Below are 72,089 nucleotides of genomic sequence, written 5' to 3' on the forward strand. Positions count from 1 at the left end.
TAATCTTGAGATACCATAGACACGTATACAATGTTTCGACCTATCATGTCGACACATCTATATATATTTCGGAACAACCATAGACACTCTATATGTGAATGTTGGAATTAGCGATACAGGGTTGAGGTTGATTCCAAAATATATATAGTTTGAGTTGTGATCAATACTGAGATACGTATACACTGGGTCGTAGATTGATTCAAGATAATATTTATCGATTTATTTCTGTACATCTAACTGTGGACAACTAGTTGTAGGTTACTAACGAGGACAGCTGACTTAATAAACTTAAAACATCAAAATATATTAAAAGTGTTGTAAATATATTTTGAACATACTTTGATATATATGTATATATTGTTATAGGTTCGTGAATCAACCAGTGGCCAAGTATTACTTCCCGACGAAGTAAAAATCTGTGAAAGTGAGTTATAGTCCCACTTTTAAAATCTAATATTTTTGGGATGAGAATGCAAGCAGGTTTTATAAATGATTTACAAAATAGACACAAGTACGTGAAACTACATTCTATGGTTGAATTATCGAAATCGAATATGCCCCGTTTTATTAAGTCTGGTAATCTAAGAATTAGGGAACAGACACCCTAATTGACGCGAATCCTAAAGATAGATCTATTGGGCCTAACAAACCCCATCCAAAGTACTGGATGCTTTAGTACTTCGAAATTTATATCATATCCGAAGGGTGTCCCGGAATGATGGGGATATTCTTATATATGCATCTTGTTAATGTCGGTTACCAGGTGTTCACCATATGAATGATTTTTATCTCTATGTATGGGATGTGTATTGAAATATGAAATCTTGTAGTCTATTATTATGATTTGATATATATAGGTTAAACCTATAACTCACCAACATTTTTGTTGACGTTTTAAGCATGTTTATTCTCAGGTGATTATTAAGAGCTTCCGCTATCGCATACTTAAATAAGGACGAGATTTGGAGTCCATGCTTGTATGATATTGTGTAAAAACTGCATTCAAGAAACTTATTTTGTTGTAACATATTTGTATTGTAAACCATTATGTAATGGTCGTGTGTAAACAGGATATTTTAGATTATCATTATTTGATAATCTACGTAAAGCTTTTTAAACCTTTATTGATGAAATAAAGGTTATGGTTTGTTTTAAAATGAATGCAGTCTTTGAAAAACGTCTCATATAGAGGTCAAAACCTCGCAACGAAATCAATTAATATGGAACGTTTTTAATCAATAAGAACGGGACATTTCAGTTGGTATCTGAGCGTTGGTCTTAGAGAACCAGAATTTTGCATTAGTGTATCTTATCGAGTTTGTTAGGATGCATTAGTGAGTCTGGACTTCGACCGTGTTTTCTTTAAAAATGATTGCTTAACATTTTTGTTGGAAACTATATGTTATTAACATGTATATATTATGTGATATATTAATCTCTTAACATGTTTGATATTGTGTGATAGATGTCTACCTCTAGCACAAATCCCATTAACTCACCTAATAATAACGAAGAGTCGAATATATATTGGACTGATTCACAAGTTCTCGAAGAAGAACCGGAAGAAGAATCAGAACCGGAAGAAGAATCAGAACCGGAAGAGGAGGAACCGGAGGAGGAAATAGAACCGGTGGGGGAAATAATAAAACGGTTAAGTAAAAGAAAATCCTCAACCAACCGACCAAGGTTAATTATGGTCAATGGTGTTTCCGCCAAGGAAGCAAAATATTGGGAGGATTACCAATTCTCCGATGAATCGGATTCTTACGAGAATTCCGATGATGTTATAGAAATTACCCCAACTGAATTTAAAAAGGCAAAAGAAAATAATAAGGGAAAGGGCATAAAAATAGAGAAATATAATTCCAACCCCGATGAACTTTATATGTATCGTCAACCCCCGAAGTCCTTAAGTTGTAACAATGACCCGGGAACCTCTAAACCACCAGGTTTTTCTAAACCAATGTGGAAAACGACGGCTCGTATTAGGGGAACATCATATATCCCTAGAAACTTGGCAAAACGAACCAAAACCAAAGAAGAAGAAACGAGCGAGTCGGAATAAGATAGTTGTATTCGTGTGGTGTAATATATGTAATATAGTGTGCTTATGCTTTATGATATATGTAAAAATTACTTGTATTAATAAGTATTTTTTTTTATGAATCTAACTCTTGTCTATTTTACAGTATAAAAACACAAAATGGATAGACAACCCAATATTTTAAGAGACCTACCCGGAGACATGATTGATGAAATCTTGTCTAGAGTCGGTCAGAATTCTTCGGCACAACTATTTACGGCAAAATCAGTTTGTAAGACATTCGAAGAACGTTCCAAGAATGCCTTGGTTTATAAGAGACTTTCGTTTGAAAGATGGGGGATATCACATTGGGAAACCCATAAGTTACGATGTGTTTACTTTGACGCATATATTGCGGGGAACTCAAGTGCTATTTTACGCAACGGGTTAAGAAATTATTTTGACTCAATGTATCCGAACATAGGACTTCATGATTTAGAAAAAGCGGCTAACATGTAACATAAAGAAGCATGTTATGCTTACGGGTTAGTAATGTTCGCTTCTCACCAAAGTGAGAACAAGAACATCGGGCTACAACTATTAAACAAAACATTTCCACAAGTAACGGACTCAGTAGTTGGGGTGAGAAACAAGGTTTTTAGATTGTTACGGGACTGTTGGACATTACGTAACCCTCGTCCCTTTGACAACGTTACAACACGATGTCTTATCAACGGCCATAACGGTTATGTTCCACAAGACCAAGGATGGGAAGTAGTCCTAGTAAAACCAGAATGCATGACTTGTTTCTGGACGTATGAATTACGTGTCTTTATTGCCTTTGCTGAACGACTTATGTACTAGCTAGAATTATCTTCACAACTATCTTGTATCAAAGTTATTGTGTGCTATATTTCATGCTTTATGTAAAATAAGCGGTATTGTAAGTTTGTAAAATATTGTATAAAAGTTTGAACGCGAAATATTATTATAATCAGTTTTTCATATAGAATTGTAGTAGTTGAATTGTATATTAGCTACTAAGTATGAACTTAGCGGGTAGGTACTACCCGAATTTAAACTTATAAAACGCTAATATGAAGAAAAAGCTTTTATAAATGAGTTCATATTATGCTACGAAATACTATTAACTACTCTTAATATTCTGTATGATTAACTTGTTCCATTTGACTATTTTGAAGGAAAACCCCACCGACTACTCGACACACCGTGAATATGAATGAAGAGGAATTCCGTACTTTTCTAGCTTCAAACATAGCCGCAGTACAGGCTGCGCTACATACCAACAATAACCTTGGATCTAGCAGTACAGGAAATCGTGTAGGATGCACCTACAAAGAATTCACTGCCTGCAAACCTTTAGAATTTGATGGAACCGAAGGACTGATCGGATTGAAACGGTGGACCGAGAAGGTCGAATCGGTGTTTGCCATAAGTAAGTGTACTGAAGAGGACAAAGTGAAGTACGCTACGCATACCTTCACAGGTTATGCGTTAACATGGTGGAATACCTATCTAGAACAAGTGGGACAAGATAATGCTTACGCACTACCGTGGTCAGCATTCAAGCACTTGATGAACGAGAAGTACCGTCCCAGAACCGAGGTCAATAAGCTCAAGACAGAACTTAGAGGGTTACGAACCCAAGGATTTGATATTACCACGTACGAAAGACGATTCACAGAATTGTGCCTATTGTGTCCGGGAGCATTCGAAGATGAGGAAGAGAAGATCGACGCGTTTGTGAAAGGATTACCGGAAAGAATCCAAGAAGATATAAGTTCACACGAGCCCGCCTCCATACAACAGGCATGTAGAATGGCTCACAAACTAGTGAACCAGATTGAAGAAAGAATTAAAGAACAGACTGCTGAAGAGGCTAATGTGAAGCAAGTCAAAAGAAAGTGGGAAGAAAACGGTGATAAGAATCACCAATACAACAACAACAGCAATTACAACAATAATCGCAACAATTATCCCAACAATCGTAACATCAATCGCAACTACAACAAACGGCCCAACAACAACAACAACAACAACAGCAATTACAACAATCATCCCAATAACAATAATAACCGCAACAACAACAACAATCAGAAGCAGCTATGCCAAAGGTGTGAAAAGTATCACTCGGGGTTCTGCACCAAATTTTGCAACAAGTGTAAAAGAAATGGTCATAGCGCGGCGAAGTGTGAGGTCTACGGACCAGGGGTTAATAGAACGAAAGGAACAAATGGTGTCGGAACGAGTAATGGCGGAGCAAGTAGTGTCGGAGCAAGTTATGCCAATGTAGTTTGTTATAAATGTGGAAAACCGAGCCACATTATTAGAAATTGCCTGAACCAGGAGAACACGAATGGACAAGGCCACGAAAGAGTTTTCAATATTAATGCGGCAGAGGCACATGAAGACCCGGAGCTTGTTACGGGTACGTTTCTTATTGACAATAAATCTGCTTACGTTTTATTTGATTCGGGTGCGGATAGAAGCTATATGAGTAGAGATTTTTGTGCTAAATTAAGTTGTCCATTGACGCCTTTGGATAGTAAATTTTTACTCGAATTAGCAAATGGTAAATTAATTTCAGCTGATAATATATGTCGGAATCGAGAAATTTAACTGGTTAGCAAAACATTTAAGATTGATTTGATACCAGTAGAGTTAGGGAGTTTTGATGTGATAATCGATATGGACTGGTTGAAAGAAGTGAAAGCAGAGATCGTTTGTTACAAAAATGCAATTCGCATTATACGAGAAAAAGGAAAACCCTTAATGGTGTACGGAGAAAAGGGCAACACGAAGCTACATCTTATTAGTAATTTGAAGGCACAAAAACTAATAAGAAAAGGTTGCTATGCTGTTCTAGCACACGTCGAGAAAGTACAAACTGAAGAAAAGAGCATCAATGATGTTCCCATTGCAAAAGAATTTCCCGATGTATTTCTGAAAGAATTACCGGGATTACCCCCACATCGATCCGTTGAATTTCAAATAGATCTGGTACCAGGAGCTGCACCAATAGCTCGTGCTCCTTACAGACTCGCACCCAGCGAGATGAAAGAACTACAAAGCCAATTACAAGAACTTTTAGAGCGTGGTTTCATTCGACCAAGCACATCACCGTGGGGAGCTCCTGTTTTGTTTGTCAAGAAGAAAGATGGTACATTCAGGTTGTGTATCGACTACCGAGAGTTGAACAAACTTACCATCAAGAACTGCTACCCACTACAGAGAATCGACGACTTATTTGATCAACTACAAGGCTCGTCTGTTTATTCAAAGATTGACTTACGTTCCGGGTATCATCAAATGCGGGTGAAAGAAGATGATATTCCAAAGACTGCTTTCAGAACACGTTACGGTCATTACGAGTTTATGGTCATGCCGTTTGGTTTAACTAATGCACCAGCTGTGTTCATGGACCTTATGAACCGAGTGTGTGGACCATACCTTGACAAGTTTGTCATTGTTTTCATTGATGACATACTTATTTACTCAAAGAATGACCAAGAACACGGTGAACATTTGAGAAAGGTGTTAGAAGTATTGAGGAAGGAAGAATTGTAAGCTAAGTTTTCAAAGTGTGCATTTTGGTTGGAAGAAGTTCAATTCCTCGGTCACATAGTGAACAAAGAAGGTATTAAGGTGGATCCGGCAAAGATAGAAACTGTTGAAAAGTGGGAAACCCCGAAAACTCCGAAACACATACGCCAGTTTTTAGGACTAGCTGGTTACTACAGAAGGTTCATCCAAGACTTTTCCAGAATAGCAAAACCCTTGACTGCATTAACGCATAAAGGGAAGAAATTTAAATGGAAGGATGACCAAGAGAAAGTGTTTCAGTTATTGAAGAAAAAGCTAACTACGGCACATATATTGTCATTGCCTGAAGGGAATGATGATTTTGTGATTTATTGTGACGCATCAAAGCAAGGTCTCGGTTGTGTATTAATGCAACGAACGAAGGTGATTGCTTATGCGTCTAGACAATTGAAGATTCACGAACAAAATTATACGACGCATGATTTGGAATTAGGCGCGGTTGTTTTTGCATTAAAGACTTGGAGGCACTACTTATATGGGGTCAAAAGTATTATATATACCGACCACAAAAGTCTTCAACACATATTTAATCAGAAACAACTGAATATGAGGAAGCGTAGGTGGATTGAATTGTTGAATGATTACGACTTTGAGATTCGTTATCACCTGAGGAAGGCAAATGTGGTAGCCGACGCCTTGAGCAGGAAGGACAGAGAACCCATTCGAGTAAAATCTATGAATATAATGATTCACAATAACCTTACTACTCAAATAAAGGAGGCGCAACAAGGAGTTTTAAAAGAGGGAAATTTAAAGGATGAAATACCCAAAGGATCGGAGAAGCATCTTAATATTCGGGAAGACGGAACCCGGTATAGGGCTGAAAGGATTTGGGTACCAAAATTTGGAGATATGAGAGAAATGGTACTTAGAGAAGCTCATAAAACCAGATACTCAATAAATCCTGGAACGGGGAAGATGTATAAGGATCTCAAGAAACATTTTTGGTGGCCGGGTATGAAAGCCGATGTTGCTAAATACGTAGGAGAATGTTTGACGTGTTCTAAGGTCAAAGCTGAGCATCAGAAACCATCAGGTCTACGTCAACAACCCGAAATCCCGGAATGGAAATGGGAAAACATTACCATGGATTTCATCACTAAATTGCCAAGGACTGCAAGTGGTTTTGATACTATTTGGGTAATAGTTGATCGTCTCACCAAATCAGCACACTTCCTGCCAATAAGAGAAGATGACAAGATGGAGAAGTTAGCACGACTGTATTTGAAGGAAGTCGTCTCCATACATGGAATACCAATCTCTATTATCTCTGATAGGGATGGCAGATTTATTTCAAGATTCTGGCAGACATTACAGCAAGCATTAGGAACTCGTCTAGACATGAGTACTGCCTATCATCCACAAACTGATGGGCAGAGCGAAAGGACGATACAAACGCTTGAAGACATGCTACGAGCATGTGTTATTGATTTCAGAAACAGTTGGGATCGACATCTACCGTTAGCAAAATTTTCCTACAACAACAGCTACCATTCAAGCATTGAGATGGCGCCGTTTGAAGCACTTTATGGTAGAAAGTGCAGGTCTCCGATTTGTTGGAGTGAAGTGGGGGATAGACAGATTACGGGTCCGGAGATTATACAAGAAACTACCGAGAAGATCATCCAAATTCAACAACGGTTGAAAACCGCCCAAAGTCGACAAAAGAGCTACGCTGACATTAAAAGAAAAGATATAGAATTTGAAATTGGAGAGATGGTCATGCTTAAGGTTTCACCTTGGAAAGGCGTTGTTCGATTTGGTAAACGGGGGAAACTAAATCCAAGGTACATTGGACCATTCAAGATTATAGATCGTGTCGGACCAGTAGCTTACCAACTGGAGCTACCTCAACAACTTGCGGCTGTATATAACACTTTCCACGTCTCAAATTTGAATAAATGTTTTGCTAAAGAAGATCTCACTATTCCGTTGGACGAAATCCAAATCAATGAAAAACTTCAATTCATTGAAGAACCCGTCGAAATAATGGATCGTGAGGTTAAGAGACTTAAACAAAACAAGATACCGATTGTTAAGGTTCGATGGAATGCTCGTAGAGGACCCGAGTTCACCTGGGAGCATGAAGATCAGATGAAGAAGAAATACCCGCATTTATTTCCAGAAGATACGTCAACACCTCCAACTGCTTAAAATTTCGGGACGAAATTTATTTAACGGGTAGGTACTGTAGTGACCCGAACTTTTCCATGTTTATATATATATTAAATGAAATTGTTATTTACATGATTAAGTGTTTCCAACATGTTAAGCAATCAAACTTGTTAAGACTTGATTAACTGAAATATGTTTCATATAGACTATTGACCACCCAAGTTGACCGGTGATTCACGAACGTTAAAACTTGTAAAACCTATATGATGACATATATATGGATATATATATAGTTAACATGATACTATGATAAGTAAACATATCATTAAGTATATTAACAATGAACTACATATGTAAAAACAAGACTACTAACTTTATGATTTTTAAACGAGACATATATGTAACGATTATCGTTGTAAAGACATTTAATGTATATATATCATATTAAGAGATATTCATACATGATAATATCATGATAATATAATAATTTAAAATCTCATTTGATATTATAAACATTGGGTTAACAACATTTAACAAGATCGTTAACCTAAAGGTTTCAAAACAACACTTACATGTAACGACTAACGATGACTTAACGACTCAGTTAAAATGTATATACATGTAGTGTTTTAATATGTATTTATACACTTTTTAAAGACTTCAATAAAATTATCAAAATACTTCTACTTAACAAAAATACTTACAATTACATCCTCGTTCAGTTTCATCAACAATTCTACTCGAATGCACTCGTATTCGTACTCGTACAATACACAGCTTTTAGATGTATGTACTATTGGTATATACACTCCAATGATCAGCTCTTAGCAGCCCATGTGAGTCACCTAACACATGTGGGAACCATCATTTGGCAACTAGCATGAAATATCTCATAAAATTACAAAAATATGAGTAATCATTCATGACTTATTTACATGAAAACAAAATTACATATCCTTTATATCTAATCCATACACCAACGACCAAAAACACCTACAAACACCTTCATTCTTCAATTTTCTTCATCTAATTGATCTCTCTCAAGTTCTATCTTCAAGTTCTAAGTGTTCTTCATAAATTCTACAAGTTCTAGTTACATAAAATCAAGAATACTTTCAAGTTTGCTAGCTCACTTCCAATCTTGTAAGGTGATCATCCAACCTCAAGAAATCTTTGTTTCTTACAGTAGGTTATCATTCTAATATAAGGTAATAATCATATTCAAACTTTGGTTCAATTTCTATAACTATAACAATCTTATTTCAAGTGATGATCTTACTTGAACTTGTTTTCGTGTCATGATTCTGCTTCAAGAACTTCGAGCCATCCAAGGATCCGTTGAAGCTAGATCCATCTTTATCTTTTCCAGTAGGTTTATCCAAGGAACTTAAGGTGGTAATGATGTTCATAACATCATTCGATTCATATATATAAAGCTATCTTATTCGAAGGTTTAAACTTGTAATCACTAGAACATAGTTTAGTTAATTCTAAACTTGTTCGCAAACAAAAGTTAATCTTTCTAACTTGACTTTTAAAATCAACTAAACACATGTTCTATATCTATATGATATGCTAACTTAATGATTTAAAACCTGGAAACACGAAAAACACTGTAAAACCGGATTTACGCCGTCGTAGTAACACCGCGGGCTGTTTTGGGTTAGTTAATTAAAAACTATGATAAACTTTGATTTAAAAGTTGTTATTCTGAGAAAATGATTTTTATTATGAACATGAAACTATATCCAAAAATTATGGTTAAACTCAAAGTGGAAGTATGTTTTCTAAAATGGTCATCTAGACGTCGTTCTTTCGACTGAAATGACTACCTTTACAAAAACGACTTGTAACTTATTTTTCTGAATATAAACCTATACTTTTTCTGTTTAGATTCATAAAATAGAGTTCAATATGAAACCATAGCAATTTGATTCACTCAAAACGGATTTAAAATGAAGAAGTTATGGGTAAAACAAGATTGGATAATTTTTCTCATTTTAGCTACGTGAAAATTGGTAACAAATCTATTCCAACCATAATTAATCAACTTGTATTGTATATTATGTAATCTTGAGATACCATAGACACGTATACAATGTTTCGACCTATCATGTCGACACATCTATATATATTTCGGAACAACCATAGACACTCTATATGTGAATGTTGGAGTTAGCTATACAGGGTTGAGGTTGATTCCAAAATATATGTAGTTTGAGTTGTGATCAATACTGAGATACGTATACACTGGGTCGTGGATTGATTCAAGATAATATTTATCGATTTATTTCTGTACATCTAACTGTGGACAACTAGTTGTAGGTTACTAACAAGGACAGCTGACTTAATAAACTTAAAACATCAAAATATATTAAAAGTGTTGTAAATATATTTTGAACATACTTTGATATATATGTATATATTGTTATAGGTTCATGAATCAACCAGTGGCCAAGTCTTACTTCCCGACGAAGTAAAAATTCTGTGAAAGTGAGTTATAGTCCCACTTTTAAAATCTAATATTTTTGGGATGAGAATACATGCAGGTTTTATAAATGATTTACAAAATAGACACAAGTACGTGAAACTACATTCTATGATTGAATTATCGAAATCGAATATGCCCCGTTTTATTAAGTATGGTAATCTAAGAATTAGGGAACAGACACCCTAATTGACGCGAATCCTAATGATAGATCTATTTGGCATAACAAACCCCATCTAAAGTACCGGATGCTTTAGTACTTCGAAATTTATATCATATCCGAAGGGTGTTCCGGAATGATGGGGATATTCTTATATATGCATCTTGTTAATGTCGGTTACCAAGTGTTCACCATATGAATGATTTTTATCTCTATGTATGGGATGTGTATTGAAATATGAAATCTTGTGGTCTATTATTATGATTTGATATATATAGGTTAAACCTATAACTCACCAACATTTTTGTTGACGTTTTAAGCATGTTTATTCTCAGGTGATTATTAAGAGCTTCCGCTGTCGCATACTTAAATAAGGACGAGATTTGGAGTCCATACTTGTATGATATTGTGTAAAAACTGCATTTAAGAAACTTATTTTGTTGTAACATATTTGTATTGTAAACCATTATGTAATGGTCGTGTGTAAACAGGATATTTTAGATTATCATTATTTGATAATCTACGTAAAGCTTTTTAAACCTTTATTGATGAAATAAAGGTTATGGTTTGTTTTAAAATGAATGCAGTCTTTGAAAAACGTCTCATATAGAGGTCAAAACCTCACAACGAAATCAATTAATATGGAACGTTTTTAATCAATAAGAACGGGACATTTCAAGACCTTTCCTAGAATGACGCATTTTGGGACCACAACCGCAGTAGATCTCATGAGAACTCTGCAGTTAAGCGTGCTCGGACGAGTGCACTACCAGGATGGGTGACCTCCTGGGAAAGTGTTCGTCGTGTGTGGTCGCCAAGAAAATGTAGTGACCCGAACTTTTCCATGTTTATATATATTAATTGAGATTGATATTTACATGATTAAATGTTTCCAACATGTTAAGCAATCAAACTTGTTAAGACTTGATTAATTGAAATATGTTTCATATAGACAATTGACCACCCAAGTTGACCGGTGATTCACGAACGTTAAAACTTGTAAAAACTATACAATGACATATATATGGTTATATATATAGTTAACATGTTTTTATTATAAGTATGTATCTCATTAGGTATTTTAACAATGAGTTATATACATAAAAATGAGACTATTAATTTAAGAAACTCGAAAATGATATATATAACGATTATCGTTATAACAACGTCTTACTAGGTACATATGAATCATATTAAGATATTGATACACTTGGTTAATTATGTTAAATGATAAGTAAATATATTATTAAGTGTATTAACAATGAAATACATATGTAAAAATAAGACTACTAACTTAATGATTTCGAAACGAGACATATATGTAACGATTATCGTTGTAACGACATTTAACTGTATACACATCATACTAAGATATATTATATATCATAATATCATGATAATATAATAATTTAACATCTCATTTGTTATAATAAACAATGGGTTAACAACATTCAACAAGATCGTTAACCTAAAGGTTTCAAAACAACATTTACATGTAACGACTAACGATGACTTAACGACTCAGTTAAAATGTATATACATGTAGTGTTTTAATATGTATTCATATACTTTTGAAAGACTTCAAGACACTTATCAAAATACTTCTACTTAACAAAAATGCTTACAATTACATCCTCGTTCAGTTTCATCAACAATTCTACTCGTATGCACCCGTATTCGTACTCGTACAATACACAGCTTTTAGATGTATGTACTATTGGTATATACACTCCAATGATCAGCTCTTAGCAGCACATGTGAGTCACCTAACACATGTGGGAACCATCATTTGGCAACTAGCATGAAATATCTCATAAAATTACAAAAATATGAGTAATCATTCATGACTTATTTACATGAAAACAAAATTACATATCCTTTATATCTAATCCATACACCAACGACCAAAAACACCTACAAACACTTTCATTCTTCAATTTTCTACATCTAATTGATCTCTCTCAAGTTCTATCTTCAAGTTCTAAGTGTTCTTCATATATTTTACAAGTTCTAGTTACATAAAATCAAGAATACTTTCAAGTTTACTAGCTCACTTCCAATCTTGTAAGGCGATCATCCAACCTCAAGAAATCTTTGTTTCTTACAGTAGGTTATCATTCTAATACAAGGTAATAATCATATTCAAACTTTGGTTCAATTTCTATAACTATAACAATCTTATTTCAAGTGATGATCTTACTTGAACTTGTTTTCGTGTCATGATTCTGCTTCAAGAACTTCGAGCCATCCAAGGATCCGTTGAAGCTAGATCAATTTTTCTCTTTTCCAGTAGGTTTATCTAAGGAACTTAAGGTAGTAATGATGTTCATAACATCATTCGATTCATACATATAAAGCTATCTTATTCGAAGGTTTAAACTTGTAATCACTAGAACATAGTTTAGTTAATTCTAAACTTGTTCGCAAACAAAGGTTAATCCTTCTAACTTGACTTTTAAAATCAACTAAACACATGTTCTATATCTATATGATATGCTAACTTAATGATTTAAAACCTGGAAACACGAAAAACACCGTAAAACCGGATTTACGCCGTCGTAGTAACATCGCGGGCTGTTTTGGGTTAGTTAATTAAAAACTATGATAAACTTTGATTTAAAAGTTGTTATTCTGAGAAAATGATTTTTATTATGAACATGAAACTATATCCAAAAATTATGGTTAAACTCAAAGTGGAAGTATGTTTTCTAAAATGGTCATCTAGACGTCGTTCTTTCGACTGAAATGACTACCTTTACAAAAACGACTTGTAACTTATTTTTTCGACAATAAACCTATACTTTTTCTGTTTAGATTCATAAAATAGAGTTCAATATAAAACCATAGAAATTTGATTCACTCAAAACGAATTTAAAATGAAGAAGTTATGGGTAAAACAAGATTGGATAATTTTTCTCATTTTAGCTACGTGAAAATTGGTAACAAATCTATTCCAACCATAACTTAATCAACTTGTATTGTATATTATCTAATCTTGAGATACCATAGACACGTATACAATGTTTCGACCTATCATGTCGACACATCTATATATATTTCGGAACAACCATAGACACTCTATATGTGAATGTTGGAGTTAGCTATACAGGGTTGAGGTTGATTCCAAAATATATATAGTTTGAGTTGTGATCAATACTGAGATACGTATACACTGGGTCGTGGATTGATTCAAGATAATATTTATCGATTTGTTTCTGTACATCTAACTTTGGACAACTAGTTGTAGGTTACTAACGAGGACAGCTGACTTAATAAACTTAAAACATCAAAATATATTACAAGTGTTGTAAATATATTTTGAACATACTTTGATATATATGTATATATTGTTATAGGTTCGTGAATCAACCAGTGGCCAAGTCTTACTTCCCGACGAAGTAAAAAAAATCTGTGAAAGTGAGTTATAGTCCCACTTTTAAAATCTAATATTTTTGGGATGAGAATACATGCAGGTTTTATAAATGATTTACAAAATAGACACAAGTACGTGAAACTACATTCTATGGTTGAATTATCGAAATCGAATATGCCCCTTTTTATTAAGTCTGGTAATCTAAGAATTAGGGAACAGACACCCTAATTGACGCGAATCCTAAAGATAGATTTATTGGTCCTAACAAACCCCATCCAAAGTACCGGATGCTTTAGTACTTCGAAATTTATATCATATCCGAAGGGTGTCCCGGAATGATGGGGATATTCTTATATATATGCATCTTGTTAATGTCGGTTACCAGGTGTTCACCATAGGAATGATTTTTATCTCTATGTATGGGATGTGTATTGAAATATGAAATCTTGTGGTCTATTATTATAATTTGATATATATAGGTTAAACCTATAACTCACCAACATTTTTGTTGACGTTTTAAGTATGTTTATTCTCAGGTGATTATTAAGAGCTTCCGCTGTCGCATACTTAAATAAGGACGAGATTTGGAGTCCATACTTGTATGATATTGTGTAAAAACTGCATTCAAGAAACTTATTTTGTTGTAACATATTTGTATTGTAAACCATTATGTAATGGTCGTGTGTAAACAGGATATTTTAGATTATCATTATTTGATAATCTACGTAAAGCTTTTTAAAACCTTTATCTATGAAATAAAGGTTATGGTTTGTTTTAAAAATGAATGCAGTCTTTGAAAAACTTCTCATATAGAGGTCAAAACCTCGCAACGAAATCAATTAATATGGAACGTTTTTAATCAATAAGAACGGGACATTTCAGAAAAATCCGTGAGCAACTTACGGGGGACACAAGGGTACGTCCCTATCTCTGCAAAGCGGACAATATCATGCTACGGGGAACGTTTTACCTGGGATGTTACAGATGGTATCAGAGCGGTGGTCTTAGCGAACCAGTCTTGCATTAGTGTGTCTAACTGATAGTTGTTTAGATACATTAGTGGGTCTGGACTTCGACCGTGTCTGCATGTCAAAAGTTTTGCTTATCATTTAAGTGTCGAAAATTATTTACTTATCATGCTTAAAGTCTAGACACGTCTTACTGCCTCTATTGCATAGACAGTGTATAGATAAATTCATATCTTAGCGTATCTGCTATTATTACCTTTGCCTGACAGCTTCCGTAGATTTCTCCGTAACTTATGGGATTTTAGTATTATTTATGCATATGTAAATTATATATTGCAAGGTACTAATCTACATCCTATAATCTATTTCTTATCAAAAATCCTTCATCTGATCATACGAGATGAATCCCTCAACCAGTCCGAATTCATCGGATTCCGACAGCTATTCCGATATGGAGTTTCCATCGAGCTCTTAAAGTAGTGTGACCGGAATGGGTCAACCAATCGGTCATCCCCAATTCATCTGATGGGTTCGTAGTCGACTTAATCAATGGAGACGCGAAGAAGGCAATCCCTTTCACCAACCGAATTCACCTCTCGGAGAAAAATCTGAAGCACTTACCGGCGAACCTGTTTGAAATATCATTTTCTCTCTCATTTCCAGGGTATCTCGTCATGATTATATACTATCTCGAATTCTAAACCTTATTCATCCGCTCGTTCCGACCGACAATCATTCCTGAATAATATAAGAAATCAACGAACTTCACGCTCGAATATTCAATTTGGAGAATATGGTGCAAAATTTACCAGCTTCATTAACATCACCGGCACCAACAGTACCATCAGTAACAGCACTAGTACCATCAACAATCCATACCTCAACATTCATTATGTACCTCGAGTATAATCATCGTTCTACGTATTGTTCTACATCAATTATCTTCGTTCTTCATGGCGATTATGTAATCTCTAATGTTTTAAAGATTATGTATTCTAGTTATAACGGTAAATCAAATGAGATTAATATTATATTAACTCATTGAATCTATGATTACATCTGAGGAAAATATATATGTAAGTATATTTTCATAAATATTGTAATTGAAAATTCTTTCGTACAAACTGTTAATGATGAAAATATTTTAACGGGTAGGTAATACCCGAGGAATATTTATATTTCACATTAATAAGTTACACTGTACATTCTTCGAATCTGATTCAACAGTCATTTACTATCATACTTACATCCACAGATATACGTATCCGTTCACCGCAGAATAACCATTTTCATCCAATTTTGTATTTATATTTTGATTTACCAGAATCCAACAAGTGACATAATGAAGAAAACATTGGACAAAATAAAATTTGTTAGAAACAAATAAATTAACTATGAAAAAAATTCTATTAAGAATTCACGCTAACTGTTCCTAGCTAACTGTTCCTAGCTAACTGATTACATTTTATTTATCGCAATTTATATTCTCGCAATTTTATTTATCGTCATTTAATTTCTTTTATTTATTTTACGCACTTTAAATATCGAGACACGTATACAAGGTTTTGACATATCATATCGATGCATCTATATATATTATTTGGAATAACCATAGACACTCTATATGCAGTAATGTTGGAGTTAGCTATACAGGGTTGAGGTTGATTCTACAATAATATATATAGTTTGAGTTGTGATCGAGTCTGAGACATGTACACGGTTCACGATACGTATTAATTAATTCGAATATTATATATTAAGCTATATATGAAATATTGGACTGTCAACTGTGGACTATCAACTGTGGACTGCCGACATTGGACAATTAAAATGAATTAAAATATTGATTATAACATATGAAACTAAACAATTCTTCAAGTTTGCCACTTGATTTCATCTTAAACCTCATTTGTATCTTGACGATTACAATCTGTGATTCAAACCTTTCATGATTCTTGAAAACATCTTAATCGAGAGGATGAACCAACCGCAATTCATCTATGGAAGAAAAGATTGATGCATAAAGTTATGTACTTGAAAACACTCGGAACCTGAGTAAACAATTAACACGTATCTGTTCTAGCTCCTTTGGCATTGTTATTATCGAAAATAACATTTCAATTCATTTTCAATTTAGCCAATTTTGTCACAGCTCCAGCAAATCAACTTCAATTTTTCATTCGGATAAGCCTCATCATAACAATTATTCCTTCATCATCATTATCGGAGAACCGTTTATGTCCCACTACATTAGTAGTAAACTTACTAACAATTTTGTTGATCCTTAATTTTCCGAAAAATCATTATCTTTATCGAAACCTTATCATGTACTCATCCGCATCTTGTAACAAGAATTGCCATACCAATCACCGGGAATCAACAAATCTGTATGGTGAGTCTCGCAACGTTTCCACATAAACAGTTATATGTATCCATATAATATTTATCTCTTAGAACTATGATCTTCCATTCTGAAATTCTGAAAAGCACCCAGTCTGCGAATTAATACTCTGAATTTTGAAAAATTGAATGAAGCAACAAAAACTGTAAACGACCTCAACAGCCAAAAGTTGATGATAAAGAATTGTATGTTGGCAAAGCTCAGAAAAAGTTTGAAACTGAAAAAAAGATTGAGCAAACTACGAAGGAATCTCTGAACGAATCACAAGGACTAAACTTGTACATTAAGAATCCTGATGATTTTGTTTCTGATGAAATCTTTAGCGAATACCTTGCTTCTGACTCCAAACTCTTACGGACAAATTTTCTTCACCATCCTTCGATATTATAACTTCCAAGATATCATCGTATCTTTCATTATAAATATCCTCCATATTTCTGAAGATATTTTTATAACTATTCTTATCTGAAATCATTAATCTCTTCGTGCTATCAGTGTTATATCATATAGAAACTGTTAGTTTCTATATTCTGTAAACTTTCGAGCTTAAAATATGAATGTTATTGAAGTAATGTTGGGAACTGATGCATGAGTTAGTATAATATAATGACACTTGATCAACGTGATTATATATTACAGTAAGTCATGCTGAGTTTCTAAATGGAACATGATGACTCACAGATTATAACGTCATCATGTGTCATGTTACATAACTCTTTCATTCAGATAAACTTATGAACATATCAAGAAAATATATTCTTGATAGTTCTATTCTCAGTGATTCTGGTAATTTGACAAATCAAATCGTACTATTACGTTCTTTCTCGTTTAGAACATTAAGTTCATTCAAAACTCCATACTTACGAATTCTTGACCATTACTCGCTTTATTAGAGATCGAGAGGATAATAAAAAGGCAAAGAGATCCAAAATATAAGAGAAAATATAAAGCTCAATAACAACACGAAGGTTACAAACTATGGATATTAATACGAATAGCAATATAAAGAAATGGTATAATTAAGAATAGTATCATCCCAAGGTAATAGTATAAGTAAACAGATTTTTCTGGTGGAAGATTGAAAAGAAGAATGACAGAAATGATAATTAGAAAAATATCAAGGATTAGAAATGGATTAAGCATTTTCACAACCTTTTAAATTTGGGAATTGAGTATAGGAGTGGTAAAAGTAATGGAATGAAAGAAGTTAATTTATAGTGAAATATCTGATAAAGAAATCAAGGCAGATTTTCGTATTTAATTATAGAGATCTTAATTTCCTTATTCGCCGAAGAATCAAATCAGTTAGATTTCGAAGATTTTCTTTAAATCCCTTAAATTCCGGAATTCAACCATGACTAGTGAAAAGTTATGATGAAACTTATCTATCTCATTTCACTATTTAGTGATAGTTTCAGTCGTACGCTTCGAGTAATCAAATCGTTTTATCTATATTACCCAATAATGATAAAACTCTATTTATCAACTAATATTCGTCATGAAGACATTCTTATCGTTAGATATGACGACCCCACTTAAATTTTGGGACGAAATTTCTTTAACGGGTAGGTACTGTGACGACCCGGGAATTTTCGACTAAATTTTAACTTATTCTTATTATGATCTTGATACGATAAGCAATGTAGGTAATGTTGAGTCTCAATAATTTTGAACTGTGTTCATGTATTCAATTACCCTTCAACTATTCCCGACGATTCACGAACAAATATTGTAAATGAAAAAAAAAAAAAAAAAAAATATATATATATATATATATATATATATATATATATATATATATATATTTTATAATATAATTATCAGGGTTAAATATGTAACAATTTACATTTAAGATAAAAAGTTGTTATTAAAAATAATCTATAGATGAATTCATAAGTAATTCCTACACATAAATAGTATTATATGTATAAGGTAATATATATTAAAATGTATGAAAAATTGATATATAAATTATTATAGTATTATTATTACTAATATTATTATTATCATTAATAAAATTTGTACTATTATAATTAATATTATTATTATTATTAATAATATTATTGTTATAAATTATATAGTTATTATTATCATTATTATTAATAATAATAGTATTATTATTACCATTATATTATCATAAATCTTTTTATTAATATTTATAATATTTGGAGCATTATTATTGTTATATGTATATATCAATTAATAAGAATAGCTATTATATTTAAGCACAGTTATATAAAACTAGTTATTTATGGATAATATAAATACAGATAAATACAAAATTTATATATATACAATAAAGACTAATTAGGATATATAAACACAGATTAATACCAATAATAATCTCACTGTCATGTTTATTTATTTCTGTTCTCCTCGTGAAAAACTGGTCAACTGATTCATCACAACAAGACAACAACTAATCCATGATTTGTACTATATCCATTCTATATCAAATTCACTTTAACTTGGAAATAAATTCTGTTAAATCCCTGTTTGCTTTTAAACTTTCTTCTTGCTAATATCTTTTTCTGTTTTTGATTTTATCTGAGGTAGTGGGAGTCGATAACCAGGATTATATAATAAATAAATACATTGCAGATATTATGAAATCAATATATGTCGACTACCATTGTCAATTACATCTTCAATTTAGAAATTTAAAACAGAAAAATTAAAAAGAAAACCCGTTTATTCTCCGTTCTTCATTTTATTTTTTTTGCCAAAACACGATTACGAATCGAATTTCAAAATTCATTAATGTAGAGTTGTTAGTAATGTTCTTCTAAAACTATCTGCAAAGTTACAGATTCCAATTCGTGCTATCGAGTTCCAAATATCAAGTCAAAGTTTTAAATTTAAAAAGTCAAAACATGTGTTCATAGAGAAATTCGACTTCCAGTTGTTGTTTTAGGTTCAATTGAGGATACGGTTAGTTTCTAAAAATGTTTTGCAAGCTATTTCATGTTGTGATCTTGACCTCAAACCTCTTTAAAATGCGAATGTGATTTGGAGTTCAAAAGGGTGTTCAACGAATCTGTTCTATATCCTTTCTGTAAATTTTTTTGTTTTAATTAGAACTCCACCCTTCAAATCGTTTCTAGTTATTTAAAGATCCTAAAACAATCAATTAATTTAGCCATTAAGATAGATTGGGCTGCTTATGAATACGGTTATAAAGAAGAAGAAGAAGAAGAAGAAGAAGAAGTAAAAACTGGAAAATGGGTTATATTTAATTCGATGGGCATAGTTTCAGAAAAATCAAAATGGCCGAATGATGGATTGTGTTGTTGAGTGAACGGGTAGTCATGGGTTCGAGTCCAGGGCCTGTTACATTTTTTTTTTAAACCCATTTCACTTGAGGTAGTTAATTGAATTTCATTATTTCTTTTATTATTATTATTATTATTATTATTATTATTATTATTATTATTATTATTATTATTATTATTATTATTATTATTATTATTATTATTATTATTGTTATTGTTATTGTTATTATTGTTATTGTTATTAATATTAATATTAAAATTGTTATTGTTATTAATGTTACTAATATATGTATGTAATTATCAATTATTATTAATATTAGGTATTAGTAACATTATGTTTATTATTATTATCATTTTGCTATTATGAAAAATCATTAAGTATTATTCATGATTATTAGTATTATTAATACCAATATAAGTAATATTATGATTAGGCCAAATATTATACTTGTATTATGAAAATAATACAAACTATTATTATTAGGATTAATATTAGTATTAGTATCATTGTAGATTTATTATTATCATTATTATTATTATTATTATTATTATTATTATTATTATTATTATTATTATTATTATTATTATTATTATTATTATTATTATTATTATTATTATTAACATAATTATTATTATTAACACTACCATTAATAATAAGATTGTTATAATTACTATTATTAAGTATTATGTATTAATGTCAAAAATTATTATCTTCATTACCATTAACTACCATAAACAGTAAAATTAATATTGTTATAAGTACTATTATTAATATCATTGTTATTATCACTAATAAGGTTATTATTAACATATGTATATTATTAATGTTATTATCATTATTTATTTTTACTAAAATTAACTTAGTATAATAGAACTACTGTTTTGATAAACAAATTAATTACATACATAAAAATATATATATTTAACACATATAACATAACAAAATCTAATATTTTTATATATATATATACAAAATAAACATATAAAACATATATATATATATTATTAACATAAAAATGATATAACTAATACATTTATATATATAGGTGTTCAATTACAACTACAAATATTAATAAATATACAAATGATATAGGTTCGTGAATCCGAGGCCAACCTTGCACTTGTTCAGTGTCGTCATATGTATTTTTACTACAAAATACAGTATTGTGAGTTTCATTTGATCCCTTTTACTCTTTACATTTTGGGATGAGAATACATGCTAATGCTTTATTAACTGTTTTACAATATTTATATGCGTGAGTTCATTTGCTCCCTTTTACTCTTTATATTTTTGAGACTGAGAATACATGCGCTGTTTTTACAACTGCTTTATTAAATGCTTTTGAAATATATTTTTGAACTGCGAATACATGAAATGCTTTTATAATTGTTTGACAAGATAGACACAAGCAAAACATTCCTCGAATGAATTATTATGCAGACAGAAGTTCTGTGGATTATTATTGAATTAGTTGGACGTGATAATTACCACTAATTATTGTGAATATTTTCCCCTGATTATTATTGCTTGGTAACCTAAGAATTAGAATCGGGTATGGCCCTAATTCTCGCGAATCCTAAAGGTAGCTACCGGGTTTAACACCCCCACCCAGAATGTTCACTAGACGGAAGGGCTAGTGGGCGTGGTGTTTAGTACTTCGAAGTTTATATGATTATTATACAGACGAGATGTTCTGTTTTGGGGATATTATTATGTGCATTATATGTTAAAGTCAGTTACCAAGCCAAGCTATGAAAGCAATGAAAAGTGAATGTTATATATCGAGAGAATGATTTTATACACAGGTTATGTGTATGTTATTTTTGTACACAAGATATGTGTACGGTTACTAAGATTTATGAAAGATGATTTCGTACACGAGAAAGGTGTACTGTATTTAAAAGATATCGCATGTACATTACAGGTGGGTATAGGATTCGGACCCATTTGTACCATGCAGCATTTAAATCTTGTGGTCTATCAAAATGATGAATTTTATTGTTTTATGATAAACCTATGAACTCACCAACCTTTTGGTTGACACTTGAAAGCATGTTTATTCTCAGGTATGAAAGAAACCTTCCGCTGTGCATTTGCTCATTGTAAAGACATTATTTGGAGTCAATCATCGCAATGGAACCAGATTTTGGTGACTTCGTCCAGACGGATTAGGACGGGGTATGACGTGTGGTATCAGAGCCAGGCCCCGGACCAAACGTGCACAGCGGGGACGCTGTGTCCCATTAGGGGGAGGATTGTAACATCCGTGTTACATCCATCCCACATTGGTCGGAGAGAAGAACGAAGCATGCCTTTTAAGGGTGTGGAGACCTTTCCTAGCATGACGCGTTTTGGGACCACAACCGCAGCAGATCTCATGAGAACTCTGCAGTTAAGCGTGCTCGGACGAGTGCACTACCAGGATGGGTGTGAAGCGACCCGTCCTAATCCATCCGGATAAAGTCCACATCGATTACAAATGATTCACAATAGTTGGTTACATCGCGAGGTACTTGACCTCTATATGATACATTTTACAAACATTGCATTCGTTTTTGAAAAGACAATCTTTCATTACATCGAAAGTTGACGGCATGCATACCACTTCATAATATGTCCAACTATAATTGACTTAATAATAATCTTGATGAACTCAATGACTCGAATGCAACGTCTTTTGAAATATGTCATGAATGACTCCAAGTAACATCTTGAAAATGAGCAAATGCATAGCGGAAGATTTCTTTCGTACCTGAGAATAAACATGCTTTAAAGTGTCAACCAAAAGGTTGGTGAGTTCATTAGTTATACATAAATAATCATTTCCATCGTTTTAATAGAACACAAGATTTCATTTTCAGTTCTCATAAATATACGTCCCATACATAGAGACAAAAATATCATTCATATGGATTGAACACCTGGTAACCGACATTCACAATATGCATATAAGAATATCCCCATCATTCCGGGATCCTCCTTCGGACATGATATAAATTTCGAAGTACTAAAGCATCCGGTACTTTGGATGGGGCTTGTTGGGCCCGATAGATCTATCTTTAGAGTTCGCATCAATTAGGGTGTCTGTTCCCTAATTCTTAGATTACCAGACTTAATAAAAAGGGGCATATTCGGTTTAATAATCCAGCCATAGAATGTAGTTTTAAGTACTTGTGTCTATTTCGTAAAACAGTTATAAAAGTTGCTTATGTATTCTCAGCCCAAAAATACATAGGGTAAAAAGGCAAATGAAACTCACACATATAAATATTGCAAAACAGTAAATAAAGCATTTGCATGTATTCTCAGCCCAAAAATGTGAAAAGTAAAAGGGAGCAAATGAAACTCACATTACTGTATTTTGTAGTAAAAATACATATGACGACATTGGACAATGCAGGGTTGGCCTCGGATTCTCGAACCTATATCATTTGTATATTTATTAATATACATAGTAGTAATCGAACAAATATATATATAAATTCATTAGTTATATCCTTTTTATAAAATAATATATATATATATATATATGTTTCTTATATTCAATTTTGTTATATAAAAATATTAGTCTTGTTAGGTTATATGTATTAAATAAATTTTTAATATATATATATATATATATATATATATATATATATATATATATATATATATATATATATATATATATATATATATATATATATATATATATATATATATATATATATATATATCATTTGCATATTAATAATAATAATAGTCAGAATAATATTAATAGTGGTTAAAATGATAATAAATATAATACTTAATATTACTAATAAGTTACTAATTTTTATAATTCTATTAATGAAAATAATAATGATATTAACAATTATAATTGTAAAAATATTAATTTTTCTGTTAATATTAGTTATGGTACTGATTTTAGTAATTACATAATAATAATACTAATAATTGTAATCATATTAATAATAATGTTAATACATATGTTATTATTAATAATGATAACATTGATATTTATATAATGATATTAATACTAATGTTTATGAAAGTAATAATAACTTTGATTATTTTTGTGATAGTAATAATAATAATAGTAATAATAATAATAATAATAATAGTAATCTTACTCCTATCTTTAATAATAATACATATTTTTGTATTAGTAATAATTATATTACTTGTAATAACATTACTCACAATTAATAATAATAATAACAACAACAATAATAATCATAACAATAATAATCATATTAATGATAATAATAATTAATATTAATAAGTAATAATAATAATAGTGATAATAAATAAATAAATGAAGACTACCTCAAAGGGATGGAGTCCAAAAAAAAAAAAAAATAGCCCATAACTGGGCTCGAACCCGCGACCTCTTGGTCACACGTATAACACTCTAACCATCCGATCTGTTTTACTTTTTCTGATATAATTCCAAACCTAAAAAATATAACCCGTATATTAAAAGTCCTTCTTCTTCATCTTCAAACTCGACCACATATCAAACCATACTAACCACAACACACAGAGTTGATCTTAGGATATTCAAACAACACATAAACGATCCCTTCTAGTTGTTCAAAATAATTAAAACAGATAAAAAAAATTAAACTGACTGTAACAGTCAGTTTTGAGTTCTATGAACTCGATATGTGATTTTGAAAATGGTAGCATTTTAGCCCACGATCATAACATGAAAAAGGTTGCATTTGACTCCTAGAAAGTTTAAGAATCATCAATTTGAATTGAAACATCAAAACTCAATCGAATTTCACGATGAACACTTTAGTTTGACTTTTTGAAATCAACTTTGACTCCCAAAATTCTCACTCATTTATAAGAATTGAAATCTGTAGTTTTGCAGGAAGTTTTAGCAATAATTTCCTCACAAGACCTCATTTACACTTTTTGAAATTGATTTCAAAATCGAACGTTTTGAAAAATAGTATTAAAAACAGGGTCGACTAGTTACAGCATCCTGGTTTCCTGTTTTACTTCGAGTATTTTGAGTTGGTTATTATTTGTAATGGATAGAGTTAGTGAAAGTGAATTGGAATGACTGCCATATATCCTGGATTAGTCGTTTATCAAAGGGAATGTGTACCAATTTCCATATTAGATAAGAAAAGAAAAGAAAAGCATAATTAATAAAAAAAAATTCAAAAGCTGAAAAGTAACTCTAACAGAATTTGGAAGTTTGCTATATGGATCGAATCTCCTTTGTACTACTTGAATGTGATGTTTAACAAATTAGTTCAGATCCTGTCGACAGAAGATCAGGAGTAGGAAGGAAAAACGAAAAAAAACAAAAAAAAAAGAAAAGAAGGAAAAGAACGAATCAGATAGTATTATAAAATAGGGTTCTGTTTTCGTATATTTATATTATATATTAATATTACTAATAAATAAATATAAATATTTTAATAATAATACAATTAATATTAATAATAATTGTATTAATAATATTACTAAATAAGTTGCATTAATAAATATAATATTAACAATAATAATTATTATTATTATTAATGATAATAATTTTTGATTATATTGTTAATAATAATATTTATAATAATTATAACAATATTAATAATAATAATAATAACACTTATAACATTAATATAACAAATTAATATTAACATACTAATATTTTACATAGTATGAAATTTTCTAATTTCTTCCTATAATATATATACATATATATCTATAATATACCTATAATAATTATGTATTAGAAATTATGTAAATATATTATGTAATAAATTACAATTATATATTGTATATTTATAAGTATTCGTTTTTATCTTCGTTTATTATTAATCGACTGACAATTAAGCGTTACAATCGTTTAATAACTCTCTTCGAAGCCATATATATATATATATATATATATATATATATATATATATATATATATATATTCAATATATTATACATATATTTGTATATATAGATTTACAATAAATTTTATTATATCTTATATTATTTTATTTTATAAACTTAATTCTAATAACTAAATAATATAATATTTCAAATTATCTTTCGAATTAATATTTATATTTATATTCCTAAATATATATATATGTATCTATTTACAAATAGTTGTTCGTGAATCGTCGAGAGCATTCGAAGGGTAATTTGAATATATGAACATAGTTTCCAAAATTTTCGAGACTCAACATTACAGACTTTGCTTATCAAGTCGAAATCATATAAAGATTAAGTTTAAATTTGGTTGGAAATCTCCGGGTCATCACAGGGTGACCTCCTGGGAAAGTGTTCGTCGTGTGTGGTCGCCAAGAAAAATCCGTGAGCAACCTACGGGGGAGACAAGGGTACGTCCCTATCTCTGCAAAGCGGACAATATCATGCTACGAGGAACGTTTTACCTGGGTGTTACAATATGTATAGGGTTGATGTGCGTATGACTTCAATACGCGTACGGTATTGGACTCATACTTCAAAGAGACAGTTAAAGCGTTACTTCTTTAACGAGTGAGCACGCGAAACCGAAAGAGACTTCCATATCCTTGAGGGAGTACATGAGATGTTAGGAACTTCGAAGGAGCCAACAATCTATACGCTTTATGTGACGATCATGTGTTTGATTGAAATCAAACTTGATTGGCCGTTGTAACGACCCGGAAATTTCCGACCAAATTTAAACCTTATTCTTTATATGTTTCCGACACGATAAGCAAAAATTTGTAATTTTGAGTCTAGAAAGTTTGAAATCTATGTTCATGTAATTAATTACCCTTTGACCATGCCTGACGATTCACGAACAATTTTGTGTAAGTAGGTATATATGAATATAAATATATGTGTGTAAATAATAATGTGAAATAATTAAATTTATTTAATCTAAAAATTTGGGTTTTATCCGAACACTTTTATCCGTCACTAATTATTAACGGTGTACGAAACACTATCTTTATAAACTGTCGGTACAACAATAATAAGAAGGAGACTAATTATTTACGTTTCTTCAATCTATGTTGGATATTTATCATTATATTATAATATTATAATTATTACTCCTTAATTTACGGAATACATTCAATCTAAGTACAGTACATATTTTGTTTTAATCTTCATTTATCTATTCTTTGTATATAGATATATACCTACACTTAGATAAGGGATCTTCACAATTCAAACATCAACTCCCATCTAAATATATTCTGAAGAACCACCTCTCTCATCCTCTTCTATTCTCTCTAAAGATTTGATCATGAAACAACTATAAGACCACCACATCGACACCTCTTCACCACCTTTGTTTCAATGTTTCATCTTCATCACCTTCGTGACACAATTATAAGAACCACCACCTTACACCATCGAACCGTCATCCATCATAAACCACCTTCACCATCTTCGGCCAACAAAGTTATGACACCACCGCCATGTTTTTATTTTTTGATCATCAACACAACCTCAAACGAACAATCATTTGAACCACCATGTACAACCACAACAACCGCCACCATCCTATAATCATCATCCGTGTTTTAAGAAACTCTTGAATCACCATCTTCTCGAACCAACACCACCTTCATCTCTCTGTTTATCCTTTCATTTTCGTGAACCACCTTAATTTACTTATTCCTCAACACCCATTTAATCTCGATGTTTACCGTTTCCGTTTACTATCTATTTCTGATTCGAAAGCCCAAGAATCAAACACCAATGAATTATTTACTTGTTGTTTTCTGTTTCTTCGATCACAATAATACCGTCATCTTCAAGGAACGCTACCACACTAAACCATCGACAACCATCATCAAAACCCATTAAAACCGCCACCCTACAAGCACCCAAGAACCACCACAAACCCATTTTTTTTTGTTGTTGTGTTGTGAGCAAACAAACCGTCACCACTCTCACAATTACCACAACCATCACCATGAGTGGAACCATCCTACAAATATCACCACCTTGTGAACAAAACCATGGTACCATCACCTCAACCACGATGAGTTGCTGCTGCGTTTACTTTCTGCCTTGTTCGATGAAACCCACAATCAACCATTTTTTTTTTATTTCATTCGTTGCAATGAAGCAAGAAAAGAGGGTGGTTGTTGAACAAAGCTGTACCACACTTTTGTTTGAAGTTTTTGACCACTTGAGAACATAAAGTATTATTTGTTTAATCACATTCATTTTAAAAACCATAACATTACCGAACAAGCCTAGTGGTGGGTCTCACAAGAGATAGGAATGTTGAGATGGAGATCCCTTGGTTGCAATATGGCCGCTTATATTTTTTTTTTTTGTTTGTTTTGTTTCGGTAATGATTGAAACAATGAGAACATGTTAAGTGGATTAACTCATGGACTTCTATTTTACTAGTGTTGGGCCAATTGGTTTTGGGCCGAAGATTATAGGATAAGAGATTTAAACGTGTAAATTGAATTAGAAAAAGTAGAAGCAGAGGAACGGTTATAGATGATGGGTGTTTAGCGAGAGGTTGTGGGTTCGAGCCAGGCATGGACCTATTCTTTTTGGAGCTTGTTTTCTTCAAAGGTTGTAATCTAAAATTATTATTATTATTATTATTATTACTATCACCATTTTAGTATTATAATATAGTTAATAGACAAATGTTATATAATATTACATATTAATGTTTTAAAACGAAATAATATTTTTATAACATATAATATATAAAAATAGCTTCATATACATAAAATATTTTAATACTCTAAGAAGAATCTAATATACGAATAATAATTATTTACTTAAAATATGTAAAATGATTATAATTAATCTGTTTAGTAAATAGCATATAAATTATTAAGATGACAAGTATATTAATGTTAATAGATAAACTTGTTTGTATATTATTATGTGTTTTAATATATATAACTAATATAGGTTCGTGAATCGAAGGCCAACCTTGCACATGTTAAATGATGTTATATGTATTTTTACAACAAAATACAATATGGTGAGTATATAGTCCCTTTTAAACTTTAAATATTTTTGGGCTGAGAATACATGCGCTATTTTTATAAATGATTTACATTATGGACACAAGTGACTAAAATTACGTTCTACATGGGTTTGAATCAAAAATCCCCTAGCTTGGTAACTTTAACTATTGGTTTATGAACTGGTAGGCGCGAATCCTAAAGACAGATCTATCGGGTTTTACACCCCCACCCAGATGTTGTTCTAGTCAACTAGAAGAACGGGTGTTTAGTACTTCGAGGTTAACGGAACGCACTTGATTCGGTGCACATATTATTATAACTCAGGGGTACACACTCTTGTTAAGGCTAGTTACCGGGTGCCCACTGCTTGGAATGCTTTTCATACACTTGCGAGTGTATTATGTTTTTAAATATGAAATCTTGTGGTCCATAGTTATAACGCTGCTAGCATCAAACCTATATATCTCACCAACTTTATGTTGACTTTTTAAAGCATGTTATTCTCAGGTACGAATTAAGTCTTCCGCTGTGCATTTGCTCATATTAGGGACAGTACTTGGAGTCGATCATCGCAATGGGACCAGATGTTGATGATTTCGTCCAGATGGATTGGGTCGGGTCGTCTCATGTGGTATCAGAGCATTGGTCTTAGCGAACCAGGCCTTGCATTATTGTGTCTAACTGGTAGTTGTTAGGATACATTAGTGAGTCTGGACTTTGACCGTGTCTGCTTGTCAAAAGTTTTGCTTATCATTCTAGTCGGAAATCATCTGCTTATCATCTTTAGGGAATTGCCTGCTTAGCATTCTTAAGTCTAGACACGTCTTACTGCATTTACTGCATTGATAGTGTATAGACAAAAATTCATATCTTAGTGTATCTGATAATTCATATCTTAGCATATCTGTAGACTTGCCTGATATATGCCGTAAATTCCTCTGTAGTCTACGAAATACATATAGATATTCTATATAGTTAGAATATCATCCGATATCCGAAAATCATTTCACGTCGAAGATCTCTTCCATCCACCAAATTGCCCTTTTCAACCTGAAGCGCTTACTGGCGAATCTGTTCAAGAAACCATTTTCTCTCCCCTTTTTCCGAGTGTCTCAACACGATTACATACTATCCCATATTTCAAATTCTATTCAATCGCTCGCTTCAATCGTCAATCATCCTGTAGTATTAGAAGAAGTTAACAAACTACGCGCTCGTGTGACGACCTTGGAGAAACTGGTGCGAAGGCCACGAACACCAGCAGCAGCACCAGCAGCATAATCAGTACCACCATCATCGACGTCGACAGTACCCTTATCATCTCTAAACCATAACCGCGCCGTAACTCTCAACATCACAATCTGTACCTCGAATATCAACATCACACGCCTCAATATTACCATCTGTATTTAGAGTATGATCTTCGTTCTACATATCGTTCTACATCGATTAATTTCGTTCTACGTATTGTTCTACCTCATTTACCTTCGTTCGACATGGTGATTATGAAATCTCTAATGTTTTAGAGATCATGTAATCCAGTATTAACGATAAATCAAATGAGTTTAATATCTTATTGACTCATTAAATCCATGATTACATTCGATGAAAATATATATGCAAGTATATTTTCATAAAGATTGTAATTAAAATTCTTTTGTACAAACTGTTAATGATGAAAATATTTTAACGGGTGGGTAGTACCCGAGGAATATTTAGAATTCACATTAATAAGTTACACTGCACATTCTTCGAATCTGATTCAACGGTCATCTATTATCCTACTTACAACCACCGATATTCATATCCGCTCACCCCGGAATAACCATTTTCATTCAAATTTCATATTCGGATTTTGACCTATCAGAATCCAACAAGTGGCATAAAGAAGAAAACATTGGACAAAATAAAATTTGTTAGAAACAGACGAATTAACTAAATTAAAATATTGATAGGATTTCACGCTAACTGTTCCGGCTAACTGTTCCCAGCTAACTGATTAACATTTAATTTATCGCAATTTACATTCTCGCAATTTATATTCTCGCAATTTACATTCTCGCAATTTTATTTATCGTCATTTAATTTCTGTTATTTATTTTACGCACTTTATTTATCGTCATTCTGTTATTTACGCATTTTAAATATCGGGACACGTATACAATGTTTTGACATATCATATCGACCCATCTATATATATATAGTTTGAGTTGTGATCGAGTCTGAGACATGTACACGGGTCACGATACGTATTATTTAATTCGAATATTATATATTAAATTATATATGAATATATTGGATTATTGGACAATTGGACTTTTGTACTGCTAACTTTGGACAATTAAAATGAATTAAAATGTTGATTATAACATATGAAACTAAACAATTCTTCAAGTTTGCCACTTGATTTCATCTTAAACCTCATTTATCTTGATAATCCCATCCGCGTACAAACTTTTCATGATTCTTGAAAAACAACTCGATCGAGAAGTTGAACCAGCCGCACCTCGTCTATGAAAGAAAGATTCATGCATACAGTTATGCACCTGAAGGACTCTCAAACCCGAATTCATAGTTTAACATATACCGTGTTGAATCCCTTGCCATTTATTAGCAAAAACAATCTTACACTTCCTTTTCAAGAAGCTAATTTTGTCACAGCTCCATTTCGACTTCTCAATGAGACTACTCCTACTATAACCTCGATATTTATACCTTGTCCTTTCGCTATCGTTACCGTAGGACCTTTTATATCTCACAAACACCATCAGCAGATGTACTAGCAACTCGTTATCTTTTCGGCGGAATCCGCAACTAGTAATTTGAAAATCTCGTAGCACTTTTCCAGTTATACCTATAACATTTATCCTTAAGAAATTCATACTTTGAATGTGAAGTTTCTGAAAAACACTCTGGACTATGAAGAAGTTCTTGAAATGCTGATGAAGCAGCAAAAGCCGTAAACGACCTTAACAGTCAAAAGTTTACAATGAAGTAAAGTATGTTGGAAAAGCTCAGAAAAAGAGAAGGGTTGAAATTGGAAAATGGATTGAGCAAAGTATGAAGGAAACCGTGAACAAATCATGAAAACTAAACTCGACTTCAAAGGATCCAAATGATTCCGTACCTGTTGAAATCATTAACAAACACCTTACTCCTCATTCTAAACTTTCGCAGACAAATCTTCTTCGTTAACCATCAATGATAGAAGAATTACGATATCATCGTGCCTTTCATTATAAATATCCTCAATATTTCTGAAGATATTTTCATAAGTATTCTTATCTGAGAATATTTATCTCTCCGTAATATCTGCGTTATAACATGAAAGAAACTGTGTTAGTTTCTAAAAATTCTGAAACCTTCGAAATCAAAATATGAATGTTTTGAAGAAATGTTGGGAACTGATGCATGAATTAATATAATATAATGAAACTTGATCAACTTCATTATATTACAGTAACTCATGTTAAGTTTCTAATGGAATGTGATGATTCACAGTACCGTCATCATGTGCCATGTTACACGGCTCTTACATTTTATCCAATTCCGAAACGTATTAAGAACAAATCATCATGATAATTCTATCTTCCTGGATATTCTGGTAATTTGACAAATCAAAATTGTGCCATTACCATTCCTTTCTGAGAACAATAGCTATGTTCATTCCAAATCTTATACCTACGAATTCCGAACCATTACTCGCTTGGCTTGAGGACAAGAGGGAGGTGAATTTATAGTGATATAACCGACATAGAAATCGAAACAGATTGGTACATTAAATCAAAGAAAATTTCAATTTCCTTATTCGACGAAGAATCAAATCTTTTAGATTTCCAAGATTTCCTTTTTATATCCCTTAAATTCCGAAAATTCACTATGACTACGTCAAAAGTTAAATTTCTATCTCAATCTCTTGTGACAGCTTCACTCGTACGCTTCACATGATCGAATCGTTTTATCTATATTTCTCAAATATGATAAAACTCCATTATTACCCCATATTCGTCATGAAAATATTCTTATTGTTATCCATGACAACCTCTATCAAATTTCGGGGACGAAATTTCTTTAACAGGTGGGTACTGTAACGACCCGGAAATTTCCGACCAAATTTAAACCTTATTCTTTATATGTTTCCGACACGATAAGCAAAAATTTGTAATTTTGAGTCTAGAAAGTTTGAAATCTATGTTCATGTAATTAATTACCCTTTGACCATGCCTGACGATTCACGAACAATTTTGTGTAAGTAGGTATATATGAATATAAATATATGTGTGTAAATAATAATGTGAAATAATTAAATTTATTTAATCTAAAAATTTGGGTTTTATCCGAACACTTTTATCCGTCACTAATTATTAACGGTGTACGAAACACTATCTTTATAAACTGTCGGTACAACAATAATAAGAAGGAGACTAATTATTTACGTTTCTTCAATCTATGTTGGATATTTATCATTATATTATAATATTATAATTATTACTCCTTAATTTACGGAATACATTCAATCTAAGTACAGTACATATTTTGTTTTAATCTTCATTTATCTATTCTTTGTATATAGATATATACCTACACTTAGATAAGGGATCTTCACAATTCAAACATCAACTCCCATCTAAATATATTATGAAGAACCACCTATCTCATCCTCTTCTATTCTCTCTAAAGATTTGATCATGAAACAACTATAAGACCACCACATCGACACCTCTTCACCACCTTTGTTTCAATGTTTCATCTTCATCACCTTCGTGACACAATTATAAGAACCACCACCTTACACCATCGAACCGTCATCCATCATAAACCACCTTCACCATCTTCGGCCAACAAAGTTATGACACCACCGCCATGTTTTTATTTTTTGATCATCAACACAACCTCAAACGAAAAATCATTTGAACCACCATGTACAACCACAACAACCGCCACCATCCTATAATCATCATCCGTGTTTTAAGAAACTCTTGAATCACCATCTTCTCGAACCAACACCACCTTCATCTCTCTGTTTATCCTTTCATTTTCGTGAACCACCTTAATTTACTTATTCCTCAACACCCATTTAATCTCGATGTTTACCGTTTCCGTTTACTATCTATTTCTGATTCGAAAGCCCAAGAATCAAACACCAATGAATTATTTACTTGTTGTTTTCTGTTTCTTCGATCACAATAATACCGTCATCTTCAAGGAACGCTACCACACTAAACCATCGACAACCATCATCAAAACCCATTAAAACCGCCACCCTACAAGCACCCAAGAACCACCACAAACCCATTTTTTTTTGTTGTTGTGTTGTGAGCAAACAAACCGTCACCACTCTCACAATTACCACAACCATCACCATGAGTGGAACCATCCTACAAATATCACCACCTTGTGAACAAAACCATGGTACCATCACCTCAACCACGATGAGTTGCTGCTGCGTTTACTTTCTGCCTTGTTCGATGAAACCCACAATCAACCATTTTTTTTTTATTTCATTCGTTGCAATGAAGCAAGAAAAGAGGGTGGTTGTTGAACAAAGCTGTACCACACTTTTGTTTGAAGTTTTTGACCACTTGAGAACATAAAGTATTATTTGTTTAATCACATTCATTTTAAAAACCATAACATTACCGAACAAGCCTAGTGGTGGGTCTCACAAGAGATAGGAATGTTGAGATGGAGATCCCTTGGTTGCAATATGGCCGCTTATATTTTTTTTTTTTGTTTGTTTTGTTTCGGTAATGATTGAAACAATGAGAACATGCTAAGTGGATTAACTCATGGACTTCTATTTTACTAGTGTTGGGCCAATTGGTTTTGGGCCGAAGATTATAGGATAAGAGATTTAAACGTGTAAATTGAATTAGAAAAAGTAGAAGCAGAGGAACGGTTATAGATGATGGGTGTTTAGCGAGAGGTTGTGGGTTCGAGCCAGGCATGGACCTATTCTTTTTGGAGCTTGTTTTCTTCAAAGGTTGTAATCTAAAATTATTATTATTATTATTATTATTACTATCACCATTTTAGTATTATAATATAGTTAATAGACAAATGTTATATAATATTACATATTAATGTTTTAAAACGAAATAATATTTTTATAACATATAATATATAAAAATAGCTTCATATACATAAAATATTTTAATACTCTAAGAAGAATCTAATATACGAATAATAATTATTTACTTAAAATATGTAAAATGATTATAATTAATCTGTTTAGTAAATAGCATATAAATTATTAAGATGACAAGTATATTAATGTTAATAGATAAACTTGTTTGTATATTATTATGTGTTTTAATATATATAACTAATATAGGTTCGTGAATCGAAGGCCAACCTTGCACATGTTAAATGATGTTATATGTATTTTTACAACAAAATACAATATGGTGAGTATATAGTCCCTTTTAAACTTTAAATATTTTTGGGCTGAGAATACATGCGCTATTTTTATAAATGATTTACATTATGGACACAAGTGACTAAAATTACGTTCTACATGGGTTTGAATCAAAAATCCCCTAGCTTGGTAACTTTAACTATTGGTTTATGAACTGGTAGGCGCGAATCCTAAAGACAGATCTATCGGGTTTTACACCCCCACCCAGATGTTGTTCTAGTCAACTAGAAGAACGGGTGTTTAGTACTTCGAGGTTAACGGAACGCACTTGATTCGGTGCACATATTATTATAACTCAGGGGTACACACTCTTGTTAAGGCTAGTTACCGGGTGCCCACTGCTTGGAATGCTTTTCATACACTTGCGAGTGTATTATGTTTTTAAATATGAAATCTTGTGGTCCATAGTTATAACGCTGCTAGCATCAAACCTATATATCTCACCAACTTTATGTTGACTTTTTAAAGCATGTTATTCTCAGGTACGAATTAAGTCTTCCGCTGTGCATTTGCTCATATTAGGGACAGTACTTGGAGTCGATCATCGCAATGGGACCAGATGTTGATGATTTCGTCCAGATGGATTGGGTCGGGTCGTCTCAGCCGTGCCCCATATACTTTGAAGGGGGAGTTTCTCAAAGTTTTTCGAGCTTACTAATCAAGGCAAGTGTTGAGGGGGAGTTGAGTTCTTCATCAACATAAAGTGATGCTTCGATGAATTTCAAGAGAATGTGCATTCCGCTGTACAAACTCAAAGACCATTGAAGGTAGAAGAACTCCAAGTTTCAAAGATCTACTTCAATGGCCATGCAAGATTCGATGGGGAGTTAGTTAGAAATAGTTAATTCTTTCTTATTGTAATTTTGTATGCATTTTACCTAGTGAGCAATCTTCGAGACATAGTTATCTCTTAGGAGGAGATTGTTAGGTCTCTAGAAAGAGATAATTATATCCCTTAGATTGTAAGGGAGGTGTTCTATAGATGAGGGCTATATATAGAACACCAAGCCTCCCTTAATCACTAACATTAGCCACCGATTTGTAATGTATTCAAGAGAGCCGTGGAATATAGTTAACTAGTTTGACTAATGCTCTCTACATTCATGTGGTTTATTGTTCACATTCATGGTATTCATGAGATCTTGGATCCTACAATATGAACGGGGCATTTCATCATGAGTGATAAAGTATATTGTTGAGTCATACATGAGAAAATATGATGTGTAGTGTCCAGCGACATAGGATCTGTAGTGTGCCTTGGAGCTGGGCGGATGAAGTCATGTGTCTTGGAGCTGGGAGGATGAAGTCATGTGCCTTGGAGCTGGGAGGATGAAGTCATGTGACTTGGAGCTGGGCGGATAAAGTCAAGTGCCTTGGAGCTGGGCGGATGACAGATGAAGTCTAGAGAGAGAAAGTGTGTGTGAGAGAGAAAGTGAAGCGTCTGATCTCTCCTCTGATGTCCAAATGAGGTAGGGAACTTCTCTATTTATAGGCAAATCTTGGGCTTGTAAGGAAGCCTCCTGGGCTACTTCTTAGGCTTAATTAATGCTGAAACCCAGTAACTTGCATGTCTTCACTAGTTTGGGCATAACTTTGTCATACGAAGTCGGATTTAAGTGATTTAAAAGCCCAAACGTCCGTAACTCATACCTCTACACCTTTCATTTTATGTGTATAGACCATAAGGTACACCATTATCAACACTTGATTTATATTAAAAATATATAACTTGGCCTCTTTGTTGATCCCGTACCAACCAAGAACTTAAGCCCATTTTCATTTATATTATTATGTATAAACTAAAATAAGCCCATCTTATATTTAATGGTTTAATGATCCATCAATTATTTTAGATTTAATTAAATCATATTTAATTAAACTATATAGTTTTCGAACTATAGGTTATAATTATATATCAAAAACATATAATAATTGATGTCTAAGTGTTAAAGTGTGTGACCCCATAGGCCTGTATATAAGCGTTAGTATAGATTTGTGTTATGACGTGCACACTAAACCAACAACGCTTCAGTATGTTATTATTTTAAGAAAATAGTGAGAGAACAACCCGTGTTTTCCCTTGTAAGGGCACGTATGGAATAAATTAAATTATGGGTTTACTTATTGGTCTATTTGTAGTGACCCGAACTTTTCCGAACCTTTCTATGATTATATGTTTAATGAAAACTATATTTACATGATTAAATGTTTCCAACATGTTAAGCAATCAAACTTGTTAAGACTTGGTTAATTGAAACGGAAATTTTGTAAACGTCTGATTACCCAGTTTGACCAATGATTCACGAATGCTATAAGTTGTATATGATATGATGATACATAAATGAATAAATATATATGTTTAACATGATATAATGATCATCAAGTATCTCATTAAATATAGTAACAATAAGTTATATACTTAAAAAGGAGACTATTGACGTATGAAACTCGAAACGATACATATAACGATTATCGTTATAACCACGTCTTACTAAATATATATGAAGCATATTAATACATTGTTATATTATATATAACATGATAATATGATAATTAAATATATCATTAAGTGTATTAACAATGAACTACATAAGTAAAAACAAGACTACTAACTTAAGGATTTCGAAACGAGACATATATGTAACGATTATCGTTGTAACGACATTTAAATGTATATATCATATTAAGATATATTAATATATCATAATATAATGATAATATAATAATTTAAAATCTCATTTGATATTATAAACTTTCGGTTAACAACATTTAACAAGATCGTTAACCTAATGGTCTCAAAACAACACTTACATGTAACGACTAACGATGACTTAACGACTCAGTTAAAATGTATATACATGTAGTGTTTTAATATGTATTCATACACTTTTGAAAGACTTCAAGACACTTATCAAAATACTTCTACTTAACAAAAATTCTTACAATTACATCCTCGTTCAGTTTCATCAATAATTCTACTCGTATGCACCCGTATTCGTACTCGTACAATACACAGCTTTTAGATGTATGTACTATTGGTATATACACTCCAATGATCAGCTCTTAGCAGCCCATGTGAGTCACCTAACACATGTGGGAACCATCATTTGGCAACTAGCATGAAATATCTTATAAAATTACAAAAATATGAGTAATCATTCATGACTTATTTACATGAAAACAAAATTACATATCCTTTATATCTAATCCATACACCAACGACCATAAACACCTACAAACACTTTCATTCTTCAATTTTTTTCATCTAATTGATCTCTCTCAAGTTCTAACTTCAAGTTCTAAGTGTTCTTCATAAATTCTACAAGTTCTAGTTACATAAAATCAAGAATACTTTCAAGTTTGCTAGCTCACTTCCAATCTTGTAAGGTGATCATCCAACCTCAAGAAATCTTTGTTTCTTACAGTAGGTTATCATTCTAATACAAGGTAATAATCATATTCAAACTTTGGTTCAATTTCTATAACTATAACAATCTTATTTCAAGTGATGATCTTACTTGAACTTGTTTTCGTGTCATGATTCTGCTTCAAGAACTTCGAGCCATCCAAGGATCCGTTGAAGCTAGATCCATTTTTCTATTTTCCAGTAGGTTTATCCAAGGAACTTAAGGTAGTAATGATATTCATAACATCATTCGATTCATACATAAAAAGCTATCATATTCGAAGTGGTAAACTAGTAATCACTAGAACATAGTTTAGTTAATTCTAAACTTGTTCGCAAATAAAGTTAATCCTTCTAACTACACTTTTAAAATCAACTATACACATGATCTATGTCTATATTATATGCTAACTTAATGATCTAAAACCCAGAAACACGATAAACACCATAAAACCGGATTTACGCAGTAGTAGTTACAACCGGGGGCTGTTTTGGTTTGGATAATTAAAAACTATAAAAAACTTTGATTTAAAAGCTATACTTCTGGGAAAATGATTTTTCTTATGAACATGAAACCATATCCAAAAATCATGGTTAAACTTAAAGTGAAAGTATGTTTTTCAAAACAGTCATCAAGATGTCGTTCTTTCGACGGAAATGACTACCTCTTTTAAAAACGACTTTTAACTTGTATTTCTGACTATAAACCTATACATTTTCTATTTATTTTCATAAATTCAAGTTCAATACGAAACCGTGGCCGCTTAAATCACTCAAAACGGATTAGAAACGAAGAAATGGCGAGCAAAACAAAATTGGTAAAAACTACTCATTTTAGCTACGTGAAAATTGGTAACAAATCTATTCCAACCATAACTTAATCAACTTGTATTGTATATTATGTAATCTTGAGATACTATAGACACGTATACAATGTTTCGACCTATCATGTCGACACATCTATATATATTTCGGAACAACCATAGACACTCTATATGTGAATGTTGGATTTAGCTATACAGGGTTGAGGTTGATTCCAAAATATATATAGTTTGAGTTGTGATCAATACTGAGATATGTATACACTGGGTCGTGGATTGATTCAAGATAATATGAATGATTTTTATCTCTATGTATGGGATGTGTATTGAAATATGAAATCTTGTGGTCTATTATTATGATTTGATAATATATAGGTTAAACCTATAACTCACCAACATTTTTGTTGACGTTTTAAGCATGTTTATTCTCAGGTGATTATTAAGAGCTTCCGCTGTCACATACTTAAATAAGGATGAGATTTGGAGTCCATGCTTATATGATATTGTGTAAAAACTGCATTCAAGAAACTTATTTCGTTGTAACATATTTGTATTGTAAACCATTATGTAATGGTCGCGTGTAAACAGGATATTTTAGATTATTATTATTTGATAATCTACGTAAAGCTTTTTAAACCTTTATTGATGAAATAAAGGTTATGGTTTGTTTTAAAATGAATGCAGTCTTTGAAAAACGTCTCATATAGAGGTCAAAACCTCGCAACGAAATCAATTAATATGGAACGTTTTTAATCAATAAGAACGGGACATTTCAGTTGGTATCAGAGCGTTGGTCTTAGAGAACCAGAATTTTGCATTAGTGTATCTTATCGAGTTTGTTAGGATGCATTAGTGAGTCTGGACTTCGACCGTGTTTACTTGAAAAATGATTGCTTAACAAATTTTGTTGGAAACTATATATTTTTAACATGTGAATATTATGTGATATATTAATCTCTTAACGTGTTTGATATTATGTGATAGATGTCTACCTTTAGAACAAGTCCCATTGACTCACCAAATAATAATGAAGAGTCAAATGTAAATTGGAATGATTCGTGGACTGATTCACAAGTTCCCGAAGAGGAACCGGAAGAAGAGTCGGAACCGGAAGAAGAATCGGAACCGGAAAAAGAAATAGAACCAGTGGGGGAAATAATAAAACGGTTAAGTAGAAGAAAATCCTCAACCAACCGACCAAAGTTAATTATGGTCAATGGTGTTTCCGCCAAGGAAGCAAAGTATTGGGAGGATTACCAATTCTCCGATGAATCGAATCCTGACAAGGATTCCGATGATGTTATAGAAATTACCCCAACACAATTTAATAAGACAAAAGAGAACAATAAGAGAAAGGGCATAAAAATAGAGAAATTTGATTCCAAACCCGATGAACTTTATATGTATCGTCAACACCCGTATTTCTTAAGTTGTGACAATAACCCGGGAACCTCTAAACCACCAAGTTTTTCTAAACCAATGTGGAAAACGACGGCTCGTATTAGGGGAACATCATATATCCCTAGAAACTTGGCAAAACAAACCAAAACCGAAGAAGAAGAAACGAGCGAGTTGGAATAAGATAGTTGTATTCGTGTGGTGTAATATATGTAATATAGTGTGCTTATGCTTTATGATATATGTAAAAATTGCTTGTATTAATAAGTATTTTTTTTTTTATGAATCTAACTCTTGTCTATTTTACAGTATAAAAACACAAAATGGATAGACAACCCAATATTTTAAGAGACCTACCCGGAGACATGATTGATGAAATCTTGTCTAGAGTCGGTCAGAATTCCTCGGCATAACTATTTAAGGCGAGATCAGTTTGTAAGACATTCGAAGAACGTTCCAAGAATGCCTTGGTTTATAAAAGGCTTTCGTTCGAAAGATGGGGGATATCACATTGGGAAATCCATAAGTTACGATGTGTTTACTTTGACGCATATATTGCGGGGAACCCAAATGCTATTTTACGCAACGGGTTAAGAAATTATTTTGACTCAATATACCCGAATATAGGACTTCGTGATTTAGAAAAAGCGGCTAACATGCAACATAAAGATGCATGTTATGCTTACGGGTTAGTAATGTTCGCTTCTCACCAAAGTGAGAACAAGAACATCGGGCTATAACTATTAAACAAAACGTTCCCACAAGTGACGGAGTCGGTAATTGGGGTAAGAAATGAGGTTTTTAGATTGTTACAGGACTGTTGGACATTACGTAACCCTCGTCCCTTTGACGACGTTACAACACGCTGTCTTATCAACGGCCATAACGATTATGTTCCACAAGACCAAGGATGGGAAGTAGTCCTAGTAAAACCAGAATGCATGACTTGTTTTTGGACGTATGAATTACGTGTCTTTATTGCCTTTGCTGAACGACTTGTGTACTAGCTAGAATTATCTTCACAACCATATTGTATCAAATTTATTGTGTGCTATATTTCATGCTATATGTAAAATAAGCGGTATTGTAAGTTTGTAAAATATTGTGTAAAAGTTTGAACGCGAAATATTATTATAATCAGTTTTTCATATAGAATTGTAGTAGTTGAATTGTATATTAGCTACTAAGTATGAACTTAACGGGTAGGTACTACCCGAATTTAAACTTATAAAACGCTAATATGAAGAAAAAGCTTTTATAAATGAGTTCATATTATGCTACAAGATACTATTGACTACTCTTAATATTCTGTATGATTAACTTGTTACATTTAACTATTTTGAAGAATATGGCACCAACTACTGGACACACCTTGAATATGAGCGAAGAGGAATTTCGTGCCTTTCTTGCTTCAAACATAGCCGCAGTACAGGCTGCGCTACATACCAACAATAACCTTGGATCTAGCAGTAGAGGAAATCGTGTAGGATGCACCTACAAAGAATTCACTGCCTGTAAACCTTTGGAATTTGATGGAACCGAAGGACCGATCGGATTGAAACGGTGGACCGAGAAGGTCGAATCGATGTTTGCCATAAGTAAGTGTCCTAAAGAGGACAAAGTGAAGTACGCTACGCATACCTTCACAGGTACTGCGTTAACATGGTGGAATACCTATCTAGAGCAAGTGGGACAAGATGATGCTTACGCACTACCGTGGTCAGCATTCAAGCACTTGATGAACGAGAAGTACCGTCCCAGAACCGAGGTCAATAAGCTCAAGACAGAACTTAGAGGGTTACGAACCCAAGGATTTGATATTACCACGTATGAAAGACGATTCACAGAATTGTGCCTATTGTGTCCGGGAGCGTTCGAAGATGAGGAAGAGAAGATCGACGCGTTTGTGAAAGGATTACCGGAAAGAATCCAAGAATATATAAGTTCACACGAGCCCGCCTCCATACAACAGGCATGTAGAATGGCTCACAAACAAGTGAACCAGATTGAGGAAAGAATTAAAGAACAGGCGGCTGAAGAGGCCAATGTGAAGCAAGTCAAAAGAAAGTGGGGGAAAAACGGTGATAAGAATCACCAATACAACAACAACAGCAATTACAACAATAATCTCAACAACTATCCCAACAATCGCAACATCAATCGCAACTACAACAAACGGCCCAACAATAACAACAACAACAACAACAACAACAACTACAACAATCATCCCAACAACAATAACAACCGCAACAACAACAATAATCAGAAGCAGCTATGCCAAAGGTGTGAAAAGTATCACTCGGGGTTCTGCACCAAATTTTGCAACAAGTGTAAAAGAAATGGTCATAGCGCGGTGAAGTGTGAGGTCTACGGACCAGGGGTTAACAGAACAAAAGGAATAAATGGTGTTGGAACGAGTAATGGTGGAGCAAGTAGTGTCGGAGCAAGTTATGCCAATGTAGTTTGTTATAAATGTGGAAAACTGGGCCACATTATTAGAAATTTCCCGAACCAGGAGAACACGAATGGACAAGGCCGCGGAAGAGTTTTCAATATTAATGCGGCAGAGGCATAGGAAGACCCGGAGCTTGTTACGGGTACGTTTCTTATTGACAATAAATCTTCTTACGTTTTATTTGATTCGTGTGCGGATAGAAGCTATATGAGTAGAGATTTTTGTGCTAAATTAAGTTGTCCACTGACACCGTTGGATAGTAAATTTTTACTCGAATTAGCAAACGGTAAATTAATTTCAGCAGATTATATATGCCGAAATCGAGAAATTAAACTGGGCAGCGAAATATTTAAGATTGATTTGATACCAGTAGAGTTAGGGATTTTTGATGTAATAGTTGGCATGGACTGGCTGAAGAAGGTGAAAGCAGAGATCGTATGTTATAAAAATGCAATTCACATTGTACGAGAAGAAGGAGAACCCTTAATGGTGTACGGAGAAAAGGGCAACACGAAGCTACATCTTATTAGTAATTTGAAGGCACAAAAACTAATAAGAAAAGGTTGCTATGCTGTTCTAGCACATGTCGAGAAAGTACAAACTGAAGAAAAGAGCATCAATGATGTTTTTGTCGCAAAATAATTTCCCGATGTATTTCTGAAAGAATTACCGGGACTACCTCTACATCGATCTGTTGAATTTCAAATAGATCTTGTACCAGGAGCTGCACCAATAGCTCGTGCTCCTTACAGACTCGCACCCAGCGAGATGAAAAAACTGCAAAGCCAACTGTAAGAACTATTAGAACGTGGTTTCATTCGACCAAGCACATCACCATGGGGAGCTCCTGTTTTGTTTGTCAAGAAGAAAGATGGTACATTTAGGTTGTGTATTGACTACAGAGAGTTGAACAAACTTACCATCAAAAACCGTTATCCACTGCCGAGAATTGACGACTTATTTGATCAACTACAAGGCTCGTCGGTTTATTCGAAGATCGATTTACGTTCTGGATATCATCAAATGCGAGTAAAGGAGGATGATATTCCAAAAACTGCTTTTAGGACGCGTTATGGTCATTACGAGTTTATGGTTATGCCGTTTGGATTGACTAACGCACCAGCTGTGTTCATGGACCTTATGAACCGAGTGTGTGGGCCATATCTTGACAAGTTTGTCATTGTTTTCATCGATGACATACTTATTTACTCAAAGAATGATCAAGAGCACGAAGAACATTTGAGAAAAGTGCTAGAAGTATTGAGGAAAGAAAAACTGTACGCTAAGTTTTCAAAGTGTGCATTTTGGTTGGAAGAAGTTCAATTCCTCGGTCACATAGTGAACAAAGAAGGTATCCAGGTAGACCCGGCAAAGATTGAAACCGTTGAAAAGTGGAAAACCCCAAAAACTTCGAAGCATATACGTCAATTTTTAGGATTGGCTGGTAACTACAGAAGATTCATCCAAGATTTCTCCAAAATAGCAAAACCCTTGACTGCATTAACGCATAAAGGGAAGAAATTTGAATGGAAGGATGAACAAGAGAAGGCGTTTCAGTTATTAAAGAAAAAGCTAACTACGGCACCTATATTGTCATTGCCTGAAGTGAATGATGAGTTTGTGATATATTGTGATGCCTCAAAGCAAGGTCTCGGTTGTATATTAATGCAACGAACGAAGGTAATTGCTTATGCGTCTAGACAATTGAAGATTCACGAGCAAAATTATACGACGCATGATTTGGAATTAGGCGCGGTTGTTTTTGCATTAAAGACTTGGAGGCACTACTTATATGGGGTCAAAAGTATTATATATACCGACCACAAAAGTCTTCAACACATATTTAATCAGAAACAACTGAACATGAGGCAGCGTAGGTGGATTGAATTGTTGAATGATTACGACTTTGAGATTCGTTACCACCCGGGGAAGGCAAATGTGGTAGCCGACGCCTTGAGTAGAAAGGACAGAGAACCCATTCGAGTAAAATCTAAGAATATAATGATTCACAATAACCTTACTACTCAAATAAATGAGGCGCAACAAGGAGTTTTAAAAGAGGGAAATTTAAAGAATGAAATACCCAAAGGATCGGAGAAGCATCTTAATATTCGGGAAGATGGAACCCGGTATAGGGCTGAAAGGATTTGGGTACCAAAATTTGGAGATATGAGAGAAATGGTACTTAGAGAAGCTCATAAAACCAGATACTCAATACATCCTGGAACGGGGAAGATGTACAAGGATCTCAAGAAACATTTTTGGTGGCCAGGTATGAAAGTCGATGTTGCTAAATACGTAGGGGAATATTTGACGTGTTCTAAGGTCAAAGCGGAGCATCAGAAACCATCAGGTCTACTTCAACAACTCGAAATCCCGGAATGGAAATGGGAAAACATTACCATGGATTTCATCACTAAATTGCCAAGGACTGCAAGTGGTTTTGATACTATTTGGGTAATAGTTGATCGTCTCACCAAATCAGCACACTTCCTGCCAATAAGAGAAGATGACAAGATGGAGAAGTTAGCACGACTGTATTTGAAGGAAGTCGTCTCTAGACATGGAATACCAATCTCTATTATCTCTGATAGGGACGGCAGATTTATTTCAAGATTCTGGCAGACATTACAGCAAGCATTAGGAACTCGTCTAGACATGAGTACTGCCTATCATCCACAAACTGATGGGCAGAGTGCAAGGATAATACAAACGCTTGAAGACATGCTACGAGCATATGTTATTGATTTCGGAAACAGTTGGGATCGACATCTACCGTTAGCAGAATTTTCCTACAACAATAGCTACCATTCAAGCATTGAGATGGCTCCGTTTGAAGCACTTTATGGTAGAAAGTGCAGGTCTCCGATTTGTTGGAGTGAAGTGGGGGATAGACAGATTACAGGCCCGGAGATAATACAAGAAACTACCGAGAAGATCATCCAAATTCAACAACGGTTGAAAACCGCCCAAAGTCGACAAAAGAGCTACGCCGACATTAAAAGAAAAGATATAGAATTTGAAATTGGAGAGATGGTCATGCTTAAGGTTGCACCTTGGAAAGGTGTTGTTCGATTTGGTAAATGAGGGAAATTAAATCCAAGGTATATTGGACCATTCAAGATTATTGATCGTGTCGGACCAGTAGCTTACCGACTTGAGTTACCTCAATAACTCGCGGCTGTACATAACACTTTCCATGTCTCGAATTTGAAGAAATGTTTTGCTAAAGAAGATCTCACTATTCCGTTGGACGAAATCCAAATCAATGAAAAACTTCAATTCATTGAAGAACCCGTTGAAATAATGGATCGTGAGGTTAAGAGACTTAAACAAAACAAGATACCGATTGTTAAGGTTCGATGGAATGCTCGTAGAGGACCCGAGTTCACTTGGGAATGAGAAGATCAGATGAAGAAGAAGTACCCGCACTTATTTCCAGAAGATGAGCCAACACCTCCAATCGCTTAAAATTTCGGGACGAAATTTATTTAACGGGTAGGTACTGTAGTGACCCGAACTTTTCCGAACCTTTCTATGATTATATGTTTAATGAAAACTATATTTACATGATTAAATGTTTCCAACATGTTAAGCAATCAAACTTGTTAAGACTTGGTTAATTGAAACGAAATTTTTGTAAACGTCTGATTACCCAGTTTGACCAATGATTCACGAACGCTATAAGTTGTATATGACATGATGATACATAAATGAATAAATATATATGTTTAACATGATACAATGATCATCAATTATCTCATTAAAAATAGTAACAATAAGTTATATACTTAAAAAGGAGACTATTGACGTATGAAACTCGAAACGATACATATAACGATTATCGTTATAACCACGTCTTACTAAATATATATGAAGCATATTAATACATTGTTATATTATATATAACATGATAATATGATAATTAAATATATCATTAATTGTATTAACAATGAACTACATAAGTAAAAACAAGACTACTAACTTAAGGATTTCGAAACGAGACATATATGTAACGATTATCATTGTAACGACATTTAAATGTATATATCATATTAAGATATATTAATATATCATAACATCATGATAATATAATAATTTAAAATCTCATGTGATATTATAAACTTTGGGTTAACAACATTTAACAAGATCGTTAACCTAAAGGTCTCAAAACAACACTTACATGTAACGACTAACGATGACTTAACGACTCAGTTAAAATGTATATACATGTAGTGTTTTAATATGTATTCATACACTTTTGAAATAATTCAAGACACTTATCAAAATACTTCTACTTAACAAAAATGCTTACAATTACATACTCGTTCAGTTTCATCAACAATTCTACTCGTATGCACCCGTATTCGTACTCGTACAATACACAGCTTTTAGATGTATGTACTATTGGTATATACACTCCAATGATCAGCTCTTAGCCGCCCATGTGAGTCACCTAACACATGTGGGAACTATCATTTGGAAATTAGCATGAAATATCTCATAAAATTACAAAAATATGAGTAATCATTCATGACTTATTTACATGAAAACAAAATTATATATCCTTTATATCTAATCCATACACCAACGACCAAAAACACCTACAAACACTTTAATTCTTCAATTTTATTTATCTAATTGATCTCTATCAAGTTCTAACTTCAAGTTCTAAGTGTTCTTCATAAATTCTACAAGTTCTAGTTACATAAAATCAAGAATACTTTCAAGTTTGCTAGCTCACTTCCAATCTTGTAAGGTGATCATCTAACCTCAAGAAATCTTTGTTTCTTACAGTAGGTTATCATTCTAATACAAGGTAATAATCATATTCAAACTTTGGTTCAATTTCTATAACTATAACAATCTTATTTCAAGTGATGATCTTACTTGAACTTGTTTTCGTGTCATGATTCTGCTTCAAGAACTTCGAGCCATCCAAGGATCCGTTGAAGCTAGATCCATTTTTCTTTTTTCTAGTTGGTTTATCCAAGGAACTTAAGGTAGTAATGATGTTCATAACATCATTCGATTCATACATAAAAAGCTATCATATTCGAAGTGGTAAACTAGTAATCACTAGAACATAGTTTAGTTAATTCTAAACTTGTTCGCAAATAAAGTTAATCCTTCTAACTACACTTTTAAAATCAACTATACACATGATTTATATCTATATGATATGCTAACTTAATGATTTAAAACCCGGAAACATGATAAACACCATAAAATCGGATTTACGCCGTCGTAGTTACAACCGGGGGCTGTTTTGGTTTGGATAATTAAAAACTATGAAAAACTTTGATTTAAAAGCTATACTTCTGGGAAAATGATTTTTATTATGAACATGAAACCATATCCAAAAATCATGGTTAAACTCAAAGTGAATGTATGTTTTTCAAAACAGTCATCAAGATGTCGTTCTTTCGACGGAAATGACTACCTCTTTCAAAAACGACTTGTAACTTGTATTTCTGACTATAAACCTATACCTTTTCTGTTTATTTTCATAAAGACAAGTTCAATACGAAATCGTGGCCGCTTAAATCACTCAAAACGGATTAGAAACGAAGAAATGGCGAGCAAAACAAAATTGGTAAAAACTACTCATTTTAGCTACGTGAAAATTGGTAACAAATCTATTCCAACCATAACTTAATCAACTTGTATTGTATATTATGTAATCTTGAGATACCATAGACACGTATACAATGTTTCGACCTATCATGTCGACACATCTATATATATTTCGGAACAACCATAGACACTCTATATGTGAATGTTGGAGTTAGCTATACAGGGTTGAGGTTGATTCCAAAATATATATAGTTTGAGTTGTGATCAATACTGAGATATGTATACACTGGGTCGTGGATTGATTCAAGATAATATATATCGATTTATTTCTGTACATCTAACTGTGGACAACTAGTTGTAGGTTACTAACGAGGACAGCTGACTTAATAAACTTAAAACATCAAAATGTATTAAAATTGTTGTAAATATATTTTGAACATACTTTGATATATATGTACATATTTGTTATAGGTTCGTGAATCGACCAGTGGCAAAGTCTTACTTCCCAATAAAGTAAAAAATATGTGAAAGTGAGTTATAGTCCCACTTTTAAAATCTAATATTTTTGGGATGAGAATACATGCAGGTTTTATAAATGATTTACAAAATAGACACAAGTACGTGAAACTACATTCTATGGTTGAATTATCGAAATCGAATATGCCCCTTTTTATTAAGTCTGGTAATCTAAGAATTAGGGAACAGACACCCTAATTGACGCGAATCCTAAAGATAAATCTATTGGGCCTAACAAACCCCATCCAAAGTACCGGATGCTTTAGTACTTCGAAATTTATATCATATCCGAAGGGTGTCCCGGAATGATGGGGATATTCTTAAATATGCATCTTGTTAATGTCGGTTACCAGGTGTTCACCATATGAATGAACTTTATCTCTATGTATGGGATGTGTATTGAAATATGAAATCTTGTGGTCTATTATTATGATTTGATAATATATAGGTTAAACCTATAACTCACCAACATTTTTGTTGACGTTTTAAGCATGTTTATTCTCTGGTGATTATAAAGAGCTTCCGCTATCGCATACTTAAATAAGGACGAGATTTGGAGTCCATGCTTGTATGATATTGTGTAAAAACTGCATTCAAGAAACTTATTTCATTGTAACATATTTGTATTGTAAACCATTATGTAATGGTCGCGTGTAAACAGGATATTTTAGATTATCATTATTTGATAATCTACGTAAAGCTTTTTAAACCTTTATTGATGAAATAAAGGTTATGGTTTGTTTTAAAATGAATGCAGTCTTTGAAAAACGTCTCATATAGAGGTCAAAACCTCGCAACGAAATCAATTAATATGGAACGTTTTTAATCAATAAGAACGGGACATTTCACTATTAGTCTTTAAATTTGATTTGGATGGTGAGATTATGGAGATAATTTATGTAACTTGTAAATTTAAAAGCAGAAAATGATTTAATATTTTGATAATTATTTAAACAATAGTCTAATTTGCGTATTTGGTTTCACCTTTCTATTGGTCTATTCGGGGCGGCAAGCACTGTAGAACCCGTTTTGCTTATCCGCCCCGACACGTATTATATCTTGCATGTATTTCTACCCTAATTTTTCTTACCCGGCCCGGCTTTTACCCTAAATTCACCCACCAAACCCCTCACCACTTGGTTCATCTACGAAAATACATCAAACGTCATCACCGTTTGGTTCCTGATTGGTGCCGGTGTTGCTTTTATCAACGTAATACTCTACAATTCATCTTCATCGCTGATGTTGTAAGTAATAGTGTAGAATTTATCTTCATCGCTGAAGTCGTAATTTGGTTTATTTTTTTGTAATAATGTAACATTATGGTTAACTAAAGTGTTATTCGCAAAAATGGGCATTCATAACGATTTATTGTAATATCAGGATCGACAATAAAACGACGTTATGATCAACACACCAGTGATTCTCATCAGGTGCGATTTTTTTATCTTTGATTTTTGTTTTTTTATTACGCTAATTTAGTTATGTTGACTAAGGTTCTATAATTTCGTTTTTGTTACTATGAAATGGATATTTTTGTTACTTTCAAAGGTAGTCAAATTGGAGTTCATGTGGATTGTTTAAATGTGTGAATTCAAAATAGCAGTTGCTGGATTGATCAAATGTGCAAAATAACATTAGGATTGATTTATAATATGTGTTCTAATATGTGTTCTTACATCGAAGGAAATTCTATAGCAACTTTAGTTTGGAGGGGGTATCTGTGATGACCCGAGAATTTCCGACCAAATTTAAACTTAATCTTTATATAGTTTCGACATGATAAGCAAAGTCTATTAAATTCAGTTTCAAAAACTTTGAACTGTGTTCATGTAAACAATTAACCCTTGACTATCCCGTTGATTCACGAACAATTAATTGTAAACTAATATGTGTATATATATATATATATATATATATATATATATATATATATATATATATATATTTATATATATATGTAAATATAAGGATGTATAATAAATAGAAGTAATAAAATATAATTTAAATTAAATATGTAAAATGAATTACAAATTTAATCATTTGAGTTGAATATGTAAAGTAGTATATAAAATAATGTAGTTACTATAAAAATAAATATATATGTATATGAACATACACATAATTAATTTTTGTATGTATATTGTAATATATAAAATATATGAATATTAAATATGCGTTAATATTTAATATTAATAATTAAATCAAGTACAAGTTAAATTATAAAAGTTATATTATTAACATTACTTCATTATAAATGATAATATTAATATTTGCATTATTATTATTATTTTGTTATATATAAATATGAAATTAAATTTTTACAAGTATTGTTATTAATATTATTATTGTTATATACTATTAAAAGTATTATTATTATTATTAATATATTTATATTTATATTTATTAATTATCAATATTAATAATATATAAATTATAAAGTGAGATGAATTATATGAACTTTGTGTTACATCACTATCCTAATTTTATTCTTGTCTAACCAATACAATATGTCGATCTCATACAATTACAAAATCAGTTAGGCATCTTAATCAAAAATATTATTTATTTACTTGTCTACTTGATTGTTTAACTCAGTGTTGTTGGATCTATTATAAAAAGAATCCCATATCATATTTATATACTTGCATATGCATATTGTACATTCATCATTCACTTCTTCAATCTTACACCCACACTACAAGATCACCACACCTTCGGTAATTGTGATCTTGCAACCCATGAACCACCCTCCTTGCAACACCATCCTCCACCACCTTACACCACCACAACCATCACCGAATGTTATTGCACTGGTTGCTGTCTTCTTGTCCATAACCCACTGCAAATCCATCATCAAATTCTGCAGCTGCTACTACAACTTTTTCTGTCTTTAATCGAAGATAAAACAAACACCATCAAACTAATCTCACCATTGAGCCTTCAACACATATTTAATATCACTGATTAACCACGGTACGCGTTATCAAATCATCAAATCATAAATATAATCCAAATAACCACTTTTGTCTATAGAAACTCACTTGAGTCACCTCCATTGTGCCACCAGTTCTTGTTGTTCCTACTCAAAACTGTCATCAAACCAACACCATTGTACCTGCACATCGTGATCCTGTATTCGGTTTCGTTGCAGAGCACACCATAAACCTTAATCATCAAACACCTGCAAAACCCATTTGATTGTTCGATGGTTCTATTTCTGACATTACAAACATCACACTTTATAAATCACAACCAAACCTTGACTGTATTAAGTTTCTATTTTCAGTTACAATCACTACTGCTACACCTGCAAATTATCAAACTAGAACACTTTCGATTTCTAAAGTTAAGTTATGAATCAATCCATAACACCACGAAAACCCAATTTATTCGAAAACACTGCTAATGGATTGTTATCAATCAAGAACCATCACCTGAACCTGCTGCTGTTACATCGTATATTATGTTTTGCTGCTACCACCATTTTTTGTTTATATTCAATCAAATCCGAGATCCAACATCATCAAACTCATCAAGAACATCATAAATTAATAATTTTGTTCGAATATATAGGTATAAAGAAAATAACGAGGGGTTTTAAGAAATTAGTAGAATTAGCATTGAATCGGTTACGTACCTGAGATAATTGATTTATCAATGAATTGATCGAATGTAAAAGGATGATGATTTTCGATGAAGAAGAAGAATGATGATGAGGAATTGATGATCTGAAATTCATCGACGGCTGCTGCTCGATTGACCGGTTAAAGATGATGATGATTGTTGATAGATTGTGTGAAGATGATACCATCTACCATCTTCCTGCGTTTTTTGCTACTTCTATACTCGATCTATTTTTTTTCTCTTCTTGGAGGAACCCTAATAAAACACTTCTAGGTTAAATGTCGACTGCTTCCCCTTTTATTTGTTAAGGCTTACGATACCCACTATTTTTTTTTTAATTGGGCCATAATCGAATGTTCTGATGGACTTAGGAATGGTTGTTGGGCTTCTCAAATCAGATTAAGTATATGGGGTTATGAATTAATTCAAGAAAGCAAGTGTGGTTCGATGGTTGGTATGTTTGTGTGTAAGCAAGAGGTTGCGGGTTCGAGCCTTGTCGTGGGCTATTCTTTTTAGGAAAGCTTTAAAAAGGGTATACACATTTATATTTATATTTCTTCAATATTATTATTATTATTATTATTATTATTATTATTATTATTATTATTATTATTATTATTACTACTACTAGTAGTATAATTGGTAATGTAATTATTATTATTATCATAACTCTCAGTATCATGTCTATTACTATTATTATCATCATAAGTATTATAATTAATATCATTATTATTATTAGTATTAATAATATATGTATTATTATTATTAATAAAAGTAATGGAATTATTATTATTATTATTATCATTATCATTATTACTAAATGTATCATTATTGTTAAAGTTACAGTTTTTGTTAAAATCAGTACCACCATTGAAATTAACATTTTTGTCAAAATTATCAATTTACTATGGAGATTATTATTACTATTATTATTAAGAATTATAATGAGTTTATCAAAATTAGTATTATTTTATTATCATTATTATTATTATTATTATTATTATTATTATTATTATTATTATTATTATTATTATTATTATTATTATTATTATTATTATTATTATTATCATTATTATTATTATTATTATTATTATTATTATTATAACTTTTAACACTAATATTATTACTATTATTATTATTATTATTATTATTATTATTACAATAAAAACTTGTTATTAAAATACTTATATAAAACATATATAAAAATATATAGATATAAAAATATAATCAATTGAAATAATATATATATTAATATATAACTTATTCGATTACGATTATATATATTAATATATCTACAAATGATATAGGTTCGTGAATCTGAGGCCAACCCTGCATTGTTCAGTATTGTCATATGTATTTTTACTACAAAATACAGTATGGTGAGTTTCATTATTCCCTTTTTATATATATTTTTGGACTGAGAATACATGCAATGTTTTAATAACTATTTTACAATATTAATATGCGTGAGTTTCATTTGCCCTTTTTACTCTTTATGTCTTTGGGCTGAGAATACATGCGCTATTTTTACAAATGCTTTATTAAATGCTTTTGAAATACATTTTGAACTGCGAATACATGCAAATGCTTTATTAACTGTTTTACAATATTTATATGCGTGAGTTTCATTATTCCCTTTTTATATATATTTTTGGACTGAGAATACATGCAATGTTTTAATAACTATTTTACAATATTAATATGCGTGAGTTTCATTTGCTCCCTTTTTAAATGCTTTTACAATATATATTTTTGGGACTGAGAATACATGCGCTGCTTTTATAAATGCTTTACGAAATAGACACAAGTGATCGAAACTACATTCTATGGTTGGATTATTAAATCGAATATGCCCTTTTTATTAATTCTGGTAATCTAAGAATTAGGGAACAGACACCCTAATTGACGCGAACTCTAAAGATAGATCTATCGGGCCCAACAAGCCCCATCCAAAGTACCGGATGCTTTAGTACTTCGAAATTTATATCATGTCCGAAGGAGGATCCCAGAATGATGGGGATATTCTTATATGCATATTGTGAATGTCGGTTACCAGGTGTTCAATTCATATGAATGATATGTTGTCTCTATGCATGGGACGTATGTTTATGAGAAATGGAAATATGAAATCTTGTGGTCTATTAAAAATTATGAAATGATTATTTATGTTAAACTAATGAACTCGCCAACCTTTTGGTTGACACTTGAAAGCATGTTTATTCTCAGGTATGAAAGAAATCTTCCGCTGTGCATTTGCTCATTTTAAAGACAGTATTTGGAGTCGATCATCGCAATGGAACCAGTTGTTGGTGACTTCGTCCAGATGGATTAGGACGGGTCCTTTCAGTTGGTATCAGAGCAGTGGTCTTAGCGAACCAGGTCTTGCATTAGTGAGTCTAACTAATAGTCGTTAGAATGCATTAGTGAGTCTGGACTTCGACCGTGTCTACAGGTCAAAAGTTTTGCTTATCATTTAGTGTCGAAAAATTAATTGCTCATCATCCTTAAAGTCTAGACACGTCCTACTGCCTCTATTGCATAGACAGTGTATAGATAAATTCATATCTTAGCGTATCTGTTATTGTTACCTTTGTCTGACAGTTTCCGTAGATTCCTTCGTAACTTATGGGATTTTTGTATTATATAAGCATATGTAAATTATGTATTGCAGGGTACTAATCTACATCCTATAATTTATTTCTTATCGAAAATCCTCCATCTGATCGTACGAGATGAATCCTGCAACCAGTTCGAGTCCCTCAGATTCCGATAGCTATTCCGATAGTTATTTCGACAGCTATTCCGACATGGATATTCACCTAAGCTCTGAAAGCGATGCCACCAGAATGAATCAATCAATCAGCCATCCCCAATTCATCTGATGGGTTCGTAGTCAACCTAATTAATGGAAACGCGCAGAAGGTAATCCCTTCTACCAACCGAATTCACCTCTTGACAATGAACCTGAAGCGTTTACCGCGAACCTGTTCGAGACACCATTTTTCAGTCTCATTTCCAGGACAACTCGACAAGATTATATTCTATCCACAATTCTGAACCTTATTCATTGGCTCGTTCCATCCGACAATCATCCTGGAGTAATAAGTCAACGAACTTCGCGCTTGAATAATCAATTCAGAGAATATGGTGCAAAATGTACCAGCTTCATCAACATCACTGGCACCAACAGTACCATCAATAACAGCACCAGTACCATCAACAATCCATGCTTCAATATCATCATCTGTACTTTGAGTATGATCTTCGTTCTACGTATCGTTCTACCTCATTTATCTTCATTCGACATGGCGAATATGTAATCTCTAAAGTTTTAGAGATTATTTATTCTAGTTCCAATCGAAAAGCAAATGAGTTTAATATCATATTAACTCATTAAATCCATGAATACATCTGAAGAAAATATATATGTATATATGTTTTCATAAAGATTGTAATTAAAAATTCTCTTGTAAAAACTGTTAATGGTGAAAATATTTTAACGGGTAGGTAATACCCGAGGAATATTTAAATTTCACATTAATAAGTTACATTGTACGTTCTTCGAATCTGATTCAACAGTCATTCACTATCCTACTTACATCCACCGGTATCCGTATCCGTCATCGCAGAATAATCATTTTCATTCAATTTTAAATTTGGATTTGACCTATCAGAATCCAACAAGTGGCATAATGAAGAAATAATGGACACAATAAAAAAAATTGATTAGAAACAGACTAATTAACAATATGAAATTTTGTTAAGAAACCACACTAACAAGATCCTAGCTAACTGTTCCTAGCTAACTGGTTACATTTTATTTATCACAATTTAATTATCGCAATTTACATTCTCGCAATTTACATTCTCGCAATTTTATTTATCGTCATTTAATTTCTGTTATTTATTTTACGCAATTTATTTATCGTCATTCTGTTATTTACGCATTTTAAATATCGGGACACGTATACAATGTTTTGACATATCATATATATATATATATATATATATATATATATATATATATATATATATATATATATATATATATATATATATATATATATATATATATATATATATATATATATATATATATATATATATATATATATATATATATATATATATATATATATATATATACTTTGAGTTGTGATCGAGTCTGAGACATGTACACGGGTCACGATACATATTAATTAATTCGAATATTATTGTATTAAACTATATATGAATTATTGGAATGTTACTGTAGACTAATAACATTGGACAATTAAAAGGAATTAAAATATTGATTATAACATATGAAACTAAACATTCTTCAAATTTGCCACTTGACGTTCATCTTAAACCTCATTTGTATCTTGACGATTACAATCTGCGTTCAAACCTTTCGTAATTCTTGAAAACACCTCAATCGGGAGGATGAATCAGCCGCACTTCAATTACGGAAGAAAAGATTGATGCGTATAGTTATGCACCTGAAAATTTTCAGAACATGTATAAATGTTTAACACGTATCTGTGCTAGCTTCTTTGGCATTGTTATTTTCAAAAATAACAATGCAATTTCTTTTCAAATTAGCCAATTTTGTCACAGCTCCAGCAAGTCAACTTCGACTTTTTGTTCGAAACAACCTTATTATAACCTTAATATTTATATGTGTGCTCTTTATTGTTACCGGGGAACCTTTTATATTCCACCATATTACCATCAGCGTTTAATCATCTAAAAACACCATTCTTCTGAAACCACCTCGGATTGATAACTGGCGATACAGATATGGCTGCATTAAATGCAGAGGAAACAGTAAAATTGTAGATGGCCTAAATGGCCAAGAGTTTGATGATAAAGAATGGAGTATTGGGAACGCTCGATAGAAAATTTGGTATTGAAAAATGGATTGAGCTAACCACGAAGGAGACCAAGGACAAATACAAAGACCATACCCTATATTCAAAGAATCCAGGTAATTATGGATCTGTTGAAATCTTTAGAGAATATCTTGCTCCGAAGTCATGTTAAAATCTTGCGGAAAATTTTTCCGTATCAACCATCGAACTTAGAAATTCCAAAATATCATCATCAATATCTTCGATATTTCTGAGGATATTTTCATAAATATTCTCGTCCGAAATTATATACCTCTTCGTGCTTCCTGTGTATCATTATAATGGAAACATTCAATTGAAAAATTTAGTACCGAAAAGCAGATTATGCGAAACTATGAAGCAAGCCGTGGACAAATCACAAAGAATAAGTTTGACTTCAAAGAATCCAAATGATTCAATGACTACTAAAGTCTTTAGTGAATATCTTGCTCCTTACTCTAAACCCTTGCAGACAATAGTTTCTATCATCCGCTGATCTTAGATATTCCGAGATATTATCGTATCTTTCATTATAAATATCCTCCATATCTCTGGAGATATTTTTATAACTATTCTTATCTGAAATCATTAATCTCTTCGTGCTATCAGTATTACATCATATAGAAAATGTTAGTTTCTATATTCTGTAAACTTTTGAACTTAAAATATGAATGTTATTGAAGTAATGTTGGGAACTGATGCATGAGTTAGTATAATATAATGACACTTGATCAACGTGATTATATTACAGTAAGTCATGCTGAGTTTCTAATGGGACGTGATGATTCACAGATCCTAACGTCATCACATGCCATGTTACATAACTCTTTCATTATGCTTAACTTCTGAACATATCAAGAAAGTATTTTCTTGATAGTTCTATTCTCAGTGAATCTGGTAATTTGATAAATTAAATCGTGCTAATACATTAGTTCTTATTTAGAACACGATGTTTATTCGAAATTCCATACTTACAAATACTGGACCATTACTCGCTTTACTAGAGGTCGGGAGAATAATAAAAAGGTAAAGAGCTTCAAAATATAGGAGAAAATATAAAGCCCAACAACAACACCGAAACTACAAACATTGGATATCAGTGCGTATAGCAATATAAAGACACGGGAGGATTATAAATACAATAATCCCTAAAGCATGGTAGAAATAAACGGATTCCTCCGGTGGAAGTTGGAAAAGGAGAATGATTGTTGCGATAATCAGGATAAGGACAAGGATCAGAACTGGATTAAGCATTTCACGATCTTTTGAATTTGGAAATTGAGTATTGAAGTGGTGAAGATTAATGGAACGGAAAAGGTAAAATTTATAGTGAAAATATCAGACAGAGGAATCGAGGCAGATCACCGTATTTAATTATAGAAATCTAAATTTCCTTATTCGCAGAAGAATCAAATCTTTTCGATTTCGGAGATTTTCTATAAATCCCTTGAATTCCGGAATTCAACCTTGTTTACGTCAAAAGCTAAGAAAAATCTTATTTCCTTCAATTCACTCTTTTACGATAGCTTCATTCGTATTCTTAGAATAATCGAATTATTTTATCATTATTATTCAATGATGATAAACCTCTAATTACCAACTCATATTGGTCATGAAAACATTTTTATTGTTAGCCATGACCACCTCACTCAAATTTCGAGACGAAATTTATTTAACGGGTAGGTACTGTGATGACCCGAGAATTTCCGACCAAATTTAAACTTAATCTTTATATAGTTTCGACATGATAAGCAAAGTCTATTAAATTCAGTTTCAAAAATTTTAAACTGTGTTCATGTAAACAATTAACCCTTGACTATCCCGTTGATTCACGAATAATTAATTGTAAACTAATATGTGTGTGTATATATATATATATATATATATATATATATATATATATATATATATATATATATATATATATATATATACATATATATATATTTATATATATATGTAAATATAAGGATGTATAATAAATAGAAGTAATAAAATATAATTTAAATTAAATATGTAAAATGAATTACAAATTTAATCATTTGAGTTGAATATGTAAAGTAGTATATAAAATAATGTAGTTACTATAAAAATAAATATATATGTATATGAACATACACATAATTAATTTTTGTATGTATATTGTAATATATAAAATATATGAATATTAAATATGCGTTAATATTTAATATTAATAATTAAATCAAGTACAAGTTAAATTATAAAAGTTATATTATTAACATTACTTCATTATAAATGATAATATTAATATTTGCATTATTATTATTATTTTGTTATATATAAATATGAAATTAAATTTTTACAAGTATTGTTATTAATATTATTATTGTTATATAGTATTAAAAGTATTATTATTATTATTAATATATTTATATTTATATTTATTAATTATCAATATTAATAATATATAAATTATAAATTATAAAGTGAGATGAATTATATGAACTTTGTGTTACATCACTATCCTAATTTTATTCTTGTCTAACCAATACAATATGTCGATCTCATACAATTACAAAATCAGTTAGGCATCTTAATCAAAAATATTATTTATTTACTTGTCTACTTGATTGTTTAACTCAGTGTTGTTGGATCTATTATAAAAAGAATCCCATATCATATTTATATACTTGCATATGCATATTGTACATTCATCATTCACTTCTTCAATCTTACACGTACACTACAAGATCACCACACCTTCGGCAATTGTGATCTTGCAACCCATGAACCACCCTCCTTGCAACACCATCCTCCACCACCTTACACCACCACAACCATCACCGAATGTTATTGCACTGGTTGCTGTCTTCTTGTCCATAACCCACTGCAAATCCGTCATCAAATTCTGCAGCTGCTACTACAACTTTTCTGTCTTTAATCGAAGATAAAATAAACACCATCAAACTAATCTCACCATTGAACCTGCAACACATATTTAATATCACTGATTAACCACGGTACGCGTTATCAAATCATAAATATAATACAAATAACCACTTTTGTCTATAGAAACTCACTTGAGTCACCTCCATTGTGCCACCAGTTCTTGTTGTTCCTACTCAAAACTGTCATCAAACCAACGCCATTGTACCTGCACATCGTGATCCTGTATTCGGTTTCGTTGCAGAGCACACCATAAACCTTAATCATCAAACACCTGCAAAACCTATTTGATTGTTCGATGGTTCTATTTCTGACATTACAAACATCACACTTTATAAATCACAACCAACCTTGACTGTAATAAGTTTCTATTTTCAGTTACAATCACTACTGCTACACCTGAAAATTATCAAACTAGAACACTTTCGATTTCTAAAGTTAAGTTATGAATCAATCCATAACACCACGAAAACCCAATTTATTCGAAAACACTGCTAATGGCTTGTTATCAATCAAGAACCATCACCTGAACCTGCTGCTGTTACATCGTATATTATGTTTTGCTGCTACCACCATTTTTTGTTTATATTCAATCAAATCCGAGATCCAACATCATCAAACTCATCAAGGACATCATAAATTAATAATTTTGTTCGAATATATAGGTATACAGAAAATAACGAGGGGTTTTAAGAAATTAGTAGAATTAGCATTGAATCGGTTACGTACCTGAGATAATTGATTTATCAATAAATTGATCGAATGTAAAAGGATGATGATTTTCGATGAAGAAGAAGACTGATGATGAGGAATTGATGATCTGAAATTCATCGACGGCTGCTGCTCGATTGACCGTTTAAAGATGATGATGATTGTTGATAGATTGTGTGAAGATGATACCATCTACCATCTTCCTGCGTTTTTTGCTACTGCTATACTCGATCTATTTTTTTTCTCTTCTTGGAGGAACCCTAATAAAACACTTCTAGGTTAAGTGTCGACTGCTTCCCCTTTTATTTGTTAAGGCTTACGATACCCACTAATTTTTTTTTAACTGGGCCGTAATCGAATGTTCTGATGGACTTAGGAATGGTTGTTGGGCTTTTCAAATCAGATTAAGTATATGGGGTTATGAATTAATTCAAGAAAGCAAGTGTGGTTCGATGGTTGGTATGTTTGTGTGTAAGCAAGAGGTTGCGGGTTCGAGCCTTGTCGTAGGCTATTCTTTTTAGGAAAGCTTTAAAAAGGGTATACACATTTATATTTATATTTCTTCAATATTATTATTATTATTATTATTATTATTATTATTATTATTATTATTATTATTATTATTATTATTATTATTATTATTATTATTATTATTATTATTATTATTATTATTATTATTATTATTATTATTATTATTATTATTACTAGTAGTATAATTGGTAATGCAATTATTATTATTATCATAACTATCAGTATCATGTCTATTACTATTATTATCATCATAAGTATTATAATTAATATCATTATTATTATTAGTATTAATAATATATGTATTATTATTAATAATAAAAGTAATGGAATTATTATTATTATTATTATCATTATCATTATTACTAAATGTATCATTATTGTTAAAGTTGCAGTTTTTGTTAAAATCAGTACCACCATTGAAATTAATATTTTTGTCAAAATTATCAATTTACTATGGAGATTATTATTACTATTATTATTAAGAATTATAATGAGTTTATCAAAATTAGTATTATTTTATTATCATTATTATTATTATTATTATTATTATTATTATTATTATTATTATTATTATTATTATTATTATTATTATTATTATTATTATTATTATTATTATTATAACTTTTAACACTAATATTATTACTATTATTATTATTATTATTATTATTATTATTATTATTATTATTATTATTATTATTACAATAAAAACTTGTTATTAAAATACTTATATAAAACATATATAAAAATATATAGATATAAAAATATAATCAATTGAAATAATATATATATATTAATATATAACTTATTCGATTACGATTATATATATTAATATATCTACAAATGATATAGGTTCGTGAATCTGAGGCCAACCCTGCATTGTTCAGTATTGTCATATGTATTTTTACTACAAAATACAGTATGGTGAGTTTCATTATTCCCTTTTTATATATATTTTTGGGCTGAGAATACATGCAATGTTTTAATAACTATTTTACAATATTAATATGCGTGAGTTTCATTTGCCCTTTTTACTCTTTATGTCTTTGGGCTGAGAATACATGCGCTATTTTTACAACTGCTTTATTAAATGCTTTTGAAATACATTTTGAACTGCGAATACATGCAAATGCTTTATTAACTGTTTTACAATATTTATTTGCGTGAGTTTCATTATTCCCTTTTTATATATATTTTTGGGCTGAGAATACATGCAATGTTTTAATAACTATTTTACAATATTAATATGCGTGAGTTTCATTTGCTCCCTTTTTAAATGCTTTTACAATATATATTTTTGGGACTGAGAATACATGCGCTGCTTTTATAAATGCTTTACGAAATAGACACAAGTGATCGAAACTACATTCTATGGTTGGATTATTAAATCGAATATGCCCTTTTTATTAAGTCTGGTAATCTAAGAATTAGGGAACAGACACCCTAATTGACGCGAACTCTAAAGATAGATCTATCGGGCCCAACAAGCCCCATCCAAAGTACCGGATGCTTTAGTACTTCGAAATTTATATCATGTCCGAAGGAGGATCCCGGAATGATAGGGATATTCTTATATGCATATTGTGAATGTCGGTTACCAGGTGTTCAATTCATATGAATGATATTTTGTCTCTATGCATGGGACGCATGTTTATGAGAAATGGAAATATGAAATCTTGTGGTCTATTAAAAATTATGAAATGATTATTTATGTTAAACTAATGAACTCACCAACCTTTTGGTTGACACTTGAAAGCATGTTTATTCTCAGGTATGAAAGAAATCTTTCGCTGTGCATTTGCTCATTTTAAAGATAGTATTTGGAGTCGATCATCGCAATGGAACCAGTTGTTGGTGACTTCGTCCAGATGGATTAGGACGGGTCCTTTCAGTATCTGTCTTACCTTCATTGGAGTTAAGAAAGTTGCTATATTTATATTGACGAGTCTGTTGTCAGTTTCGTATACCTAGCTACATAAGGTGGATATATTTATATTTATACCAATAAGCATATATTGTAATATCAGGTTCTTTTTTTTAGGTAACTTATGTTGATTTGGGTTGTGATAAAGGAAATATTACATATGGTTTTACCTTCAAGTGTTTGATGATGCAGGCATCCTTGATGTGCCAGTTGTTAGATTTATCATAAGCGAAACTGATTATCAATTGCTAAATGATGTCGAAGAAAGTTTTATCGCAATTTTCGTTTCGAAGGAGTATTAGGTTAGTATGTAAACTGTGTAGTATGTATATATTTTTTAACTTTTAATTCACATTGGTTTCTCTTGATTCTCACTCTATTTATTTTCTAACATATATGGGTTTCTTTGTTTATATATGAGTTAAAAGTTAGAATCTATAATTGAGAGTGTTACAACCATTGTGCTAGAAAATGCCTTACGTTGGGTTCTCCAGGTACGTGATATGTGTTATTAAATTGAAGAACTTTTACGTTTTTACCTTATAGATTCTTGTTTGTGTCTTTTGTAAATTTTTTTTCTTTTACATTTGGTGTGTAGTGATGAGATTGATGATGATTATTATATTTCTATGGATGCATTCTATGGTGGAATGTTTTCTTTTTGCTGGAATATATGGGTGGAAAAAAATGTCATTTCACCTTTGCGAGTCGACAAACTTCTTCCTAGATTGGTTACATGATTTGCTTAGAAGAGAGATACCATCTGAATATTCTTACGTTTTGTATTTTGATGAAGACGAAGAGAATTTCAGATATCTTTGTGTTGATGCGCAATTCGATTATATAAAGAATCGAGCTTGGCGTGATGGTACAAGAGTTAGGTTGTATCTAATTTACGAAGATAGTTCAAGCAGTTATGAATGATCTTTTAGCAGAAACTTTGACTTTCAATTGTTTGTGTTTATCGTAATCGCTAAAAAGTAGTCGTGTCTTTTATCTACATAGATGGTAGATAATGTATGACAAACTGTGTGTTTGTATATGTATTGTGAGTTAAAAAATTTATGTAATAGTAGCAGTATGAATAAACTTATGTCAATGATGTATTAATAACCTTAATTTATATGCTACCTGCAACCTTATGTATATATGATTCGCAATGTGCTTTTAAACCATATTAATAACGAATCCATTGGTATCTAAAAATTGTATAGTACACAAGATGTTATGCTTCTATATACCAGTTGTTAGGTTATTTTCCATTCTTTCTTTGTAATCACTTTGGAAATAGTTAAATTACATTTTATTAGTATCTCTTTTTATGTGTTTTAGAAATAAACACACTTTTGGGCCAAACATATGAAATTGTCAGCCTAAAAAACAACCCAATTACACTTACGGAGACTTATAACTCCCACTCACCTTCACCTACTCCATCTTCATAGCATCTTTGTAATCCATCGGTTGCTTATGTTACCTTCTTCCTTCAAAAATTTGCGGGGTAAAAACTTCTTCATTTACTTCATATCAATTTCTTTTACTATAACATTACAGTAAAACTTATTTTAAACATCTTCTGTTATTGTTTGTGAACGACATCAATGTCATTGTTAAAAAATTGACGAACAACCAGTGGCGAATCTAGGATGAAAACCCAATGGGGTTCCTCAAAAAAATTTCAGAGCTAATTATATTTTAAGGGTACTTTAGTGGTTGTTTAACTCAAAAAAACTTCAAATTTTAAAATTATATGGGGTCCTATAGTTGAAATTAGTGGTGTCCTATACAATTTGAAGAGTATATTGTATAAAAAAATTTCGAAGTAGTGGGGTCATCGGACCCCACAGCCTATAAGGTAGAATCGCCACTGCGAACAACAATTGTTGTTTTCACATGTTGTGCTTTTTGATGTTTTCTTTTTTTAACCTAATTGACAATAATATCATTGTAAAAATGATATTGTACTTCGATACAATAGGGTTTACCCATAAATCGACAATGTTCACTGTTACATGCAGTACTCTTTATTGTTTTGTATTGATTTTTCATCCAGTATAAAATATATAATATCAGTTTATATTTACTAAATTGCAATGTTAACCATTACATATTCATGGAAGAAAAATCAGGCATTGTCGGAATATTTTTGGTCAGTGATTATGAATAACAACTTTTCTAGCCATTTGAATTAGGGTTAAAAATTAACGATTGGAAAATAACTATGATAATATCAAAAAGAAGGTTAATAGTTTATTACAATTCTGTTCTATTATGTATATCCTTTAACGTTGTTTTTAATTATTAGATACCTAAAAAATAATGTCAATGGAAGGTAGTGAACATATGCCTGGCACACAGGCGCAACCAATCGAAGTTGATACACTTCTTGAACCAAAAATTGAAGAGGATGATGAACCATACCCTAATCTGTTGTTAGAACATACTGGAAAATATTGTCATGTCTACAATAATGGTGTTCTCATATATGTGGACTTCTCGATTCCAAAGGCACATATTTGGGTATGATTTGAAAGTATTGCTAATTACTATAATTTAACCAATTATTCTTATTCACTATGTAATGTTCATTGTTTCATATACTTGACTTAAGCCTTAAGATTGTAAGCGTATGTTTTCTATCTTGCTAAAGCGCCTGCCGAAAGTATTCACCAAAATTCGAGAGCTCAGGTCTGGGAAAAGAGTTCGTTGCATCGATACGAAAGGACAAGTTTGGAGCTGGAAAATAATTAACGAGGGGACAAGATGGAACACGAAGTTAGCTGTGTCTGATGAATGGGGTACTTATCGATGACACTAACTGATCCTACTGGAAGTAGTAACAGAAAAAGGAAGAAATTTACGATGAATATGTACTATGGTTATCAGTTACATAATAGAATAGGGCTTTATGATTTATTGCTTAGAGCCAGAACATTTTTCAAGCAATATGTAGTTACTGCATATTGTAGTATAGAACTAAATAGAATAGATTATATGAGAAATAAGCAACAAGATATAAGAAACGACTACTTATCTGGTTCATACGATGGTATTAACAAAGGAGATCAAAATGGATCAGATATTGGATCTAGATATATACTTCCAGCATCCTTATAGGTGGCCCAAGATATATTTATAGCCACTATTTAGATGCGTTAGCTATATGTCGAACTAATGGAAACCCAAAGTTTTTCATCACTTTCACCTGCAACTCAAAATGGCCAGAGATCAAGTTTGTTATGTCGAGTTTTCCACACCTAACGCCAAACGATCGTCCAGATATCGTTGTTAGAATATTTCAGCAAAAGCTTAAACAATTTCTTTCATTTCTCAAAGATGGTGAACCTTTTGGTCGCATAAAAGTAGGTATATTGTTTCTTTCCTATATGTTATATATTGGTAGTCTATATAAATGTTTTTAAATGTAATGATTTACTCTAGAGATTCTTAAACTACTAAAGTATGTTTACTAACAATTCAAGTAGTAAAGTTCTCTCTTAAAAACAGAGGAAAACATTCGTACAAAAAGTAAAAATTTCACGACGTTCTCATTATTTTGTTTAAAAATTTCGTACCACTATCTATAAATACCTAACCTTTCAAAAATCTATTTTTCATATTATCTTACCTCTAATATAGTCATATGCATTCCTCTACACAATTGAGTTTCAGAAAAGAGGACTCCCTCATTGTCATACACTGTTATGGATTGATTCAATATTGGCAAGCATCACTCCAAGCGATGTCGACAACTAAATATCAGCATAATTACACGATCCACATATTGATCCTTGAGGATATAAATTTGTATCAGATTTGATGATGAACGGACCATGTGGCCTAGCCAAACCGGAAGCACCATGTATGAAACAATCAAAGGCCCCTGCGAGAGAACTGAAGTGGTCAAAAAAGTTTCCAAAAGTTTTCAACGAACAAACTTTTTTCGATAAAGATGGATATGTTCATTATCGTAGACGCAGTACCGGTATACACATCAAGAAATCAGGAACTAACCTCGATAACAACTATCTAGTACCGTACAACCGCCACCTATGTTTGCTTTCCAATGCACATATTAATATTGAATTTTGTGGGTGGACTATGCTTATCAAATATTTGTTCAAATACATTTCAAAGGGAACTGATCGAGTTATTGCCCACATAAGTAAACAAGGTTCCGAATCTGCTTCAACCTCAACTTCATCCAAACCAGTTATAGACGAAATCAAAAATTTCATCGACGCTAGGTTTATATGCCCCTTTGAAGCATGTTGGCGAATATTCAACTTTCCAAATCACAATAAGGAGCTGCAATTCTAATCCTTTTAGTGTACTTGGAGAATTTACAACTATTGACCTTTAGGGCAGCACAATCGTTGGAATCAGTTGCTAATGATACGGGTAGGAAAAAAACAACTCTAACAGAATGGTTAACATACAATAGACACTCATCAGATGGTCGCAATCTAACCTACATAGATTTTCCTTCAAAATTTGTTTGGTACAACACAGAAAAGATGTGGAGTAGGAGACGTAGATCCAACGATACAGTCATAGGTAGGTTATCATACGTACATCCATTAGCTGAGGAGTTGTTTTACTTAAGAATGTTATTATCTCACCAATGAGGTTGCACTTTATTTATAGATATCAAAACCATTAACGGAATAATTTGCTAAAATTACAAGCAGCATGTGAAACATTAGGTTTAATAGGCGATGATCGTGAATGGGATATCGCTCTTGAGGAAGCAATTGTTTCAGCTACGGCTTCACAACACGTATGTTATTTTCAAATATACTCATGTATTGTGAGGTCACCAATCCTGCAAAACTGTTTAAAAACCACTGGAAATCAATGTTAGATGACATTCCTCTAAAAACAGCATCCAACTTAGGAATTGAAAAGTTACACATAGAGGATTCTGAATTGCAATCATACGTATTATATGAGCTGGAAATCTTATTAATTCCTTTTTCAAAGTCAGTCACAGATTTTGTGCTACCATCAATTCCAACACAGTTACTTGCAGACCTTCAGAATAGATTAATCATGGAAGAAAAGAACTACCATTGTAACATTTTGGCTGCTGAAATACAACAACTATTGCCCAAGATGAATGTAAAACAAAGGGAAATCTATGATCTGGTGATAGATGCTTCTGATAACGATCGACAAAAGATGTTTATATATGGACAAGGAGGAACCGGTAAAACATTTCTTTGGAAAGCAATCATCACATCTGTTAGATTACAAGGAAAAATCTTCCTTGCAGTCGCATCTTCTGGTATAGCTTCACTCCTTCTGCCTTCAGGCCAGATAGCACATTCGATATTTAAAATCCCCATCGATTTAACAGCTGAGTCAATGTGCAATATCAAGACAAAAACCCTCCTTAAGTTCCTTATTATTACAAATAAGCCTAATCGTATGGGATGAGGCACCCATGAATGATAGGAGCTGTTTTAAAACATTAGACAGAACATTACGAGATATGATGGACAATAATTATACACCATTTGGCAGAAAAATGATAATTTTTGGAGGCAATTTCAGACAAACATTACCATTGAAAAGAAGAAGTTCCAAACAAGAAACAATCAATAGATCCATCGTTTACTCATATATATATGGTATTACTTTAAGGTGTACGTCCTAACAGAAAACATGCGACTCAAGAAACCTGGAATGAACGACGAAGAAAAGAAAAAGATTAAGCTATTCTTAACGTGGTTGATAGAAGTTGGGAACGGAAATGTAGGAGCACCAGATGAAGAAGACCCTTCAAATACATCTTGGAATACCATTGCGAACCAACATTGTATAAAAGATGATGAAAACGGAATGTCTAACTTAATATCATTTATATATGATGATAGTTTCTTAAAAAATCCAAGTGCTTCCCTCCTACAACAATAAGTGATCGTATGTCCTAAAAACACTGACGCAGAAGAAATCAACAACTCTAACTTATCCATGGTTAGACGCGAACAGACATCATACTTTAGTTCCAACCTGGCAACCCCATGAGTTAACGATCGAGGTGATACCGAACTATTATACCCAATTGATTACCTTAATAATTTAAACCATCCATCTATGCCCCCTCACAGACTTCAATTGAAACCAGGAGTTCCAATAATTCTACTAAGAAATATCAACTTTACAGGCAGCCAATGCAATGACACCCGAATGATTATTGTTCATATGCATACAAAATAATACAGGTTGAAATAATTACAGGGATAAGAGTAGGGCAAAAGGTATACATCCCAAGAATAAACCTAATTTACAAAGATCAAGTCCTACCATTTGAACTCAAAAGAAAACCGTTCCCAATTAAGTTATCCTATGTAATACCCTATCAAAATGAAGCAATGACGTGTTGTATTTCCAGAGGTCAAAGTCCATTCTTCGTACTCTATATGCTTTAATCCTTAGTTTCCATGCTTGACCCCAACATTTCTTGTGAAAACGTAGATAAAGTAGATTACGTGAGAATAACATGCTAAAAACGTCAACACAATGGTTGAGTGAATCATATGTTTAAGTAGTATGAAGTGTAGACCATAAGATTTGTTTGTATGCTCGCAAGCATCGTTAAAAATATAAAAAGATTCTATAAGTTTGAGCACCCGGTAACTAAGCTTAACGCATGTTTAAAGTACCCCTGTTTTTAAATACACTTACCAATGTGTACTACCTCAAATAGTATACGCCCTTTTTGTGGTAGCGCGACTAGCCCGGACGGGGATGTCAAGCCTGCTGGATCCATATACATTAATTGGCGCCCACCAGTTCATAAACTGGTAGTTACTAGTTACCAAGGCTAAGGGATTTTCGGTTATAACTCAGCATAGAATGTAAGTTTAGCACTGATGTCTACGTTGTAAAACATAAAAAGACATGTATTCTCACCCCAAAAATAGTTTATAAAATAGTTAAAAAGTTGGGGCTATGACTCACCTTATGAGCGCAGTGACAGTTTGATAACAAATAGCAGCGGTGGTTCAAAGTTGTCAACCTATCATCATTAGGTTTAAGTTAGTTGGATCATCATGGTCATCATCATCATCATCATTATAGTTATGTGTTTGATATATATATGTAATATATATATGTATATATATATATATATATATATATATATATATATATATATATATATATATATATATATATATATATATATATATATATTGCCGGTGTCTTTTCTAGAGTTTTCAGTGTTTACCATTCTCACAGTTTAGATGTTGTATAACTCAAACGATCCTCGTTGCTATCAAGTAAGTCAATGGACATCCAGATGTAACCGGGGGGCCAGGACTCTTGATCAAACTTTAAGTCATGACATTCAAGATCCACAACCATATCCCAAACTGGCAACCTAGACACCCTCCATGACCGTAAGTAGCGTTGAGACTCTTGAAAGTCATACATTATCCATTTGTGGTTATAGTTCATTATATACTTATATAATTCATATGTGTTTTAATACTTTCAAGTGTGTGTATAAGAATACAACACGATATGTTACATTATAGGTATATAATATTAAATTTAATTAATAAT

This window comes from Rutidosis leptorrhynchoides, chromosome 6, assembly GCF_046630445.1.
Source record: "Rutidosis leptorrhynchoides isolate AG116_Rl617_1_P2 chromosome 6, CSIRO_AGI_Rlap_v1, whole genome shotgun sequence".
Lineage (NCBI taxonomy): Eukaryota > Viridiplantae > Streptophyta > Magnoliopsida > Asterales > Asteraceae > Rutidosis > Rutidosis leptorrhynchoides.